The sequence below is a fragment of the Lathyrus oleraceus genome, chromosome 7, assembly GCF_024323335.1.
Source record: "Lathyrus oleraceus cultivar Zhongwan6 chromosome 7, CAAS_Psat_ZW6_1.0, whole genome shotgun sequence".
NCBI lineage: Eukaryota > Viridiplantae > Streptophyta > Magnoliopsida > Fabales > Fabaceae > Lathyrus > Lathyrus oleraceus.
Genome location: NC_066585.1, coordinates 47,149,514 through 47,221,602, shown reverse-complemented (window position 1 = coordinate 47,221,602; position 72,089 = coordinate 47,149,514). Strand labels below are relative to the sequence as shown.

The 72,089-nt window shown below is 35.5% G+C and overlaps 1 protein-coding gene across 2 annotated transcripts; it reads left to right on the top strand.

Moving 5' to 3' along the window:
- The first annotated feature begins 34,238 nt into the window (after positions 1-34,238).
- Positions 34,239-37,945, top strand: LOC127103409 (probable inactive receptor kinase At4g23740). Of its 2 annotated transcripts, XM_051040673.1 has the most exons (4): positions 34,239-34,523; positions 34,884-36,184; positions 36,312-37,007; positions 37,656-37,945. In XM_051040673.1, exons 2-3 carry the CDS (start codon positions 34,939-34,941, stop codon positions 36,998-37,000), a joined length of 1,935 nt encoding a protein of 644 aa, XP_050896630.1. In that variant the 5' UTR covers positions 34,239-34,523; positions 34,884-34,938; the 3' UTR covers positions 37,001-37,007; positions 37,656-37,945. The 2 variants fall into 2 exon arrangements, with proteins under 2 accessions (XP_050896630.1, XP_050896629.1); XM_051040672.1 differs by lacking the exon at positions 37,656-37,945 and having other exon boundaries at positions 36,312-37,177.
- Positions 37,946-72,089: the final 34,144 nt, after the last annotated feature.

The following is a 72,089-nucleotide window of genomic DNA, read 5'->3' as shown; positions in this document are numbered from 1 at the left end:
ATTTAACAATTTTATTTTAAGTAATGTAATGCTCTTTTCTTATTATGGTTTAAAAATAAATTCATAAAAAATATTTTATTTAATTTTTATCGAGTAATATATTATATAATGTATTTTAGCTTCGAAAAAAAGTGAATAGACAAAAATAATTAAAAGTAATGATTAAGATATGGAAAAGAAAATAGAAAAATAATTTTTAAAATATAAATAATTAGTTAAAAAAAATATGAATAGAACGTTACAATATAATATATTTTAGCTTTGACAAAAAATAGATAGACAAAAAAATTAAAAATAATGATTAATATATGCAAAAGAAAATAGAAAAATAATTTGTAGAAATAAATAATTGTGTTTAAAATAAATAAATATGAATGGAACGTTACAAATTATATTAAGATAAATATTAAAAAATTTATATTGAGATATTTTTGAAGAATATCACACCATATTTTAATTGATGTATCATAAAAAATGAAAAAATTATTAATAAATTAATTTACGATTCAGATTTAATATATTATAAGATAATTCTAGAATCCTCTTGCATACTTTATCAGTGAGATATCGATGGTAAAACATTTGTTTTTTATATATTAGATCCTTGAACTGTCTTACCTAGAAAGAAAGGGTACAATGTATTATACTCACCACAAATATAAATTATATTATTAAATTGTCACTTAGGAAAACTTTAATTTTTATAAAATTTTCACAATTTTGGTAATTTATGATTCATTGAAATTAAATTATTGTATTTCCATTTCCACTATATAAAATAAAATCATATAACTAAAAATGATAATAATATTGAAAATATGAGATCTAATCTTATTTGAATAAATTTTAGCCCATATATTGTTTACATCTTATCCAAACTCTAAATTAATATGACCATTTTTCAAAGAAGAAAAGAATTAAGACAAAAAGATGAAAATATAACCAGATTGACTTAATTTTAATAAATAAATAAAAAAGCATAACTTAATTGAACAATTTTGTAAAACCTAAATTCAAACATAGTCAAAATCAGAGAAAAAAGCAAAAGCAAAAGCAAAACATTGCATAAACAAGAGTTATATCCTTTTTCAATAATAGTCTATGTTGGAAGACAATGACCTACTAAAATGGTAATGCCCAAAAGAATGTAAGGTGCATTCACCAAAAAGTTGGCTTTGGTAATATTTCCACACCAAATTGGCACATCAACCCTGAAAACAATGAACTAAATGTTGAAACTATTGCATATATATGATTTTGATACATGTGACATGTCTTTCCTCATATACATCATTGGATGATTTTCCTCTAATCAAACAAACACTACAAGAAATTTAATTTTTAGTGACTACCAAAAACTTGTAGATAAAAAGTCTTAGGTATGGTATTCAAAATTTATCCTAACAAAAAACATTGTGTGATTAATAATTTGACAAAATTTTGAGATTAATCCACAGTATACTTGTTGTTTATATGAAATAAAAAAATATCGAATTATTTATTATATCCATTTTTTAATTGTTAATCTCTCTCAATCAAAATCATTGAAGATGAATACTGAAAGAAGGTTAGACTCGTGTAAAATTGTGAAAAAACTTGGAAGGTGACTGCGCCAACTACTGAACAAGCTTCGAAAACTTTTGTGTTAGTGGCAAGTGATTCCTTTAGAAAAGTTTTTTCTTTAAATTTTTATTTGCTTTGTGGATAATGCGAGGAGAGTAAAGACAATGAGTATTTGGAACCTCAAACACGACTTACTTTATGTTTACAATGAATTCTAGATTTTGATACGTTGTCTTATAAACAAACTCGTGTTCAATATTGGGTTCAAGTACATTTTTGATATTTCTAAAATAAAAAATATTTTATATTGTTATTATATCAAAACTTGATTTAGAAAATGAAAGAAGGGTGTATTTATACACCTTCTAGTCAAAACTTACTTCTCTATAATTAAGGGAATAATCATAATATTTGAAATAAAAAATTTAACAATAATAAATAATAAATGCTATGTGTCCACTAATACTCCCTAGTTGGACTGTGAATAAAAATAAGTTTAAGTTTGGATAGAAAAGAAGAAAATGTCGGAGCAGAGAGAGGTTTTATTAGGACATCGGCAAGTTGAGTCGTGGATGGAATGTGAAACAACTTGATAAGGTCGGAGTCCAGCTTTTCGTGAATAATGTGACAGTCGATCTCGATGTGGTTGGAGTGTTCGTGGAAAGTAGAATTATGCGCTAAGTATATAGCAGAATAATTATCATAGTATAGAGAAGATGGTTGATCAAAAAAATTTAAAGGTCCTTGAAAAGATAGTGCAACCATTGTATCTCACAGGTGAGACTAGGAAGCGCTATGTATTTCGCTTATGAGCTGGAGCGTGAGATGGTTGTTTGTTTCTTTGATTTCCATGATATCATGGATTTGCCAAAGAAAATGGTGACGGACCTGCGGGTGGTGGGGAAAGTATCCCAATCATTATGTGCAAAACCAGAGAGTAATAAGCTTGTTTTAGCATAAAAAAGGCCTTGAGCAGGGCAAGATTTTAAATATTGCAAACACGAAGTGCTTCCTGAAAATGAATAATATTAGGTTTTGAAACAAATTAACTTAATTGTTGGACATCGAAGCAGATATCCGGACGAGTAATGGTTAAATAAATGAGTTGACCAATGAGTCTACGATGATTGAGTAGAATCATGGTAGGATGCGGAAGCAGTATAATGCACTTTTAAAGAAGACTTGTAATGAGTAGAAGAGGATTTTGTAGCAAGCATATATGTAGTGTTTATTAAATCAATAGTGTAATTACGTTGATTTAGTAAGATACTAGATGAGAACCTAGCTACTTCAAGGTCAATGAAGTATCGAAGAGATCCCAAGTCTTTGATATGAAAATTACTATGAAGAGTCGATTTAATAATCTGTATTTATGTGTGATTGTTACCTGATAAAACAATATCGTCTAGATACACTAATAAAATAATAAAATCATAACCATAAAGTTTAGTAAATAAAGAATGGACGGCATTAGAATGGACATAACCAAGAGAAATTAACAAGTCAGATAACTTAGAATACCATTGTCTGTTGGCCTGCTTTAGGCCATAAATGCTTTTATTGAGCTTACAAACTTTAGTTTGACGAGGGGAATGAGAAACTAGATATCATTTTGGAATGGACATATATACTTATTCGTTTAAATTCCCATGGAGAAAAGTATTATTGACATCTAGTTGTTATAGATGCCAATTTTAATGGAAGCTAAGGCAAGGATAGTTCATAAAATGGTTAGTTTTGAGACTAGAGAAAAGGTGTCAAATAGCCAACACCTTCCATTTGAGTATAACCTTTGGCTACTAGACGAGCCTTATACCTGTCAATAGAGTCATCAACTAGATATTTAATTTTGTAGACCCACTTACATCCTATTGGAATTTTATACGTAGGAAGGTCCACAATGGTCCAAGTATTAGTGTGCTCAAGGGCTTGAATCTCATATTGCATGGCCTTGAGCCAACATTCATGTTTACTGGCTTGAGTGAAGATGGTGGGTTCGGATGTGGAGGAAATTGAGACGCAAAAGTTTTTGTAGGTTGTGTTATAATGGTCATAGGTCAAAACCGAGGATAAAGGAAATGTTGTAGTAGAGAAAATATAGTTGGGAAGAAATTGAGTATGCATAAGGTTGCAATGGTAATCAGTTAGGTATGAGGGATTTTGCTGATACAAGTAGATTTTCTTGTGGTAGTGGGATAATGGAGAAGAGGGGGTGCATGTGTTGGCATTTAGAGTGGGAAGAATAGGGTCATTCGTATGAGCATGGATGTTGTGGGGAGGTGATGTATGAGGATTAGTTGGATTAGGTATGGTTGTAGTAATTGGTTCAAGTTCAGAAATATCATAATGAATGATAGGAATGGGAGGAAGAGGACGAGGATCACGAGATGTCATGAAAGGAAAACACGACTCATAAAAAAATACATTCCTTGAAACGAAAAAAGTGTTAGTAGCTAAATCAAATAGAAGGTAACATTTGGTTCCTTCCTCGTATCTTGGAAAAACACAACCTTTAGAGCGAGGATCAAATTTTCTTCTATTATGTTAAAGGGCAGAAGCATAAGCAAAACAACCAAAGGATTTAAAATTGTCATAATCAGGATGATTTTTAAACAAGAAATAATAAAGAGTATTGTTATTTAAGAGAGAAGAGGGTAAATGGTTGATAATATGCACAACATGAGCAATAGAAAGATGCCAAAAGTTTTTGGGAATATGAGATTGAAAAAATAAGGATCTTGCAACATTTAGAATGTGTTGATGCTTGTACTTAACAACACCATTTTTTGGGGGGCATTCAACACTTGATCTTTGGTGCATGATACCTTTTATTTTGTAAAAAACATGCATTAATATCTCGGGGCCATTGTCATTACGAATACTTTTTAAATTGGCATAAAATTGAGTGTAAATAAATGAAACGAATTTGATTAAATGTGTTATGGTTTCACTTTTATGGTCATGAAAATAAACAAGTGAATATAGTATAATCATCAACTAATGTAAGGAAATATATATGATTAGTGATAGAAGGATTCGAGTAAGGACTACAAATGTCAAAGTGTAAAAGATCAAAGGCATGAAGAATAGTTTTATTACTATCAATATAAGACAACTGTTTGTGTTTAGCTAAGTGACATAGGTGGCAAGGAAAATTTTTAATAAAATTGTATTGAATAGCAAGAAAAATATAAGCTAATTTTTTGTGAACAAAGTGTAATGGATGACCTAATCTCCTATGTCAAGTAGTAGAGGAAACATTAAACACATAATTACAACTAAAAGGGAAGGGGGGTTAGAGAAAATGGTCTGAGCAGTGAGGACATAAAGATCAACATGCCTATCAGCTAAACAAATCAGAGTATTTGAATCTTTTTGCAAAATAAAACATTGCATATTAATAAATATGAGATGACAAAAGGAAGAATCAAAAACCTTAGATGTCGAGATTAAATTAACACTAAAGATGAGAATATAATATACATCTCGTAAAGTTAAAATGTTAGACAAAAAGACACTTTCATTAATGTTAGTCAAGATAGTGGTACCATTAGGTAACTTCATATCAATTAGAGAACCATAATAATAAGAAATAAAGTTTTTTTAAAGTAGGAGTGATGTGATGAATATCACCTGTATCAATTACCCAATATACAAATGGCTTACCATCTATAGAAGTAGAGACCAAGTTGATGTGAGGTAAGGCATCTTCAAGAGTGATAGAAGATGTAGAAGAGGATTGTCATTGATGGAAAAGTTAAAGAATCTGGTTGTATTGATCTTGAATTGTAGCCATGGTGTGTTGAGAGTTTTGAGAGGAGTGAGATGGTGTTTCAACAAGAGTGGAAGAAGTAGTATTATTGATGGAGGGTTTGGGACTTTTGTAGTTATATCCAGGTGTGTATCCATGCTTAATAAAACATGTATTTATATTGTGATTGGTACAGCCACAGTGGATACAAACATGGGTTAAAGATGATCCCTGACATGCACTAGAGCATCCTCAACCATGATAGGAATTGGATCCAAGAGCTCCCCCCAAAAAGGTAGAGGGATGAAAGTGAATAGCCATTGAAGGTTGATTAGTAGGAGAGAGTGCGATGGTGCGATGTTCTTAACCGAGAACCATATAGAAGGTTTTGTCTAAGGAAGGAAGAGGGTCGAGAAGCAAGATTTTAGGTCGAACTGTTGAAAATAATTCAGTGAGACCTTTGAGAAATTTGATAACTCAATCCTAATCCTTGTATTTACGGAGGTCAGAAGCGGCACCATAAGTGCAAGGGATGGCACAGATACAGTCACGAGTGGGTCTGAAGGAGTCAATTTGTTCCTAGAGAGAGGTTAATTTGTGAAAAAAAGTGGAAACGTCCTGAGATCCTTGATGGAGATGTGTGAGTTCATCTTGAAGGTCAAAAATCTTAAAGTTGTCTCCTTAAGAAAAATAATTTTCCAAATTCTTCCAAACTGCGTGCACATTATCAATCCACAAAATTGATTGGACGATATTTTTAGAGATGGAGTGCTGAAGCCAAGAGAGAAGCATATTGTTGCAGTCGAGCCAAGGATAAAAAAAGCATGTCCGACAGAAGGAGGGAGAAAAGTGTCATCAATAAAACGAAGTTTGATTTTGGAAATAGAGCTACTTTCATAGCGATAGACCAAGAATTATAATTTATGTGGTCGAGAAGGGGAGTAACTAATATGATGAAGAATTTTAGTTTGATTGAAGGTAGTAAGGGTTTGATGTGTTTGTAGTAAAGTTCAAATAAGATGGATTTGCCATGATAGGTTGAAGAAAGAGGAGGGGAATAGATTTTTTATGATGGATTTGATAGTTTTACGGGGTTAGGGTTTTCTGTGTTCGTGGTGATGTATTAGGATTTATAATGAGATTAATGTAAAAAAGGTGGATGTGAGAAAAAAAATGAAGTTATAGAAGTGGGATTTGGTGGGATGAAAGGTTTTCTCAGGACGTTGAAAAGGGTTTATGGGTTGGTGAGAATATGAATGTGTGAAAACGTTTTCTGGTTAGAAAAGATGATGATGAAGGATATGTGTATGAAGTTGTATGAGGATCTGGGTTTTGGATAGAGTTTTGTGTTGTGTGGATGAAGGTCTTGAAATTTCCGAGTTTGGTTATTATGAAGGTGTATGAAGATTGAGTTTAAATCTGGATTTCATATGGATATTTGAGTTGAAGATATGACAAGAAAGAAAGAACTAGATTTGAATGTTTAGAGAGAGGCAAGAGAATTTTTAGAAAAATAGAGAGAAAGGAATAAAAAAAATTAAAAAATAACCTAATTATTTTGTTATCTGTGGAGTTTAGGAGAGAGATAGAAATTTGCATGCAAAGAAGGAGGTGATGACACATTGATGGGTTGGTGAGAATATGAATGTGTGAAAAAGTTTTTTGGTTAGAAACATATGATGATGAAGGATATGTGTATGAAGTTGTATAAGGATCTGGGTTTTGGATGGAGTTTTGTGTTGTGTGGATGAAGATCTTGAAATTTTCAGGTTTGGTTATTATGAAGGTGTGTGAAGATTGAGTTAAAATCTGGATTTTAGATGGATATTTGAGATAAAGATATGACAAGAAAGAAAGAACTAGATTTGAATGTTTAGAGAGAGGCGAGAGAATTTTTAGAAGAAGAGAGAGAAAGAAATCAAGAAAATGAAAAAATAACCTAATTATTTTGTTATTTGTGGAATTTAGGAGAGAGATAGAAATTTGCATGCAAAGAAGGAGGTGATGACACATTGATGGGTTGGTGAAAATATGAATGTGTGAACAAGTTTTCTGGTTAGAAACATATGATGATGAAGGATATGTGTATGAAGTTGTATGAGGATCTGGGTTTTGGATGGAGTTTTGTGTTGTGTGGATGAAGATCTTGAAATTTTCGGGTTTCGTTATTATGAAGGTGTATGAAGATTGAGTTGGAATCTGGATTTTAGATGGATATTTGAGATGAAGACATGACAAGAAAGAAAGAACTAGTTTTGAATGTTTAGAGAGAGGCAAGAGAGTTTTTAGAAGAAGAGAGAGAAATAAATCAAGAAAATGAAACAATAACCTAATTATTTTGTTATTTGTGGAATTTAACAGATAGATAAAAATTTGCATGCAAAAAAGGAGGTGATGACACATTGATGGGTTTGTGAGAATATGAATGCGTGAAAAAAAATTATGGTTAGAAACGTATGATGATGAAGGATATGTGTATGAGGTTGTATGAGGATCTGGGTTTTGGATGGAGTTTTGTGTTGTGTGGATGAAGATCTTGAAATTTTCGGGTTTAGTTATTATGAAGGTGTATGAAGATTGAGTTGGAATCTGGATTTCAGATGGATATTTGAGATGAAGATATGACAAGAAAGAAAAAAACTAGTTTTGAATGTTTAGAGAGAGGCGAGGTAATTTTTAGAAGAAGAGAGAGAAATAAATCAAGAAAATGAAATAATAACCTAATTATTTTGTTATTTATGGAATTTAAGAGAGAGATAGAAATTTGCATGCAAAGAAGGAGGTGATGACACATTGATGGGTTTGTGAGAATATGAACGTGTGAAAAAAATTCTGGTTAGAAACGTATGATGATGAAGGATATGTGTATGAAGTTGTATGAGGATCTAGGTTTTGGATGGAGTTTTGTGGTGTGCGTGTGTGTGTGCCTACGTGTGTGTGTGTGTATGTGTGCTTGTGTGTGTGCGTGTGTGTGTGTATGTGTGCATGCGTGTGTGTGTGCTTGTATGTGTGCGTGTGTGTGTGTTGTGTGTATGTGTGTGTTTGTGTGTGTCTGTGTGTGTGTGTATGTATGTTTATGCTTGTGTGTGTATTTGTGCGTGTGTGTGTGAGTGTGTTTGTTTGTGTGTGTGTGTGTGTATGTGTTAGTCAGGAATAAATTTATATATATGTATATATAGTAGAAAAAAATTGGTGCCCCTAAAAAGCTAGTGTCATGTGTCACTGCTCCTCCTGAACACCTTCCAGGACCCCCTTAATTGCAATAATAAATATTTAGCAATATTGGTATATCATTGTGAAGATCCGTAATTCCAAGTCTCTATTTTAACTTTTATTTTTCAAAACGATAATTTACCAACAAATTTTCATTCACTTAGCTAATCACAACAGATATAAATAAATTTGGTACTCAATACAAGTCAACGGGGGAATGGATTAGTTTATCGTATGATGAAAATTGTTCCCTTGTTGTCGTGTCATTTTATTCAAGAAATACAAATAACTGACTGCATCATTATCACCTCAAAAGCTCTAAATTCTAATAGGAATGAGGGTAATACCGCTCTCGATGTTGACATTCAAAAATCATTTGACCCAATTTATTGGAATTTTCTTTTAATTTTTTTGATAGTTTTTAGTGGTAATCACACCTTATGGTTATGGATCATTATTATCTTTCACTTGGACGAGCTCTCTTTTTTGTGGACGGCAATCTTGTTAGCTTTATTTCTTATAAATATGGTATCTCGCGGAAGAGATTTTTTGTGAAGGGATTTCCTCTCTAGCACACTTTAGTTTATTCATCCTTGTGTTTGGATTTCGTCATATTAACATCTTAACCATCTCTTATATGATTATGATATTATAGTATTTTGTTGAGGTACTAAAAGTAAGATGAATCATTTAGTACATATTTTTCACATCTATAATAATGCTTATGGTCAAATTATAAACCTTGAAAAATTCAACTTTTATGTTGGCTTTATTTTTCGTAGGAGTATCATGTACATCTGCGGCCTACTTGACTTTTTAGATAATAGCTTTCCTTTCACATATTTTAGAGTTTCCTCATTTAAGGGAAAACCTAAGACCGCCCCTTTTCAGGAAATCAGTAATAAAATTAAGACCAAGTTTGGCACTTTAAGTTGTTTTTTGCTCTATATTATCGGGTTAATTCATTTTGTTAAATCTATAGTCTCGCCTCTTTTGTATTATCTCTTATTACCCTTGGTGGAATATTGTTCTCTCTTTTATTATGTTCTACTTTGATCGTAATAAGCATGGTTTGTTTATTTTTAAATTTAAGTGATGTTATTATACTTTATCTTTTTTCATATTTTAATATATTTTGGTGGACCTCTCTTGTTGTCTCTTATGTCGGTGGTACCAACATAATTGAAATTATAAGAAAGTGTTAACCTAATCAAAATCGTTCTCTTTTGTTTTTATGTTTGATGTTAGTTTTAGAAAGAAATTTCTTTTTTTGTCACAATAATGTTTATTGGTTGTTTTCAGATTCTGTGTGAAATATAGGTTATGTCTTTCATTGATATGATCACTACTATATATACATCAAATGTATTTGCTAATGGTTCTCACAAAATAATGAGAATCATTCACAATATACTCTAATAATATTGCTTATGTATTTACCAAGTCTAAATAGTATTTCTTTTTAATCTACATAGTCAAATACACTTTCATAGTCAAAATTAGAGGTGATCGAATATTCAGACTATCTCTTAAATCATCAAAGAGTTGCAATGGAAGTCCCTTGTGAAGATACCGACAATTTGATACCATTAGGGAATGTGTAATACTCATACTTGATCACTAGCAACTTTTTCACGTAAAAAATGTATATCCATTTCAATGTGTGGCGTTTTGAAGGAGAACTAGATTGTCATGGACGTACACTACATTGATGTTATCAAAATAGACTAAAGTAGCTTTTGTAACAAGATAATGTATTTCTAAAAGTATATTTTAAATCTAGAATGATCAGATACGACATTAGTTACTCCTCAATATTCGGCATATACGCTTGATTGAGACAAGATATGTTAACTTCTTGCAGATGAGAAGATCAAATTATCACCAAGATACACACAACAGTCAGAGGTAGATCTTCCTGTGTCTGGACATCCAAGCTCATTCATCGTGTGTAAGAGATGAACTTGTCGATAGATGAAGGTTATAAATGGAGGCCAAACTCAACATTACCATGAATATATCAAACAATTCATTTTAACGCATACATGTTTTATGTTTTAGGATCATGCATAAAGAGGAACACTTGTTGAATTGTATATGATATATCTGGTATGGTAAATGTCAAGTATTGTAATGCACCAACAAAACTTCCATTTTATGTCTGATCATGATAACAATTACCCGTATACCCACTAAGTTTCTCCTTGGTTCCCACCGAAGCTTTCAAAAGGACATACATGTACGTTCGATAATCTATTTTGAGAGAGAGAAAAGTTTGTCTGAATATCTAGTAATAAATATACCTAGAAAATAACTCAGTGAACTCAGATTCTTCAATGCAAATTCTGAACTCAACTTTGATGAATATAGGCGATGTCATCCACATACAAAATAATATAGGTGATGTCATTTGTATGATGAGAAATAAATAATGAGTTATCATAAATATTGTGAGAGAATCCCATCATAGCGACATGCATGGCTCGTAGAAATGTCATTTCCATCGATACCATGTCATGGTGCTTGTTTAAGTCCGTAGAGAGACATCTTACACAACACACATGGTTCGGGAGTTAAGGATTAAGAAATCTAGGGGGTTGGTGCATGTACACATTTTCATCAAGATCACCATGCAAAAAACACTTTTGACATCTAATTGATGAAGACACTATGATTTTGACAAGGCAACACTGATCACTATGCAAATAGTAGCCGACTTAACTATAAGAGGTTTCACCAAAATCTAAACCGTCTTTTTGATTTGCACTATTACCTACATGGCTCAAAAGATCCATCAAAATTATTTTTATGCTTGAAAATCCAAAAACTTTGAATAAAATTATCATTAGACGAACAATGAACTAAGTTTGGTGTCTTATTTTCAATAAGAATGTGGTTTTCTTCTTTCATGATCATTTTCCAATTAGGATAATTTAATGCATCAATATGGCTTGTAAGTAAGAATGATATGTAATTATAAGATGAAGTGTGAAGGTTAAAGAGTTTGTGGAGTTTAACAATACCATGATGTGTTTGTGTAGTCATTTAAGGAAAGTGTAGTGAGATTGTTTGTGAAGGAAGTGGTGTGGGGGATGAGTTAATTTCTGAGGTTTGGTTTTGGAATTAGTTTGAGGGAGAAGAAGATATAGGTGTGGATGACGATTTTGATGTTTAGGGTTGGTTGTGAGTGGGCACAGAGGATATGTTGGTTGAGGTTGGGGTTTATGAACTGTTAGGTTAAAGGTTATTAGGGGTTGGATTGTGTGTGGATGGGTGACATAGTAATAGGAATGAAGAAATGTGTGGAGTCATTATCTAAAAAATTATAGTCAACCGTTGTAGAAAAATTTAAGTTAGCAAACAAAAACATGTTTTCTTCCAAAAATAACATGATGGGAAATGAATATTTTACGATATCCCCTATGATTAGTTGATAACCCAAGAATACACATGGTGTTGACTGAGTTTGTAACTTATTTTTAGAGGTGGAGGAGATTAGAGGATAACAAAGACACCCAAAGACTCGAAGATTGGAATTAAAAATATTTTTTTGATAGAGCATTTTAGTGGATGATCGGAAGACGTGCTTTTTGTTTGGAAGGATGTTATGAAGATAAGTGATCATTTGTAGGGCAGGATATCAAAATGTTGATGGAATAGAGGCATGGCCAAGAAGAATGCATATGATATTGTTGATAGTATAAATATTTTTCCAACTTTTCTATTTCTAAGAGAAGTCTGAAAACATGAAAATATGGAAAATATTTCATTAAATTTACAAAATTTATCAAAAATATCCTTATCTTATTCTTTTCCATTTTCACACTCTAATAACATTCTCTATATTTACATAGTCTAAATAATATTTCTTTTCTTATTTATATAGTAGAATACATCCAAAAACATTTTATTATTGAGATATAAATTTCACTTTATCATTTTTGTAGTTAACTCCAACTCCAAGCCATAAATAATAGACATTTTTCCAAAAGAAGGTTACATACATTCCCTTCATAGCAACCCAATGCTTGTTCCATGCTTTCGCTTTTGATATCACAATCCTATTAATCAAGAATTTAATCAACATCTCGTTTCCTATAGATAATGAATTGCATGTGTATTATGATAGCCACCCAAGAAGACAGAGGTAGTTTGAGGAAAATGACATTCATAAACTATGTTTCTCCATCCAAACCACATTTAATTAATCCAAGACTAATTATTTTCTAATATTTCTCCTTCAAATTTTCCTTAAATAAACTATTTTATCTTGTATTTTGTGATAATATTAATACATATTATATGTTAAGGCATCACTATTTGGAATATTTCCATTCAAAACAATAATGAATGTGTTGATTAGATTTTAAAGTATGATGTTTGACATAATACCTCTCTAACAACTTGGTTTCGCTGTATCTCCCACCTAAACCATGTCGCCATTATTGAAATATGGTTGTCTTTATTTTCCACTTCATAATAAAAAATAAAATGTATTGTGTATTATAATGTATGCTGGAGTTTAAAATGAAATATTATACTATACTTCTTAGATTAATATTACTTTTTGTTATAAAAAATATTATATTTTATATTTGTTATAAATAATTGTGTTGTTGTTGGAAACTAGAGTGGATTTTAACTAACAGTTTTATTTTAAGTTTAAGAAATTTTATAAAAAAAAATTATGAAATAAATGTAAATTATTTTTCAAAAAATATTTGCTTTCATTTTTTATTAAATGCAAAAGTTATTTACTATCAAAGTTTTATTTTTATATAATTTAACGTGCAGAGCGCAAGTTAATAAAATAAAATAAAAATATATAATTTAAGTATTTATCATTATCTTTGAAGAAAATATTATAATATGCCTAACTTTAATGAGTCATTTATGTAAAGAAAAAGAAATATTACTATTAGTAAAAGAAAAATTCAAATGATGTGGTTTACTTTAATTTGTTTTGATACTGAAAAGATAGGTGTAAAGAAAAGAAATATTACTATTCTTAATTTCAATTGTTAAAAATTTCATAAGTAACTCTTTTTTGAATTTTTTACAAAAATAATCCACTTTTTTAAGGAAATTCCAAAATATCATTGGTTTCAAAAAAAATTCCAAACTACCCAATTTTTAGGAGGAGACGTCAATTCAATTGGCGACTCCTCTTGAATACTTGAATGGAGGCGCCAATTGGATTGGCTAAGGCATGTGTCCTAACCAATCCAATTGGCGCCCATGTGTATTACTTGAGAGGAGGCGCCAATTGGATTGGCACCTCAGTGTCAAAATGTAATTTTTTTTGGTAAATGGTATACGTGATAGATAAATTTGAAATAAGACCAATTGATATTAATAAAATTTTCCGTTTACATAAAAAAGCCTAATAGTGATGACCGGGATCACCTAACTGACCTTCGGTCCCACACCCCTAGCTACCTTAACCCGTGGCCCTAACCCACGTTGATGATTCACCACTGGTGTTTGAGCATCTGAGGGGCCAGGAGCGTCACTACCAACTACAGGAGATGGTCTGTTGAGGTAGTCAGACAAGTCAACATAGTCTTCAGTATGCATCGATGGTGTATCATCGTAGCTGAGCTCATGACCCATGCTAGAGAAGTTGGGTTGTGGTTGACTCATTGATGGGCGACCGCGACGGTTGAAGGGAGACATGGGTGTGAACGATGCGTCGAGGAAAGGTTGGAAAGGTTGTTGGGGTGTTTGGTAGAGATAAGGTTGTTGGATGTTTTGGTTTTGTGAGGTTTGGGCTTCTTGGCTATGGTAGGAGGAGGGGCGGTTGGTGTTGAATGATCGTTGGGTGTTCTGGCTAAGGCGACTTTGGTAGGGTTATGGGGTGGGTGCGAAGCGATGTTGGGTCTCAGGTTGATGGTCAATTTGTTGGTGATGGTATGGGGTATGTTCTTGGTATTGGGGTTGGGTGTATGACATGTTTTGGTTGTATGTTTGTGTGTTGGTTGAACGGAACGTTTGACAGACAGGGGATTGTGTGTATCCTGTCTGACACTGTTGTTAGGGATTTGATGTTGAGGTGTCAGGTGTGTGAGTCATCTGCCGTGGGTCGTACAAGTACATATCCTCAGCGATGAACTGAAAACCAACCGATCTGTACCAAGCCATATAAGTACGACTTGGTTTTTCTTCAGTTTGCATGACTGCGTCAGTTAATACATGGTCATGGCGGTGCTTCCATTTGCGACACTCCGATCTTGCGAAGCTTTGCCATGGATTGAAGTTCCATTGGTCGTTAACTTTACGCATATGCCATTCTCCTAGGCTAGCTGGGGGATATGGGATGTTTTGGGGCATACCGAACTGCAGCTTCACACAATCACTGTTGTGCATCTCCACAATTGTGAACCGTATTATCGGTGTGCATGCAGTCCATACGGCCGCGTCTTCAGCGTTGATCTCATGGTCATGATCCAAATTAAGGTATGGACGCCAAATGAACTGAAATGTGAAAGAAGATAGGATTATAATCTAGGTAGAAGAAGTTAACAAAATATAACGAAATAATTAAGTTATTATCCTTACATATGTTGGTCGAAGGTGATCCAACAGGTTGCGATACTGAGTAATACAATGTCTTGGACATCTGTTGTAACTCATACCATGTGCAGACCATCTACACCAAAAAGTCAAAAAATATTAGTTAGAGATAATAATCTTTAAAGAAGTAAGTAAAGATATAGCAATTTAAACAACTTACTTTTGTGCATACAAAAATGTGAAACGGTTGTTGTTGATGGGTGCTAGGGACGGTAGTCTTGACCAACCCCATGCTTGTAGCAAAACAGCACATCCAGAAAATGTAGATGTGTCTTTGTGTGAGTTTTTACACAAGGAGCTATAGAGATAGGCTAGACAAGCAGATCCCTAACTGTAACTTCCTATTCTATCTACATGTCTAAGTAAAGGTAAATACATAATATGCATGCTAGAACCACTACCTTCGGGAAATAAAAACGAGTCAATTAACAGCATAATGTAACACATAGTTTTTTTTGTTTGAGCATCTTCGGTAGAATGCTCATCTAAGTATAAACTATTATAGTACGACTTAAGTCGTGAAAGTAGTATACTTTGACCTCTTGCGTTATCATCTAACAAATCAGTCTCCAAGAGATCCATGCAAATTGAATTTGCATAGTTGGTTTTACCATTAACAACTTTACCTTCAATGGGCAGTCCCAAAAGCATGTAGACGTCTTCTAACGTCACGATACACTCACCGGTTGGGAACCAAAATGTGTGTGTCTCTGGTCGCCATCTTTCGGATAAAGCTAGAATGAATTTGTTATCTACGGACCAAGACAAAATCTTGCTTATATGACCAAAACCGGCAAGTTCAACATAAGGTTGAATCATCGGGTCCATATGGACATATTCGTGGACCCGAGTCCGGAACCTTGATACATCCTATAAAATAAAGAACAAAAAAGTTAACTAAGTTGGTATGTTAAAATAAAAGGGGGTTGGTGAAGATGAAAGAAAAAAAGTTAACAAAAGAAAAAACTTACATATGTTGCGATGTTTGCAACCGTTCCTCTATGTGGTTCTCCCATTGTGAGGATAGACATTTTGTCGGGGGGTTGGTGCAGATGAAACTACAAGAAGTTGTTGCAGATGAAATTGTAGAAGAAGTATTATAGAAGAAGTAGTGAGAGTTATGGTGTGGGAGAAGTGTTGATGGAGTGGATGTATTTATAGGCAAATGGATGGGAGCATGAAAAGTTGTGCTTGCATGGTGTCTCCAATTGAATTGGCGACCATGTACAACTTTTAAGAGGTGTCGCCATTCAAGTTGGCGCCTCCATAGGGACATGCATGGAAGACCTAGGTCTGATTGCTTGGTTTCGAGGTCTGCATGCATGCTTTGACAAGGTGTCGCCAAATGGATTGGCGCCCATGTGCAAGGAATGAATGGGGGTGCCAATTCATTTGGAGTGTGTGTCTGCATGTCTGACACGTGATTGTCATCTCTCTTGCATGCTGAACATGTCACTTCTTGGTAGCTTGCATGGTTGACACATCATTTCGTAGTATCTTGCATGTGCGACACGTCACTTCGAACTAGCTTGCATGTGCGACACGTCACTCCGAACTAGCTAGCATGTGAGACACATCATTTCCCTATTTAAGTGTCTTACTATCAACATCTAAGACACTTCACTCACATTCATCTGCAGCAAGAAAATAGTTTTCATCTGCACAATGTCATCTTCACCAAAATACAGTGTCAACGTTCACTACAACGATGAAACATACGAGTCTGAGTTGTATGGTTTTTGTTTTCGAAACACTGATACCATTAGACTCGCGATCAAGAGAAATGCAACCTTCTTGCATTTGAAAAAAAGAATACAATCCTGTATAGGATCGGGTGTTGTGTCAAAGATCACATATCAAAATCCAATATTTTTTTAGAATAGTCAATACAAGTTTTTTCCTCTTAAGGTACGAGATGATGAAGATGTTGAATACCTGTTTGTTAGTCATGAACATTCAGGCTACAACTGTATTGAGTTGTACATTACTCTTCAACCATGTATACCATCTCAACAGTCTCAATTAACCAGTCAGGATGAATCTGGTGAATTTGATCCACAATGGTCAGATGACGTCAACCCAGAAGCAGAAGCAGAAGTGGACGTCGTTAATGAAGAAGAAGAGGAGACCGAGATACAGGTTGATCATATGCTGAACAACGACATTGAAGATGATGATCAACCACCACCAATACCTCCTAGTCATGTCTGCAATCCGCCTTAACATATGACAAATATGGATCTGCACGACGATGAAACATCCAACAGTGTTTTCTATAATCCGTATCCGAGATCAGAAGGAGAATTAAAGGTGGGAGACATGTTTCGTACCAAAGAAGAATGTGTTCTAGCTATCAAAAAATTCCACATGAACAACTCTGCTGATTTTACAATGAAACGCACTGATTCTAGAAGGTATGTTATCGAATGTCGTAACATGCATTGTAAGTTTCGTTTGGCTGCATCTTACAAAAAGAAAAACGACTATTGGAAGATCGCTTCAATAGACCCACCTCACAGTTGCATTGCAACTAACGTTGAACAAGATCACCGTAAACTAAGCGCTACGTTGATATGTCAAGACATTCTGCCGTTGGTTAATAAAGACCCATAAGTGAAGGTGAGTATAATTATATCCCCATATCAGAACAACATATAATTATACTCCATCTTACAAGAAAGTCTAGATTGCAAGAATAAAGGTTGTTGAACAAGTATTCGACAACTGAGAGGATTCATACAAGGAATTGCCACGGTTTTTATGGGCACTAAAAACATATTTCCCAAGAACTGTGGCAATTATGGAGACATTGCCAGCGATGATGCCAGACGGAACCTGTGCTACATGTAATAGAACCTTTCACCGTCTCTTTTGGTCATTTGACCCGTGCATCAAAGGTTTCGCATTCTGCAAACCTATTATTCAAATTGATGGCACTTGGTTATACAAAAAATACAAGGGTACTTTGCTCATGGCAGTTGCACAAGACGGCAACAACAAGCCTTTCCCATTGCCTTTGCTCTGATTGAAGGTGAAACGGCTGGTGGATGGTGTTTCTTTCTTCGACATCTCAGAACGCATGTGGCTCCACAAGCCAATCTCTGTTTGATTTCTGATAGACATGTTGCCATTGAGAGTGCCTACAACAACCATGACAACGGATGGCATGATCCTCCTTCTACCCATGTCTATTGCATCAGACACATTGCACAAAACTTCATGCGTGCTATAAAAGATAAGAATCTTCGCAAGAAGGTGGTGAATGTTGGGTATGCTCTAACTCAGCCGTCATTTCAATATTATCGTGATGAAATTAGACTGTCTAATGAAGACGTAGGGAGATGGCTAAATAACATACCAGTAGAGCAGTGGACAAGGGCATTTGACAGAGGTTGTCGATGGGGCCACATGACAACAAACCTTGTGGAATGCATGAACGGGGTATTCAAAGGAATTAGAAATCTGCCAATAACCGTCTTGATAAGATTGACCTATTATAGGTTGACTTCTACGTTCACAACCAGAGGTTGAAGATGGAGTGTGGTGTTAATGTCTGGGAAAGTATTCAGTGAGTGTTGCATGAAAGTCATGAAAGAGGAGAGCATCAAAGCTAGCACACACGCTGTAACAGTCTTTGACCATCATAGGCAAAATTTCAGCGTCCAGGAAACAATGGACCACAACGAGGGGAGACCAAATTTAGCCTATGTTGTTAGACTAAACAGAAGTTGGTGCGACTATGGAAAATTTCAGGCCTTCCGCATTCCTTGTTCCCATGCCATTGCAGCACGCGCATATACTCGTCAAGATGCTTACAGCCATTTATCTGATGTGTACAAGACTGTCACCGTCATGAATGTATATAATAAAAGCTTCTCGGTACTACCAATGAAGGAATACTGACCTCCATACGAATGTGATATAATTTGACACAACGACGAGATGCGTATAACGAAAAAGGAAGGCCAAGCAGCACATGTATCATGATAGAAATGGATTCGACAGATAAAATGATAAGATTATGTAGTATCTGTCGTCAACCAGGACACAACAAGAACAATTGTCCCAATCGAGGAGCATCATCTGAGTCATAAGTTTTTTGTAACATTGTATTTCTGCAACCTTCAATCATTATATATCATAAAGTTTTTGTTACAACGAGGTTCACAACAAACATCAGTACAAAATAAGCTAACTGAAAATAGAAATATTTTTAACTGATTACAACAATCAAATTGATGTTATCTCGACCGAACATCATTTCCCTAGCATCCTTATCAGTCTTCATTCACACCCAACCAAAGATACTGTCGGGTCTCTCAATACTTTTAATTTTTTCCCCTTCTGGTATTTTCCCATCTAACCAACGAACCAACTCCCTCTTCAGTTGATCGAACGTAGTGATGTTCCACAACAACATCAGCATCTGAGGTTTGTCTCTCGCATAAATCACCTTTCCGTATCAGCGACGAACACCAAACATGATTGTCAAATGATGAAATGAGATGTGGACCAATGACTCACACACCGCATTTATTTATAACACAAAAATTGCATTTTACACTAAGGCGTCAATCCAATTGGCGCCTCCTCTCAAGTTATACACAGGGGCGCCAATCCAATTGGCTAGAGCAGGTGCCCTAGCCAATCCAATTGGCGCCTGCATTCAATTTTTAAGAGGAGTCGCCAATTGAATTGGCGCCTCCTCTAAAAGTGGGATAGTTTGAGAATTTTTTAAAATCAGGGATATTTTGGAAATTTCCTTAAAAAAATGAGTTATTTTTATAAAAAAAAAAATTTCCTATTAAATAAAAAACAACCATTTAAAATTCTTTATCCAAAATTATCCATAAAAAACATATTAAAACAATTTAATATGAGAAGATGGGATAGTATATAGTCATAATGGGTTATAGAATTTTTGTGTAGTTGTACTCCAAGTCCATATTTTGGTGTTGGACCATTGACAACGTTGATTGTTTGTCGTTATTTGTAAAAGTGTCAATGATTATTTCACCACTCTCTGCCCACTTAAATTATGCACTCGAGTAGTTAAATTTTAATTGTTGACTAAGATATGTTTCAATGAGTTTCTTAATACTATTTTAGAAAGTGTTAAATATAATGTTTTTGGTGTTTGAATTACTGAACTAAAATGCATAAGATATAAGATAATTGAGGAAAGACTATTCATTATAAATGAGTAGAACAAATTATTTGATTTTGAGTTTTTTCATTATTGAAAATATGTGATGTCCCACGTGTGACTTGATATTTTAGTTTTGCAGTATTTTATGTCTCTTCCTATCCACATGTGTGCAACTTTCTCAAAATGTGATTCATTGCTTTTAGCTTTCTTCATTTAGCAATGTTATAAGCATTGAGCACGAATAAATTCTCTAGATATCAATCTAATGAATTTCCATTGATTCTAAATCTTTTGCCACCTTTGTAAATTTTAATAGAGAGGTTATATATCAAGTATCTTAAGAGTATAGATAAAATAATCGATATATAAAATAGATGATTTGATTTATCAAATATTTTAAAATTTTAGGCGAAGTGTAGTGTCTCATTTTTAGAGTAACACAAACACACATAATTCTTAATTTAACTCAAATGTCATATTAAATGAGGCATTAGATATCATCATTTATAAAATTAAATTAAAAATTGAGGGTGCTTAGCCACACATATAAATTTAAACTCTCTAAAACTTAAACAATGTGAGACTAGAATATAACCTTAATATCCATCATTATGTCTTTCGTACAATTCTATTTCATCTTTTATTCTACTCTAATTTTATGTCATTCATATTTGGATTTCATCTTAAAAGTTAAGGATATATAACTCCCGAGAAAAATTATTTTAAATGTAACCACATATATATATATATATATATATATATATATATATATATATATATATATATATATATATATATATATATATATATATATATATATATATATATAATATTTTTTTTGGTATGTAGTTTTCTTTTTAAAAACATTTTAGAATCACACTATTCGAAAAAACACATTTAATGTTGGACGTGAAATGCATTTAACCTCATTATAGAGGCGAGATAAGAAAGGGTGTCATAAAAAGTGCATATTTTATCTGTCGATTTTAAAATAATCGACATGTATGTGAAAACTTGATGGATTCGATCCCCAATGAGACCTTTTTGAAATTTTGAAATGGCAAAACTACATTTTCACATCGGTTATCTAATAAAATCGATGGGTAAAACAATTTTGAGTTTATTAAATCTAATGTGGATTGCTTATTTAATTAAAATCTATACTAAACATATAACTTCTCAAAATTGGTTATGAAAATAATTATATGAACAATTGTGTTATATTTGAAGAAAAACTTACATTGATTAGTGATTTTGAAGCATCATGCAACTCATCATTCATCTTACGCTATTTTACGATTAAAATCTCTCTAATGTTTTAAGTTCTTTATTCAACACTTCATTTTCTACTAATTCATTCTTGAAAGCATATAATTCGATGTTTTGAAAAATGGACAAATATGGAAGAAAGTTGAACGAAAACTAAAAGTATTTGAGAGATTTTAACAATAAAACAACATGAGATGAATGACGAGTTGCAGAATGCTAGAAAATCATTAATCAGTGTAAGATAGGTTTCAAATACAACATACTTTTGCATATGATTATTTCCAAAATTAATTTACTAGGTTATATGTTCAAAGAGGGGTTGATGAAACAAACAATCAACATTAGGTATAATAAACTCAACTCGACAGAACAAGATGAGAGTTGCACAAAGAATCACAAAAAACATAAACTCAATATCAATATCAATCTAAAACTCAAACTCAATAATAACAACTAAACAACAACATATAGATTTTCATTACTTTGGGTCGTAGAACAACTAAACAACAACAACAATAACATCAACAACAACTTATTTTAAACAAAAACTCAAAAAAAAATCTCTTAACAAAACTACAACAACATCATAAATAAACTTATAACATAAATCAGTTTATACAACAACATCAAGATTAAACCTCTAGGATTTAGGGTCTCAACAATGAGTCTCAACAACAACAACAATGTCAATAAACTTATAACATAAATTTGCTTAAACAACAACAACAATATTAAACCTCTAGGGTTTAGGATCTCAATAACAATATCAATAAACATATATTATAAATTTATTTAAACAACAAAAATAACAATAAGATAAAACCTCTAAGATTCCATATCACAACAAAAATAATAGAAATAATACGAGTAGTGTGTTTGATGTATCAGATCTCTGAAATATATTATTTGTAGTAGTGTCAATATTCTTTTAAAGGAAGTTCAATAATAAAATGATATCATTTCTTTTTAGTAGTTTATTTTTAAAATTTTGCATTAGAAGAAGACATTGATTTATAAAATGTTTGAAGTTTATTTTCAACGAGATATGTATTAATATTACTTTTAAAGGATGTCTCTTTTATTTGTTATGGATATTGCCCACTGACCATCACAATACATCGACATTGATAGAGTTAGTTGTTTATAAAGGGATATTAAGTAAGAGATTTCTTAACTACTCAACCTCACTTCACTACCAACAAATTTCAGAACTATGAACTTTGAGTCCATAGTTGATCTATCTTTATGGACTGTTTGTCTGATATCCATGCCAATAAACCTCCATTAAGTCTAAATATATAATTATCCACTAGTAAAACTTTTCTTAGTGAAGATTTCGCAAGAGAAATGAGAATCCTCATATATCTAACTTGGTTGGAGGATATGATATTATAGTTACACTTATTCTTTAAAATAGTATGATTAATTTATGTGAACAAAAGGATAGTGGACTCTGAAGCTACTAGACATATATGTCTTAATAAACATGTATTTACCCCTTACACTATTATGTAAAACGAAGAAAAAAAATTACCTTGATGACTCTCGAATGATTGCAGTTTCAAGAAAATGAAGACTTATGTTGAAGCTCACCATGACTTATACTGTTTAAATGCATTCGTCCTCGTTATGCATCTAGTTTAGTCTTTATGGTGATCCTCGCTAGGCATCTGGTCATGAGATATTGAGAAGAGTTAACTACTCTAGCTTGGCATAAAATTTGTAAACCTAGAGATGCATGAGGACTAGGACTAATATCCATTAAGAATATGAACAAAGTTTTCATCCATCGTTTGACTTAGAACTACCTCACTTTTGATCAACATTAGGCTATTCTATTGAGAGCTCGTACCAAAAGAGGAAGTGACCACATTAGTGATGACAATTCTAGCAAGTATACTAGTCTTGTTTGAAGTAATAAAATAATATGTCTCCACGGGGATTGCGAGTTAAAACAAGGTTATATTAATGCAATTTAAAAATAAACAAATGGGGGTTTTAGTTATGATTGGTACACAAACAAGAACGAGAAAACAATGAACAAGGTTTTAACGTTAAAACCTGACATAAGATTGATAAAACGCACAATGAATTCTCTAGTACCGATTGACCAGGAAAAATATTGATATGAAAGAAACTAGATAACATAAGGAAAACTAGGTATAAGCCACATTAAAACCTTGTTCTTTGTTTTTGGGTGACTTATTTCCTTTTTGCTTTTTTATATTGTCACTGGTAAGGTAGCAAATCATTAACTGAAATAAACAACAACAACAAATCAGTTCATTAAATAAAGCATAAAGAAATAGTATAAAAGGGGAAGAGTATTCATCAATTAGATACTACTCTAGATCACGTAGAAGTACAAAAAGGGAAATGCTAAAAATAAAAACAAAACGACATAACACCAATTTGTGGCTTGCCTCCCACATAGTGCTTATTTAAGGTCCTTAACTTGATAGTTTAATCCTCTAATCAGGTGTTGCCTCCAAACTTGTGTCGGAGTCTCTAATTGGTTTTGAATCAAACTTGATCTTATGCGTGCAGTTAGTCAAATTTCTCCCCTTTAGATCACATCTGCTCCAGCCACATGTTCCCATATTCTTTCTCAACATTATTTTAGGTATCTCTTTTTTCAAACTAGGTGAAAGACTACAAGTTCGATCACGTGGTCTCTGTTAATTCCTCAAGAGAACATGCTTCGGATTTGGATGGGACTCTTTTTGCTCAAGGATATTGGATTTTTAATCTTTTATTGAAATTTCTTTATCAATATCTTCTACTATATCAAATCCGTAGCACAGAGGGTTCTCTTTACAATGTTTCATCGCTTTGAACACATTAAACACCACTTTTTTCTTTTTTGAATCTCAAAATTAACTTTCCTACTTCCACATCAATTAGAGATCTTCCTATTGCTAAGAACTATCTACCCAAAATTAGTTGTGCTTTAGAGTCTTATGGCATATCAAGAATAATGAAATCTACTAGAAATAACAAGTCATCGAATCTAACAAGTACATCTTCAATAACTCCATATGGATATGTGATAGGACGATCAACTAACATTAGAGTCATTTAAGTCATCTTCGGCTCACCATAATTTAACTTTCTCATCATAAACATCAACATCAGATAAATACCAACTTCTAAATCATACAAATAATGACCAATAGTTAGTGAACCAATATAACAGGGAATAATAACCTACCTAGATCAGTGAATTTTGGTGGAAACTTTCGTTGAATGATTACACTACACTCTTCCACTAAAACGATATTCTCATCATACTTCAATTATGCTTTCTTGATAAGAGCTCCTTCAGGAATTTAGCATAAAGTGGCATCTTCTCAAGAGCTTCACATAATGTAATGTTAACTTGTATTTTTGTCAACATCTCCATAAAACTTTTGAATTGACCCATTTTCATTTCCTTCTTTGGTTTTTTTTTCAAGATTGGGTAAGGTGGTTTGATATAATCTAGTAGCTCTGGGTTGGGTTCATTTAGGATTTGTTTCTTAGCTCTTCTCTAGGGTAAGTTCCTATTAATGAATTTGTCAAGGGTAAGACCCCTAACTTCATCTTCACTCTTTTCCTCACTTTTTTCTCCCTCTAATTTTTTCAACCTCTTTTTCAACTACTCCTTCTTTTTCAATCTTTTTATCACACTCATTTGTTTCTTTTCTCTCATCACTAACCCTTGGGGTTTGAAGGTACCGCTATAATTCTCAACTCAGTGGCCCTGTAACTTTCATTTTTAGAGTTATCTATAGTGTTGTCAATATATCCCCCACTTAAACTAGCTTGTACTGCCATTAGCCGAGATAATTGATTGATTTGAATTTCCAAGTTTTATCGATGCTTCAGTAATTTTGCTCATGGTATCTTGACTTTTTCCATCTCTCTTTAACCTTTAAATATTTCCTCTTGAGTCTTCCCAACCTATTTGAAACATGTTTTGGTAGCCTTCATAAAGTTGGCTAAGGCCTCCTCCAATGATGATGGTTTTCTTGGTGGTAATTGAGAAGATGTTGAACGCCTTGGTTAGCATTCAAAGTCTGATTGTTGCTCCACTTGAAAATTGAGTTATCTTTCCAACCAGGATTGTAAGTGTTAGAATATGAATTATTCTTTTGAAAATTTGCATATTGAACCGTAACACTTTCAATATTTGGTTTACAGTTTCCATCGCACACCCTTCCCCATAAAAATCACACCTAAGTGTCTGAACTTGACTCACATTCGCTTGGGGTCAATTGGGACGCGATTAACTATTTATAAAGTACCTACATATGAGCTATTAATGATGTTTGTGGATCAACCACAAGAAAACCCTTTTGTTTCACCGCTTGATCAATTGAGTGATACTAATTTTGGCACATGTTCTCAATCAACGCCTTTACCTCATCTTCAGTTTTGTTTCTCAAGGTACCTCCAACAGAGGCATCAAAAAGCATTCTTGTTGGAGTTTTTTAGACCGTTAATGAAGTGTGTCATATGTTACATTTCACTTATATTATGATTGGGACACCTTCAGAGTAACACTTTGAACCTCTCTCATGCATCAAATAACGACTCATATTCACCTTGATTGAAGTTTAAAATTTCAGCCTTTCTCTATACGAACTGAGCATTATAAAAATACATCTCCAAAAACTTTTCTTCCAATTATTTCCACATTTGAATAATTATGTTTGAAATTCATTTCTGCCAACCCTTAGCGTGACCTATCAAAGAAAAACCAAACAAATGTAATTTTACCTGATTGTCAGTCACATGTGCCGGTTTACACATTGAGAAGGTCTCGTAAAATTTAGCAAGATGCTCCCACGGGTCTCTAATCGCTTGTCGGTCAAGCAAGTTGTCTCTAAAACCTAAAAGCACATAATTTTTAATATCAATAGTCATTCGATTAGCCGGTTGAAATCCTAAGGAGATTTCTCCAACATCAGTCCTCCTGCAATAATCCTACATCGTCTTTGTTGGTGGATTTTCCATCTTTTATCTTTCTTCTTCAGGTGCTTCCATAGCTAAAACTGCTTCTTGTTTCGCTTTCTGAATTGCACGCGTTGTTATGTTGATTTCTGAATCCAATAATATCAGTGTCGAATTTAAACCTTACATAAAGATACAAACAATACCTTAGTAGCACTGCACCAAAAAGTAACAAAACAATACCTCAGTGTCGAATCTAAACCTCACATAAAAATAACAAAACAAAACAAAATTTAATTCAAAACGTCACACAAATATTTCCTTGTTGAAATTATCAACAATTCCCGACAACAGGCCAAAAACTTGATGAAAAATATAGAAAGTGTACTAGTCTCGTCGAAGTAATAAAATAGTTCGTCTCCACATGGATTGCGAATCAAAATAAGGTTATACTAATGCGATTTAAAAATAAACAAATGTGGGTTTTTAGTTATGTTTGGTACGAAAATAAGAATGAAAAAACTTTTGGAGTAAAGTTTGGTAATGAAAAGTGAGTAGGTCTTTTTATTGAATCCCTAGTTATACCCTTTGATGAATGTGTATCAGATGATTAACAATTACGCGATAATTAAACGGAAAATTAACAAGACCACTACACCCGATTCCTTGGTGTACAACTCACTAATTTAAACTATAATTCCCTAATTCCTTAGGCCAAATACAAAGTTAAACTACACATTTCTAAGTTTGTTAATCCTAAAGCCACAACTTATAATTACCTATTTTTAGTTAATTACTAAGTTAAACAAGTGTCCTAATTCAGACTGTTATACTTACGATCAATAATCCTTACTCGTCTAAAATCACTTTGCGGGCTAGTCAACACATAAAGAGCAATGAACACAAGAACAATTGAATAATAATTTTGACATAAAAGAAGTCAACTACTCTCAAACATTCATATGATCCAACAGAGTACAATTAGGTTCATCTAAAAAAACTAAATCTATAATAGCTTAGCTACTCATAGTGAAATTAACAATTACCATGAGTTGATAAGAAGTATTCATCAAAACCAATGCAAAATAGGCTCTCCGATGACTTCAATGCTCTCCAAAATCACTCACAAAAGCTCATTACCTCACTTTCTCTACTCAATTTATAAACCTAAAAAAAGTAGCAAAAGTCCCTTTAAAAAGTTGCACATGTGTGTCAAGAAAACGTGTCATCGTGACCGCGTTAGTATTCATCGCGATCACGATATGACGTAATTGTGCCCACAATGTAAGCATCATGAACGTGTGAAAAACATAGGGGAATTATTCTTTTTTTCTTCTTTTTTCTTCTTTTTTCTTCTAAGTCCAAACTTTCTTCACCTTTGTTCATTTTGGCTTGGCTTTTGCTCATAATTTAACTGATATAGCCAAAATTGCTCACAAATATTACTTAATGACACAATGTCCTCAATTAGCTACCGCGTTGACTCCTCTATTTGGTCTTATATTAAATTTCGTTTACATATTATCAGGATAACTCTCAATGGAAAATTGGTAATCATGACAAAACTAATTTCTGGTATGACCGCTGGCTTAATGAACTTATAGTGAACATTCTCCAAATTTATCCTCATATTAGTATGAAAGCAAAGGTTAGGCATTTCATTCTTGACAAGCATTGAAGTATCTCTCCTGATATGAATCAAACTTTCCCTAATTTGAATAACTTGTTGCACAAGGTTCATATCCCTAAATATGACGGAGATGCTTATTTAATATGAACTCTTTCTAAATCCGACATATCCTTAAGAATGCTTATTTTCATTTTTCTCCTTCTGGAAAGAAATTATGTGGCACAAACATATATAGAATCAACACATTACTCCTTCAAAATCTCTTATGATTTGGAAGTGTTTTTGGAGCGTTTTGCCTATTGATGAAAATCTTATGGAATGAGGGTGTAACTTGCCTTCAAAATGTGATTTATGTGGTACTAACTTTGATGTTACTCATCATTTTTTTTCTTCTTAACTATGGGTTCGCTAGACAATTATGGCATTAATTTTGTTCTATTTTGCAAATTCAAGATAGCATTCTTAATTTATATAATTATGGATGACCTCAATAATGCAAATAACTTGTGCTTGCCGGCACCATTAATATTATTGATATCATTTGGTAGTGAATGAATTAATCTCATTTTAATGATGAGAGCATCAAGATCTAAACAACCGTGAATTGCATTTGTGTTAGTGTAGCTATAACTGGAAATGACACTAGGGTCTTTGCTTTGAGTTCTATACATGAATTTTGGATCCTAAATTTTTTTTTCAAGGTTCACCCTATCAAAGTTCCAGTGATCAAAGAAGTGTATTTATACCCCAAAGTGTACTATTGATGGTGCCACTCTTAGTAGCCCAGAGGTTATTGTGTGTGCTGGTATTTTTTGTGATAGCTCTTAATCCATTCTTGGTTGTTTTTCTTAGAGGTTAGGTATTATTTATGCTTTTCATGCATAAATTTTTGGTGTGATGGCGGTCATTGAAATTGGTTATTCCAGAGGTTGAGATTTGGTGTGGTTAGAGACTCCATCTCTAATAGCTACTCTTGCTTTAAAAAAAATTCCATGATTCCATGATACATAAGAATTAGATGGCCAAATTTTATTAAGCTTACTAAGAAGATGACTTCCATCATCTCTCATGGTTTTCGTGAAAGGAATCAGTGTGTTGATGATATTATTAATATTGGTTTACATATTAAGGATATCAAATGATAGAATACTATCCCTACTAGAATTTATCATATATTTTTTCTAGAAATAGATACTCTGAGCAAGGTTGTTAAAATCACGATTTAAAACCTAAACTCTGTAGATTTCACGTTTCCAGGTCAGCATTTCATGTTAAATTGTAGGTAAAAATGTTTTAATGTAAAATCGTATCATGAGACGATTTTAAACGATTTAAATCACTTTAAAATCGATGAAATTGGGTAAAATTGTTGGACTTTACTCTTTGACCCGATTTTACCTCTTTTTTTTCAAATTAAAAAAAAAAACATTTTATATTTTACGTTTTGTTCACCTTCAAATAATCCTCCAATTTCACCTTCAAGCAATCCTCCTGCTCCACCTTCAAATAATTTTGTCTTCGATAATAATATTGAAAAATATGTATCATCTGGAGATGAATTTAGTTAAGTTGAATGAAGACATTGATGGAGATGATATTGTAAAATGATTAAACTTTTAATTAAGTTGAAGATGAAGATGAAAACACTTTTTTTAACTTGAGAAATTTATGAAACTCTTGTTGTTTAGATAATCTTTTTTGGACATTACTTTTTAGGATTTTGAGGATAATTTATGTAGTTTGATACAAGTTTATAAATATTACCCTTTTTTTTTGTTGCTTTTGGCCAAGTAGTATAGTGCCTTAGATTCACCATTTAAAGATGAACAAGTGAAATAGTATCCTTTATTATTGTGATTTAGTATATTTTTGTTTTATAATTACGGTAAAATTTTAAATTATTGATGCATTAACAATATTATATATATTTTAAATTTTAAATGATTGTGAAATAGTATGTCGTGTATATAAATTTAATATGAGATAAACTCTACAATTTTACTTTCGATTTTACCTAGACAAAACTAGTTAAGATAAAACCTCGATTTTGACAACCCTGATCTTGAGGATATAGATTATGTTAAGTATCTTTTAGGATTATTACACTCTTTTTCTCTTCACCTAGTTTTCCTTAATAATTTACGGTTAAGTATCTTTTAAATAATATACTGTTTATTTTGTATAAGCTCCTACTACGATTTTGATCTAATGCTACAAATTCTTTGTATTCTTCTTTCATTTATAATGATATTTCAAATGTTTTTTAAGTAGGATTAAATTGGTGTTACTACCTACAATAGCTTAGATGTCTTTGATTATCTTAATTTGCTATCTTCTTTTGATATAAAAAAACAAAATGCTCAAATTTTCTATTTTGTTCTTGTGTTACAATCTTTGGATATTTTTTTAGCGTGTGTGGCAACAACAACAAAAAATATTTTGAATGTGAACTAATCCTATAAAATTATTTTTAGCTAAAAGTGAATTGAAGATTATGTTTCGATAAATTTATAAATTTATGTAAAAGTGAATTGAACAATAAATTTTAATGTAAAAATCACGTTTAAACTAACACTATACATTATAATTTCAAGTAGAATCAATTCTATATACAAAACCAATTCTACTTTAGAAGAATCAAACACCTCAAAATCATTTCAAAAATAATTCTTAACTTCTAAAATTATTTTTTTCTCTTCTAAAAGTTAACCAAACATACATTTAGTTGTTTAGTTTTTCTTTAAATATACAATTAAAAGCATTTCTAATTGATATTTGCAACCAAATTTTATTTTGTTAAATATGCATTTAATCAAATTTATCCTAACGTGATTCACATGCAAAAGAAAACACATTTCCAACGTCTAAACAAATTGACAAAATCAAATTATAAAACTTTAATTCAAACGTACTCTTAATGAAAGTGTTGTGCTTTATTATTTTTAAGGGGTTTAATAAATCATTAATCTTTATAATTATTTTAAATTTTATTTTAAAATTATATAAAAAAGATTAAAAGTTATAGTTCCACTAATTTTCTATCACTATTTTTAGTTCTTGTGAGCAAATTTTTTTAATGTCTTTATCATAACTATTGATCCTTACAAAACTTTAACAACATAATTAAAAATGCTGACAAACAATATTTGGGAAACACAAATTTCAAATTACTTAAAAGAAAAAAACTAAATTTCTAACACTAGTAACATAGCATTTATTTAAATTTTCTTTTCAAAAGATCTTTAACTTTATCTTTAATGGTAGAATTAAAGTATATTATGAGCCCATTTACTTTTTTTAAAATTTTTTGTTTTAATTTATTAACAAACAAAGTGATAATAACAAAGTTCGGATATTAATGTTGATATTCAATCTTTTAATTATTCTAATTATTCTAATTGAGGTATGATTTATGATTTTTTTTTGTCTAATAGTCTATGACTAAGATTTTAATTTTTTATGATGAATACGTGAGATGTTTTTGGGTGAGTTTGAATCCGTCTCTCTAGTATGATATCTTTAAATACCTATTAATTAAGTTAGTTTATGGATTTTATGAAATTGACTTTAGTTTTTTTTTAAATAAATTTTTGGTCTTTATAAATAATTTAAATTTCGTTTTTAGTTCCTATAATATTTTTCTTCAAACAATGATCCTTATAAACTTTCTCATCCATAAATGTGGTCCCTCCCGTTAGTTTTCACTAATGGTGGGTTACGTGGAACTGATTTCATTTGTAAACGTGGATTAATTTATTCATTATTTTCCAACGTGGATGTTGATACTTTGTTGAATAAAAACACTTGAAAGTCAAAATCCCTATATCACTTTACAAAATACAAATCAAAACCCAAGAACTCGTTTTCTCCTCTTCCATGCGTGCGTTCTCGTGGTCCCTCTCTATTCGTTTTTGTGGTCCGGTGGTCCCTTTGAAGTTTCAAACTTGTGGTCCCATTATTTTGAATCTTTCAACGTGTGGACCCTTCAAGGTTTGTCACTTTGTCACTTCGTTTATTCAAGGGTTGTGGTCCCATCTTGTTACTTGTGTTGTTACTGAATGTCGTATGTTCTGGGTTATACTTCGTATGCATGGTTATTCTTTTTTTTACTACATACTGTATTTGACCTAATTTCTATTTTTTTGACTCTAAGTTAAATTATTGTGCAATCCACGGGTAAATTTAAGATAGTGTTCTACACCAAGAGTTGTTTTGTAAAAGACCCTAACTTAAGATATTAGGGTGGGGAAATGTATACATATAATGGTCAAGATCCATATTATTAGTCATATTTTAATGCATGTGACTTAATCAAAGAGATTGATATTGAGTTTGATGTCGGGGCTGTGAAAATGTGGTGGAAACATGATGGTGGTAGCTTAGAAGAAAATTTAAAACCTTTTAAGGATGATAGAAATGCTAGTAAGTTAACGATGTTGCATTTGAAAATAATTGTGAAGTTGAGATATTCACTAAGCCAAAATCAGTTACAAGAGAGATCACATTTATGGAAAAGGTTAGAGAAAAAGGCAAGGGGAAGAAATATGAAGAAAAGGTTGATAAGTCTAGTGAATCTGAAGGTGAATATGTGAAGGGTTGCATTTTGATGATAATGAGGAGGAGAAGATGAAATGGTTTGATGAAGGTGTGGATGAAGATGGAGATGAAATGGTAGATGAAGGTTTGAATGGAGGAGTTGATGGTGAAACTAAAGATGGTGAAAACCCAAGTGAACCACCCAATAACATATTTATTACAAAGAGATGAGTAAGGAACATGTAATTGAAGAAGAATACATAACTTATGAACTTGAGCGGGACAAATGTTGATAGTTGTGATGATAGGTCTAATGTAATTAGATTTAAAGAAGATGATGCCCTTAGTAAGCATTTTACTTTCAAGGTTGAAATGAAGTTTTCTTCACTAAAACAGTTTAAGAAAGTTATACTAGAGCATAATATGTTGATTGGCAGGGAAGTGAGATTTGAAAAAATGATGCTAATAGGTGTATGATAGTATATAAGGAAAAAAACATGTAACTATATTGTCTTATGCAATAGAGTTTTAACCACCATAACATTTATGATAAAGACTTGGTTTCATAAGCCCAAGCGTGACAGACATTTTTTCAACAAAAGTGCCAAAACAAAGTGGGTTGCAAAGGTTATTGTTGATGGGTTGAAGAATAATAGAAAAATGAAATTAAATGAGGTGGTAGCAGATGTGAGACTTAGGTATGAAACTAAAATCCTAAGTTGTATAGCTTTTAAGGCAAGGCAGTTGGTTAGACAAATTGTAGAAAGAAATTCTAGCAAACTATACAACTTGCTTTGGTCATATGGTGCCGAATTGAGGAGGATTTCACCATGAAACACTTTCAAGATCAACATTAATAGTCCAACTCCAGGGTTGCAACCAAAATTTGAAAGGTGCTATATATGTTTTGATGGGATAAAAAATACTTTAACAAAAGCATGCAAACCATTTGTTGGCTTAGATGGATGTCATTTGAAGAACAAATATAAAGTGGTATATTACTGATTGTTCTTGGGAGAGCTTGATATTAAACGAGTATTACAAGCACACATTCTACTTGTATAGTTGCTCAAATTGTGTAATGCGAAGAACCTGATTTTCTACGCCTTGGGAAAAATGACATTGGAGTAGGATTTCAAAACGACTTGTAGTGAATAAGGAGATTCGATGGTTGCTCACAGCTGCAGTAAAGAAGCAATAGGAGAACAAGAAGATACGAAGAAGAACATACAAAGAAATTATAATTTATGTCCATATTTCTTTAATAAAATCACTATTTAGATAAACAATTCAGGTCATTATGCCACTTGTCACAAAATATTCCATTTGATTTTTCAAATATACAACGGTTAAGTCATTTTAACATGAGAGACCGATTTTATGGACGAAAAAATTTAAGAAGACAATTATTTAAAGAAAATATTTAGATGAATTAAAGACAAAATTTAGAATATTTGCGAGGACGTCAAACATATTTAATCCTATTTGAAAATTAATATTATTATAATTTTTTAAAAAAAATAAAAGAATATATATTTAAATGTATCCATACAAATTTAAGGGTAAATCAAGAAACAATAGTCCATGTGAATCCAAACAAGACATTTAAGTATGAAAGCCAAAGAACTAACACATGACCCCACATGTACCACATCACCATCTCCACCATTCCCATGATTCAACAAAAAAATAGCGGTTTTCCGTTCCAACTTTCACCGTTATTTCCTCATTATTAGTATTACTCATTCACACATTGCCACTACTACTCCATTTCCATCTCTCACAACACAAATAATACCGTTAACTTAAACAACCGTTGTTAAAACTCACCACCACCATAAAAACCCACTTTTCTCTTCTTTTTCATCTCTACATTCTTTATTTCAGATCTACCAACAACCAAAGTAAGTACCAGTACTTTGCTTTTAACTTCACTTTTCTTCATACAAAATTTGAATTTCCTCGATTAACACCAAAAAGCTCAAATTCAAACGCGCTTTTTTTAATTCTTTTTTAATTTTAACCTAAACTTACTTGTAGTAGAAAAGAAACACTAGCACTGCAAAAAGCTCATTCTTTTATGCAGCAATTTTCTCAGTGTCAGTTTCTCCTTTCATAGACAACGTTCTTGGAATAATAACAATTTGAATTTTCTCTTTTTTCCTTTTTGTCTCTTTCATTTCGATTTTCACAAGCGGGAAATTTCACTTTTTTACACTTTATTATATACTAACATTCTTGTAATTTCATTTCAATCTATGCAGCATTAAGCTTATTGCAGAAGCTGATTATTTGTTCTAGAACTTGAAGTGAAAAAACATGAAGTTTCTTCATGTTTCGTGTTTTGTTATATGCTTATTGTGTTTGTGGAAAGGAAATTGTGAACCTGTTGAAGATAAAGAGGTTTTGCTTGATTTTGTGAACAAGTTTCCACCTTCAAGGACATTGAATTGGAATGAGAGTTTCTCTGTTTGTGATAATTGGACTGGTGTAACTTGTAATCAAGATAGGTCTAGAGTTATAGCGATTCGTTTACCGGGTGTTGGGTTTCATGGAAATATTCCACCTGGTACTATTAGCAATCTTTCAGAGCTTCAAATTCTGAGTCTAAGATCCAATTTCATAACTGGGTTTTTTCCTTCTGATTTTTCTAATTTGAAAAACTTGTCTTTTCTTTATCTTCAGTTCAATAATTTGTCTGGTTCTTTGCCTGATTTTTCAGCTTGGAGGAATCTTACTGTTGTTAATTTGTCTAGTAACAGATTTAATGGGACTATTCCTTTTTCACTTTCTAATTTGACTCAACTTTCTGGTTTGAACCTTGCGAATAATCATCTTTCTGGGGATATTCCTGATCTGAATTTGTCGAGGTTGCAGATGCTGAATTTGTCTAACAATAATTTACATGGCACTGTGCCGAGATCATTATGGAGGTTTCCTGAATCGGCGTTTGTCGGGAATAACGTAACTCTTGGAAATTATAGTGTTGTTCCGCCCGTGCCTTCGCCGGTTTATGTTAGGTCTTCGACCTCGGGGAAACGTGGGAGGCTGAGTGAAGCGGCGCTGCTTGGAATTATTGTTGTTGGTAGTTTTCTTGGGCTTGTGGCATTTGGTTTTTTGATGTTTGTGTGCTGTTGTGCTAGAAAAAAGGATGAAGATGATTATGATGATGATGCATTTGTTGGAAAGTCATCGAATAAGGGAAAAATGTCTCCGGAAAAGGCAGTTTCGAGGAACATGGATGCTAATAATAAACTGTCCTTCTTCGAGGGATGTAATTATGCCTTTGATTTAGAAGATTTGTTGAGAGCTTCCGCTGAGGTGTTAGGAAAGGGAACTTTTGGTACCGCCTACAAGGCGATTCTTGAGGACGCGACTGCCGTTGTTGTGAAGCGATTGAAGGAGGTAGCCTTTGGAAAGAAGGACTTTGAGCAATACATGGAGATTGTTGGAAGCCTAAAACATGAGAATGTGGTTGAGCTGAAAGCTTATTATTATTCGAAAGACGAGAAACTGATGGTATATGATTACTACAGTCAAGGGAGTGTCTCTTCTTTGTTGCATGGTATGTACCTAACCAATTGCAATTTCATATGTTTACTATGCTTGAATCAAATGTATATAAAAAAATTTGTACTCGTTTGTTCTTCTATGTTATAGATAAAATGGTAATGTTTTTCTGAGAATTTCAGGGAAAAGAGGAGAAGAGAAGGTGCCTTTAGATTGGGATACTCGGTTGAGAATCGCTTTAGGTGCAGCAAGAGGGATCGCTCGCACCCATGTTGAGAATAGCGGTAAACTTGTACATGGAAACATCAAGTCTTCGAATATCTTTCTCAATACTAAGCAATACGGCTGTGTATCTGATCTTGGTCTAGCATCGATATCAACGTCCCTCGCCCTACCAATCTCACGAGCAGCCGGTTACCGGGCACCCGAAGTTACTGACACGAGGAAAGCAGCGCAACCTTCAGATGTTTACAGCTTCGGCGTGGTGTTACTAGAGCTTCTAACTGGGAAATCACCTATCCACACAACCGGTGGTGATGAGTTTGTCCACTTGGTGAGATGGGTTCATTCTGTCGTGCGAGAGGAGTGGACGGCCGAAGTATTTGACTTAGAGTTGATGAGATATCCAAATATAGAAGAAGAGATGGTTGAGATGTTGCAGATAGCGATGTCGTGTGTGGTAAGAATGCCTGATCAGAGACCTAAGATGTCGGAAGTTGTGAAGATGATTGAAAATGTGAGACAGATTGATAATACGCAGACTCGAGCGTCGTCTGAGAACCAAGCAGAAGTTAGGTTATCGTCTCAAAGCGAGACCGATAATGAGAACATTAACTCCTCTTCTTCCCCTTTACCAAAAGGAAGTGAATGAAAACAAAGTAAAGTTGTTGACATTTATTTCATTTGAATTTGAATTGTATCTGTTCCACGTTCTGAACAAGAACAAGATGATTAACCATTATTATTTTTTCAAATTATTTAAGTTTCCTGAATTTGCACCTGCTTGGTGCCACAGTTAGCTGATTACAATATCAAGCATTTCTTTGTATGTTTTTGTATGTATGTCATGAGTTGTTTAACATGAAGATTTCTTAACCAAGTCGATAATCTCATCGCCGAACAACATACTATGAACTTGAAACTTTCCAATGTATATCAACCTGGTCTGATCTGTTTATTGTTTCATAGGTTCATGTAAGTAATGAAATATAAAGTGCGTGTTTGAATTGACAATGAGTTTAGCATTTGACAAAGTCACAAAGGAGGCACCGCCATAATTTCGTCAAATTCATCTTTCAAACATGTATCTAGTTGATTATAGACCTTTACCTTTGCCTTCGTAAGTGCAGTTTTTATTAAAATCACGATGCCGTATTGTATATCAACTTGATCTGATCTGATTATTGATTCCAAGCCAGGATGAAGGCACCATAATTTCATCAAATTTATGTTCAAACATGTATCAAGTTGATTATTGACCTTTGTAGTTTTTATTAAAATCACGATGCTGTTTCGTTTATGTTCAGGTTAGGACTAGAAACAACCGATGAAACGATGAGACAATGCTTATCTGCGGTGGATTTGAGCTTCTGGTGCGGTGCATAAAGGATTTGATATGTAACATTAGCACTTTAATACTCAAGTCACTCAGAGCGGTTAAAATCATTTGCATGTGGCGTGCAATGCGGACAAACGTCTAATTAATATGGATGGTGGATGATGCATCAAAGGGCGGAGTTGTCAGCTCTACGTAAGAATGAAATAACACTTGTTCCTCGCATTCGCTTTGTCTGTGAGGCTTGTGAGCTGCCTATAACAGTTAAATTTGGTAAATGAAATTTTGAAACCTTTCATTTTGAAAATGTGTCAGGATTTTGGATGGTTACAAAGCAATGAGCCTGATTGTGTAAGTATTAAAAGATGCCTTATTTAATGCTACAAATTCTCGTTGATTATACTGTCAAACAATTCACGTGTTCGAACACTCCTCTGTCCCTCATTGTTCACAAACTTGTTAGCTAGTAGAAGTATCTAGAAGTGGACACAACATTCAGTTTACATAGTTTGAATTTTTTTTGGTTTCGACATTTATTCCATAGGACCAGTGCCTAAGACAGTGTCATATTAGAAAGAGACAATTGTGGGCACACTGGTATACCAGTGAACTATTTCCTCAGACCATTCATTTTTTTTGGGATTACTTACTTATCTATAAACATGTTGTATGTAGTGAGCATTATTTGTTTGGGATTATGCAATTTTCACAAGTGAACCAATGAGCAAATTAATCTATATTTAGTAAAATTCTCAATCAATCTTCCAATAGTTTCAGAGATCCTCAAGCTTAAAATCATTTTAAAAATTGTCAAAATTTAAAATTTGATACAAATAATGAGAGATGAATTGAGAATGTCCCTCCATACTTTACTGATGATGCAGTAATGAGCATAACATGCCAATATATGGACCATTATGTTATTGACCATATTGACAAAATCAATATGAGTCTCTTTGAACCCATTACTTCTCTACTTCACACTCTTGGTCATCATCCCCCAAGTTGTTCTAGAGGTTTGATTTCCATTTCTTCTGTGCTTGAGTAGGATTGATGTCTCCCGGGTGTTAATGAACTAATAATGTTTTTGTGACATCAAGTATGCGAAGATACCAAGTCTTAGGGGTATGTGGAGTTGCAAGTTTTGTTTGGGATCAAGTTTGAAAGATTGACGATAGCGGAGGTGTGCGCCATGTCATCAACCATCCACCCCAAATTAAAGTTTTACAATGATGCAAATAAAGTAGTCATGATTGAAACATACCTAGAAGTATCTCACACTTGTTTTTAGCCTTGTTGCCATAATATCAAGCATCGAGGGAATGTGGGACGACCGAATATCGACAAGTAACTACTTAAACTAAACTCCCATATAGAAAAGCATTCCCTTAGATATGAAGAAAATGATGATGAAATACTCTCTTTTGAGAGAAAAAAAAAAAGTTGATCGACTAAATCCTAATAGAGAATTCATCAATTTTGCTAAGAGCAAAGACATTATAAATGTTATTAGGATATAGGTTAACTTGGCCAAGATTGTGCAAGATCAACTTACCAAGTTTCGGACGGTCAATGCCAATATTTTTGTCATATCCCTTGAATAAATGTATATCATAGACCCTAAGATTTCATGTCACTCCTTGGATTTTCAAGGGAACGTCCCCTGCATGGACGAACACCGTCGAAAGCACTCGCTAGAGAAGGGGGAGACAACAAAGAGGTTCATCGAGGACCTCTTGAAATTAAGGTTTATTTTCGAAGTAAAGTGCACACATGGCTATAAAATGTCGTGCTAGTAAAAATGTAACAACAAGTGGTACATGTTTGTCAATTACTCGGATCTTAATCAAGTATTCCTCGAAGGCGCTTACCCCTTACCCAATACTAACAAGTTGATGTATAACTCATTGGGTTTGAAACTTTTATCCTTCATGGATGTGCATTTCGGTTACGAATAGATTCTAATGGACCCCAATGAAATAAGCAACACATTATTCATGACTCACACGAGGAACTTTGTCTACAAAGTAATGTCTTTAGGTATTAATAATGCAAGAGCCTCGAACTAGAGAATAATGAACAAGGTCTTTAAATACTATATATGTGACATGCTCGAGGTATACACGGAATACATGATTGTAAAGTCCAATAATGAAATAGGATATACAACCTACCTGAAGTTCATCTTCAAGGAATTCATGAGGCACAACATGCGGTTAAACTCTAACAATTGCATATTAAACATGAAGACCAAGAATTTCCTAAGATACTATCTCATGGAAAGGGTAAAGTTAGTTGTGACGAGGCTTTTCAAGAAGAGGCGAAGATCCATGGCTCTCTTTCCACCTTAGCCACATGGATTTCTGAGTTGAAATCTTCCCTTGAGGCGGAGAAGAAGCGGCATCAAGAGATATCTACTGCTACTATTGCAGACCGTTATGCCGAGGTGTTGTTCCTTTTGGATTTGATGCATTTTTCAAAACAACATGGATAAGTGTTTAAGTGTTCCAAACTACTTCAAGTAGTTTTTCTGGTGCAAAAGGTGAAGTTGATGAGAAACGCAAGAAAATGGGGTTGAATTGGGTTTCTAAAAACAAAATCTTTTTCTACCCAACCCAACAAACATAAAATATAGAACAAAAATAATGAAATAGTTATTTTTATCCTTGTTCGTTATTAACAAAACTACCTCCAGTCCATCCGCCAAGGTGATTTCGCCTTATCAACAAGGACTTAATCTAATATAATCAAACTTGATTACAACACAAAGACCAACTACCAATGTCTTCTTGAGTATACTGACTAAACCCTAGTCACTCAAGGAAAATACAATCAAACAGATTGAAATACAAAATATGTTTACAAAATGCTTCTAAGAAAGCAGAATACACAAATGAATAACAAGTATTTCACACAAAAGATATTCAATGAAAAGTATGAACAAAAGTTTGTTGTGTGTGTGTTTCTTTTCTCTCAAAGTATTTCAAAGTGCACTGTTCACGTATATGATAATCTCTTAGAATGTGTAACACTTTTTTAATTCTTCCAAGTCTTCTTTATATAGGCAATGTAGAGATCCGTTAGAGGGTAGAATTTGAATACCCAAATGCAGTTGTATCCTTGCATAATGTCTTGTGAAAATGGGAGACAAATGGTACAATAATACAATCCTTAACCCATAAAATCAGTGTAGTGGAAGGAATATTTGATCTTGTACAGTGTATTATTTTTATTACGTATAACCTTTTGATATTATCTTCAATATTCAGAGGCTTCTGAAAGATAGGTGATAAAGCATGCATAAGAGAAAAGTAAGAATCTGGTTGAGAGAATCTTCAGAAATTAGGTGTTCAGAGTCTTGATCCAGTTCCTCGGAACTTGGTATTCAGAGTCTGGTGACACATATCATAGTTCTTTTAAGCATAGGGATTCAAAGCGAATTTTCTTCAGAAGCTTGAAAGTAACAAAGTCTTAGATAAGTAGATGTCAGATGCGTTGAGTACTGAATCAAGAGCTTGATCAACTCGTAAACACATATCTCAGAGTCAGAGTGCATTAGATTTAGAATTTGATGACGTCATACATCATTTAGTCAGAGTTAGACTTGTATAAGAAATCTGCACACTAAACAAAATGATTAGGGTACAAAATTGTTCTCTAAAAGTCTATGTATTATTATCATCAAAGTATAAGGCTAGATGCAGAACCACATTTTGCTCTTACAATCTCCTCCTTTTTGGTGATAACAAAACAACACATTTTGATGAACAATATTTACTTGATTTAATTACATAAAAACATCAGAGTGAGGTTTGTAAGCTCTCCCTGAATCTTATGCTATTAAAATTATTTCTCAACTCAAAAATTCAGAGTTAGATTTGCAATCTCCCCCTGAGTTTAAGATTTAAAATAATTTTAACACGTAAAATATTTCAATCATCATGAAAGATATAACTTCCCTGAACGAGGAAGATTGGTTAAAATATCTTCTGATCTTTCTTGATTTCAAGTATCAGAAAGTCTGGTTATTAGAAGACTATCTTGTCAAGGGCTCGTTTGAACTTGTATCAGAACTTGATTATAAATTCTCAATTTCTTGTATCAAAGTCTTGTTGGAAACTCGTTTTACTTAGAACTTAGTTTAAATACCATATATGTCTGGTTAACGCTTTTCTGATTATAGAGTTCTAGAATTTCTGAACCCCTGGTTAGCTTGATTGAAAAAGTTAACAATAATGGTGAACTTATTCAAAGTTCCCAGATTAATGATCAGAGTCAGAAAATAAAAGTCTCATAATCAAATGTTTGGAATTCAGAAGGGAAATAATTATATCAAAATCGTGTCCACTCTTCTCCCCCTTTGTCATCAATAAAAAAACATAAAGATAAAGACAAAGCAAAGACACAACAAAAACCTCATATCATTCAGAACGCAGAAAAAAATACATAAATGAAAGCAAGAAAGATAAAAGAAAAACAACAAAGAAACAAGTTAAAAAAAGGTTTCTAAGATGGGGGTGGAAATTTGGACATAATGGCTTGAAGCATCTCTTCAATCTTGGTGTTAGTTTCAGTCTGTTCCTTGAACATTTCATCCTGCTTGTCCAGGCGAGATCTAACAACTTGATTCTCATTCTTCAGCTCTTACAGAGTCTTTAACACCAAGGGAATGAGTTCAGTACCAAAGTCTTCATCATCCACAATTGGTTTTGTTCCAGATACAATTGTTATTTCAGATATAGGAAGAGACTGACCACAACATCAACTTCTACTTCAGAAGTGAGAAATTCTGGGACAATAATTTCTAGAGGAGGAAGAGCTCCTAGATGAGATCTTGGTGTAAATATTTCCAAAAGAGGCTCTATAACCTCAGAAAGCTTGTCATGAAATCTTCTCTGAGCAACTGTATAACAGATTCCTTTTAGCTCCCAGGAGCGTGAGTTCATCCATCTTTTGAAATCAGCCCAAACATCATCACTCTGGGCAGGATTGACACAATATGTGCAATCTTGTACCACTGAGTTTAGACACTTATTTGCTTCTGATTCGAACTGCCGAACTAAATCATCAATCTCCTCAGGGCCAGTGATGGTTTGAGGTTCAAGTTCAGATTCTATCTCAGTATCAGATGAGATATTTATGGGTTGGTCATAAGAATTAGGGGATGATGGTTCATCATTTCTGATACTTTCCATGAAAGTATCAATGACTGGTTCATCTATTTGGTTTGGTTGGGGGTGGAGATATTGGTCTTGGCGTGTCTTTTGGAAAGGCATGCATTTAAGGGACAATGAGTGTGAATGAAGAGGGTGTGGAAAATATTGAATCGGATTAGGAGTCTTCTAGTTGATTTGGTTGAGGGTCAGTGGGGATTGGTTCAGTAGTTGGTAGTGGTGTAGGTTCAGATGGTTGTTATGTTGTTATAGTGGGGGTTTATTCAGGTGTGGTGTTTTCATTTGGATTCAAGATTTGAGAGAGAAGAATTTTAGGTATTTGTGGTGGATTGGTCATAATGGTTACTAGGGTAGTAGTTGTACTTGTTTTAGAAATAATTGGAACAATAATAGTGATGGTTGATTCATATATAATTAGAATTTGTATTAGAATTGTTACAAAAATAGTTGGTTTAGGGGTGGTAATTGTAATAGATATACTTGGTTGTTTTGAAATGGGAGTTGATATGGTTCCAAAATGGATGGAGAGTGATATTGGTGGAATTGGTTAAAGATGAGTAGATGAAATAGTAAAAGCAGATCAAGCAGAATTGAAAGAAGTCTCAGTCATAGGAGACTTACCACGAGGTCTGGTCAGAGGAGTAGTTACTTCAGCAGACCTAGCATTCTCAGAAACATCAGCTTCTGCTTCTGGTCCCATTGAATTTCTCAAGATGTCAGAAGTTCTGGTAATCTTGGCCGAGGGCCTCGCTGTTCCAGAAGGTCCATCACCAGTTGACTTTGACTTCCTATTTATCTTGAGTGAGTAAACATCAAAAGCATGATCTGAAAGTTCATCAAATGAATACGCAACTGAAGTTAAACCTGATTATAGAGAATCACCAATGTAGGATTCCAAAAGTTTTGGAGGATCTTCCTTAGTGAAGATATGATAGTCAGTAATTGGAATTCTTCTGGAAGCAACCATATTCTTGTCCATAGTTTCTAAAGGGTCAATGAAAGCAGTGATCAATGACATATTCTTAAGATTCCTTCCATTGAAGGTCTTTCGAACATCAACTTCCACTTCCTTTGTTAACCTACTTCCATCAACGTTTGAAGTAACTTGCCCTAAAAAATAATATCATAAATCAATCTTCCCATATGTATTCACTTTTTAGACTTTGGAGACCCATCTCTTATTTCTATGACCAACTCACTCAAATACTTGAAAAGTATAGAAGGTAATTTCATATTAATTCTAGATGAAATATAGTACAACATGTGTTTCTGATCAGTGTTGATGTAATCATAAGAGTTTATTGAAGGCATGCGATGAATGTAGCCTAGAAGAATCTTGAACCAAACTGAAAGATTATTGTCCAGATTCTTGGAATTAGATGAGTTCTTTCCATCTTGGAGAATAACTTCAATAATAGTATCCAATATTTCCTTCTTAGCATGCATATCAAAGAATCTCTTCCCAGAACCATCATGGTTAATAAGCTTTGCTATATATTTCTCAGAGATGGTAATCTTGTGCCCTAACATAAACAAAGTAATTTTGTAGTTGTAAAAAATCAAGAATTGCTTCACTATCTCAGGATAAACATGTCCTTTTAGACGATCAAAGAACACTTCCCAGTTTTGAGATTTAACTCCTTCTGTGAGATCAAACCCATTTGCTTTGAGATGATCAAAATCCACACGCAGTTCAAAAAGAACTTCTAACTACGTGACTGAAGTAGAAAGAGTAAGTTCATAAATTCCTTCTTTCCTCTGTTCTTGTTGTTGATTCGATTATTATTCTTAAGTATCTTATTGTTGTTCTTGAGCTTGTTGTTGAGATTGAGCCATGATGATGATGAAGAATAAGGTTTAGGGTTGCAGAGAATTTTTTGGTTTGAAAGAGAGAAAGTGTAGGGGAAAAGTAGCGTAAGTGTGTGAAGTGGGTTGGCTAATTTGAAGGAGAAATTCCATGGGTCTCTTTAGAAAACTGTGTAATAGGATCTCAAACGGGCAAAAGATCTGGCTAATGAGTTCTGTCATAACATTCTTATCCCTATTGAAGTATTTGACCCTTTCAAAGTTGCTCTAGAGGGGGTTTCTGCAGAGGACCAGAGCGCATCCTCTCAGGGAAGGGAGGCCTGGTCTTATTCTCCTTTGTATTTCTTTTTCTTTTCTCTATAATGTTGGTCAATTTTCATGCTTCGACCAGACAACAATATTTAAATACACTTTTACCTTAATACTTGGAATTTTTATTTAGCTTTGTTTACTTGAAATATATTTGTTTCTTCTTTATGGTCGTTTATTCCACCTTATCAGGTGCTAGTCTCCTCACCTTAGATTTAATAGCGAGGTATTATTGCACATGGGCTTACTCTTTGTTTCTACAATTTAAAATTTGTTTGCCTCATGGACGGATGATGTCAATTGTGTTCGTCAAAATTTGTAGTCCCAATCGGATTTTCGTCATTACTAGCTCTAATTGGGAAGAGTTAGTATGGTTCTTTAGCGTTGCTAGGAACTGTCCTCGTCCAAAGGTAAGGTTCTTGTCCCTACCCCCAGAGTTGACTTGGTTTGGGGTGGAAAAGTTTGAGCTCTACAGTCTACACTCTTGAAGTGGTTAGTTTTGAAGAGGGGGTGCACCAGTTAAGCGTGTTCGCCAAGTGTGGAATATGCCTTAGAATAATAGCCTATTCCATCTTGAATGGGATTACAAGACCCTTTTTGGTCGCAGTGTCTCATAGTTAACAGATTAATTATTGAAAATATGCAAAATCTTTATAAAATAAATAGTTTGTCAAAAGATTTATAAGGGTGTTGTGTGCTCCCTTTCCTTCATGTATTCCTCAACTAACCGTGTGTTGGCTAACACGATGTTCTTTTCATCCGTCTGGTCGAGGCGCCTTTCCTTCACAGATTTTATATGTGTACCTTTAATTTTTGGCTGATACGGGGTGACCAGTGTCTTTGGATATGATCGAACATATTTAGCATTGCTCGGGGTTGTCCCTTCTGAGCGGTTGGGGAAGGGGCATTTTTCCGTTCCTTTATCCCGAGGTAGACATCTCTCTCCATAATCCTCCAGACTTTTTTGAGATCGGCATTGGTTTCGACCGAATATCTTTGAAGATTATTGCATTCGATTTTAGGATAGATCAGTGAGGTTAGCGTATCCATGAGGCAACGAAAGGTTTTATAAGAATGCAATTGTAACTGAACTTGCATAGAACTTCAAGGAATCACAAGCTGATGGACCAAACATTATTCCCTTCTCCCATAAATATCATTAATTCAACGTACTCCCATGAATGGACTATTAAACTATTTCCTGTCTGCCGGTTTGAACCTTCGTATGACCATAAAATTCCTCGTTCATGACCCATATTTCTCTGAGCCTGGAGCCCCATCACTGGGCAGCCATATATTTTCATTGATGTACCTATATCATTTTTATGGACGGCCAACATATTTATGGTTCTTCTTTCCATTGTTCCCTTAGATGGGAGGTATTCTTGGGATGTTCCTCCAATGATAACGACAATGTATTGGTGTTTCCTTTTGCAAGTCGATCTTTTCTACTTTGTGAGAGTGAGCTATCGAGTTGCTGAAGGGAAAAGAATCTCTACTATCACATGTGTTTAGATCCGGTCAGCAGACATTTAATAGTTTGACTACGCTAGATTAGAAAGATACTACAGGGAATCCATCTTATATGAGGTACCTTGTAAGCATTTTCACTGGTGATGGAGGCAGTTCAGACCATCAGTAGTTTTACTCAAGATTCTTCATATTTCCCCGTCCCTCGAAAGCCTTAGTTAAATTCGATCTTCATTTCTTGACTTGGTATCAATTTTTCATCTAGAAGAGGTGTCTTAACGATAGATCATCGTCGAATTTGATGATGTTTTAGATCTCAATGTAATGATTAAAGTTTGTAGAATAAATTATAATACCTAACAATTCTCATCGCGATAGTGCATTGTGTGATATGCGATGGTAATCATTATCGTCGACAGTAACTCTACATTCAAAACTCCGTTTACTCCATCGCAATCTTGGGCTACTGATACTATACAATATTTTTTTTACCACTCAGAGATTCTTCGCCTTACAAGGAAGTACTCCGATTTCAGATCTACGTTGAAAGTTGTTATAATCTGGATCTCATTGATGAAGGATAAATGAGGCAACATGAAATTGGAGGTTAGTTGACGATTCTCGATGCTATCCTAGAGGTAACTGCCTTTATTTCTCGGTGATTATGGAAAAAATTGGGTTTGGATCTATGACGGCCCCTTCATCGAACTTTCATGAATTATGAGTCATTTTAAATAGACAATGTCACTAATCTGCTCTAGAACCTGATTGGGGGGGGGGGGTATGCTGATGGTGAGGAATCCTAAATAGGTGGTGCTGATCTTCGATATAGTGGTGTGGGGGTGTATCTGCAAGGTTGGCATTCTAACGCCCAAATCATTTCAGAATTCAAGATGAGTGTAGTAAAAAGTAAAAATCATAGAATATACCTTAAGTAACCCGCGGGGTGGATTTTTATAATGTTGAAATACAAGAGACTAAGATACATTTGAATAAATCGCGTGTTTTGAAAATCATTACAGAGACTTTATTATATATAGAGAGATTACAACTAATTACATGATATATTTGATGCGGGACTATTCGATATACAAATATTCTTAACACTATATTTACAAATATCAACACTCCCTCTCAAGCTTGAGCATATAAGTCAAATGCACCAAGTTTGTTACATATATAATCAGTTTTGGGGGCTTCGTAGGGATTTTATAAACATGTCTTCCAATTGATCATTAGAGCTGACAAAGTTTATGACGATGTCACCTGACTCAATTTTCTCTCTGACAAAGTGACAATCTATCTCAATACGCCTGGTCTTCTCATGGAAGACTGAATTTTAAGCAATGTGCAGTGCAACTTGATTATCACAAATAAGTGCCTTTGGTCTTGCTTCTTCAATTTGAAGTTCTATGAGCAACTATTTTAACCAAATAAACTCACATGTTGCCATTGCCATGGCCCTATACTCTGCCTCGACGCTTGATCTTACAACTATGTTTTGTTTCTTACTTTTCCAAGATATAAGGTTTCCTCCAACAAGTACACAATACCCATAAGCGGATCGTCTATCAATGGGTGACCCTGCCCAATCAACATCAGAGTATCCAACTATCTGAGTATGCCCTTTATTTTCATACACTAGACCTTTTCCTGGAGCACATTTGATGTATCTCAGAATCCGGATAACAACATCCATGTGTTCGTGACAAGGGGAATTTAAGAACTGACTTACCATACTAACGACAAAAGAAATGTCTGGACGAGTGACTGTGAGATAATTAAACTTTTCAACCAATCTCCTATACCTTTCTGACTCAGATAGAGGCTCCCCCTGATTTGGTAGTAGTTTGACACTTGGATCCTTAGGAGTATCAATTGGTTTAGCATTCAACAAACCTGTTTCTTTCAAAATATTCATAGCATATTGTAGCAGTAAATTCATGATCATCAAGCTATGGATAAGCTAGAGATCAAATAACAAGAGTCGCCACCGCACCTTTATTGTTTCCAAGGGAAAAGGGAAAAGTACGAACAAAACCCAAAAGTAAGAAGTTTCCAAATCAAAACTAATAAAATGTCAGAGATTACAGGTAAAGGGGTTGGTTACATAGAGGGAAGGTGTTAGCACCCAAAGTGTCATAGGTACTCCTAGGGAGCCCTTTTTGTGTGCATATGTATTTGGTACAAAGTGATGTTTACAAATAAATAGAATGGGGGGATGAGAAAAGAATTCATTAATTATATTTTTATGTTTGATAAGACCTTCGGTCTTGTGCCTGCGTACCAACATAAAAATGAGGGATCAAAACCTTGTAGTTCGTGATACAAATTTCAAAGTGGATGCATTACTTTTAACAAAAATTAAGTTTGAAAGGCACAAAGGCCTAAAAATGGTTTGAATGAGTTAGTTCTTTTTGGCTTATTGAAAGTTTAAGTCAGGTATAGTTAAGTTTAATTACAAGTATGATTTAAGAAACAAAGTTTGAAAATGCAATGGCATAAGGCCAAAGTTTCAATCTTTTTTGCAAAAGTGGTCAAAGTTTAGAACAAAATAAGTTCAATCAAAGAAGATTTTGAAAAAGGAGGGAGAGATTTTGAAATTAAATAAATGGGGAGAAGATGAAGAGACTATCCTATGTACAAAAATTAAAAGTTTAGAGTTGAAAAGATCTGACCAAATGGGTAGCAATCCAATAGACAAGAATGTCAATAGAAACCCAAAATTCCCTTGGACTTTTAGAATCAAGCAACACACAAATGCACAATTATATTACCTTGAAGAGCAAGACATTAAATAAATATGGCCACATCCAAGCTTATCCATTCCATGATCTTCTTCAAGATAGTCCATGTAACAGATGAATTTCACAAGTCACATGTTCAAAATAACAACTTCACAATGATCATGTTGCAGATGAACTCAGAGAGATCTTGAATGATGTATCAGATGAAGTTTCAAATTGCAAGCACTTGGTTTCTTAATAAGTTGGCATTGGCCAAGTCCTTTAGCATAGGAATGTTGCCTAAATTCTAAGTCCATCTGTCCAAGATCAAGCCAACAGTCCACACAAAACTTTTTTAGGGTTTTTGTTGTTATTATGTACATTAATGGTCAAAGACCACATAAACAAGCAAAGTATACACAAACAAAATATATCACATAATAGTGTCCAAGTGGGCAAAGTGAAAACTGCATTAACATAAACAATTAGAATGATATGAACAATGGCAAATGTATAAAAGCTAGAATTAAATGACATTAAAGTAAAGGGCTTGAAATTAAAATTTAGTAGTCAATAGGTTAGAAGTTAGTATTGTTTTGTTTTTGCTTTTCATTTTTAAGTCATTCTTTGGAGAACACTCAACCCACTTATCACAAGCATGGATCCTTGAGCCAAGACATCTTCCAAAGGAAGGAAAAAAGGACAAGTTTCCATACAATACCATGAAAGAGAGGAGACTTACAATCTCACTAACTAGAATGCTATGCCTTTTATGTCACAAATTTAGCGCTATGTTAAGTAATCGTAATTGGACTTATGTAGAAGTCACAACTATTTGAGGTCGCGCAATAAAATTTTGGTGTTAATGCATGTTAGAGACATAATATTATGAACTATGCTCATGAAACTGTCGCAACCTGAAAAATACAGTGCGCAAAAAAAAACAACCGGCGAAAGAAAAAGACAGAAGAGTCGCCACCGTGCGTTATTCATCCCAAAGGAGGGAAAGGAAACGCTCGAAGTAAACCTGAAAAAGGAAAGGACAAGACGGGGTCTCGCAACCAAATCTTGGGTTCGGGAGTCGGTTATGCGAAGGGAAGGTATTAGCACCCCTACGCATCCGTAGTACTCTACGGGATCCACCTTTGTGGTTTTTGTCTAAAGGGTGTGGGTTTATCTAATGTGTTATTTACTAAAAAAGGTTAAGAGAAATGACTCGCACGGATGTCGCATCCACTGCATACGTATCTCATCTGAATATGAGAATCAGAATCTTCGTAGCTCGGTTGACCTATGGGTTGGGGGGATGTGTGCTCGCTAAGACATCACGTCTTATGCCTACGTATCTCATCTGGCCTGAGAATCAGAGCAAAACGTAGTTCGGCTAACTACGGGGTTATGGATTGGGTTTAGGGCGAACAACGTTACTACACAATCTACCGGATGCTTGACCCTTGGAGACTTACTCGCCTGTAGTAGAAGGAGTTGACGTGTTGCTTTGGGTTTTAGGGTTTGGGATGCTCAAGGGCAAAAAGGTAGTCCTAGGTGAAGGAACCGCGCTACCTTATTTGGCATGCAAAATGGGAGACTATACGAAGCCTCGCATCCTATGGGGAACAACCACATTACACAAAACATGTATCTTAAAGGGAAAGGGGAAAAGGGGAAAAATACCACGCGGATGAAGATCCGAAGCTACAACACTTAAAGGGATAAGCAACCCTGAAATCTCTCCAGCTAGATCATCAAAAAATTCAGTCAGTACGGGGAATCGGAATAAACCTCCGGATGGCATCCCTGCAAGAGTATGTGAGCCCTCACAAAAACTCGACAAAAGGGTTAGAGTAACAGGATGAAAACAAGAGAAAACAATGCCATGGAAACACAAGACAGGTTAGAACAAAACAGAACAAAAAGCAAATACTGTCACGTTCGCGACTGCTTCGCATAGCGAAGGCTTAGCGAAGCTTCGCTACAGGCTCACCTAGCGAAGCGGCTAGCGAAGGCCTGCGGGTTTTGGATTCCTCCTTGATAACAGTTCGATCTCTATGATCCAAAACCCTGTGGTATCCATCTCATAAACGAAAACGATTAAAACATTCAAGGTATTGTTACACATATTCATACACAAATATAAACCCGTGGGCAAAACCTGATATCACCTCATACATTCATAATATTCAAATTCAAGGCGTAAAGTAATAGGAACAAAGGCATACCTGATGAGAGAGACTGATTAGGATTAAATGGTACGGCTGGATCTGCAAAATAGTACTAGGGTTTGTGTGAGGCGGAGTGAACTTCTCAGAGCTGCCTGAAGGTTGCTGCAGAGTAGTTCCTAGGTCTCTTTCTCCAGTCTATGGTCTTTTCTGTTCAGCCAGTGTTCAGGTCTCCGGTTTTATTTCATTGGCCACTCTGGTATTTATAGGCCAAATTTCGCAGCTTGTGGGCTTTGAATGAGGACAGCTCAAGCCCAAAATCTTTCTGATATTTTCTGAAATACGCGCCCTTCGCCTAGCGAAGGATCTGCTCGCCTAGCGAACATGACAGTACTCTTCGCTAGGCGAAGCATATGCTCGCCTAGCAAGCATGACAGCTCAGCAGCAGATTCTTGCTTCTTCCATCTTGGCGATTTGTACGGTGAATAGGCCCCATCTGGCCCTGTTGGTAGTACCTCAAGTTTTTTCCTTGTGTCGACCGATCGTCTGAATAGAGCCCACAAAGTGTCCTGGATGATGTTCAAGCTTCTTGGAGCTAACTCTGATTGTCATGATGCAATGTGATATGAAATGCTAAATGAATGCATGAATGAGGAGGGCAAATTTTGGGGTGTTACAGCTTCCCCTATTCAATCATCAGCTAACCCGAGTAGGATGAAAGCGAACAGCTTGTTTGACAAATGGGGTGAGCTGTGATTGAATACCAAAGACAAACCGAAAATTTACGCTCCGAGAACACCACAAAAACGCGGAAATACACCGTGCTGTTTATTCTTCTTCCGGTCCTCTGGCTGAATCTGAATCAGTCTTCTGACTTAATCTGGAGTTTTGATTCTCTGGCTGAATCTATACTCAATTTAGTCCTCAGGTTGGATATTAATTTTGATCCTTGGGCTGGATACATTTTGATCTTCTGGCTAGATCTTCTTCGATCTTCTGGCTAGATCTTCTTCGATCTTCTGGCTAGATCTTCTTCGATCTTCTGGCTAGATCTTCTTCGTTTCGATTCTCTGGCTGAATCTATTTCCTTTGATTCTCTGACTGAATCTACTTCGATCTTCTGGCTAGATCTGAATTGTTGCGATTTTCGATCTTCTGGCTAGATCTTCTTTGCTTCGATTCTCTGGCTGAATCTACTTCGATCTTCTGGCTAGATCTGGGTTGATTTGATGATAAATTCCCATCATTAGGATCCCGCATCTGAGGCATGCGCTGGTTGACCCTCTTGAATATTCCGCTTTTGGGCTTCGTACATATTCTTCGGGCTAGAACATGTTGTAACGACTCCTCAATTAGACTTGGGCTTGCTGGGGAAATAAAGCTTGTAGGTGACTTCACTGGGGAATCTTCAAATTGAGCCTTAGGCTGGCTTACTGGAACACGATTCTCAGGCTGAATCTTCGAAATGACCCTCAGGCTGGATCATTGGGACACGATTCTCAGGCTGAATCTTCGAAATGACCCTCAGGCTGGATCACTAGAAAACGATTCTCAGGCTGAATCTTCAAAATGACCCTCAGGATGGATCACTGGAAAACGATTCTCAGGCTGAATCTTCGAAGTGACCCTCAGGCTGGATCACTCACGCTTGATCCTCTGGCTGGATCTCATGACCTTGGTTGTAACGTAATTCTTCAGTCTGCTTGGAAGAACCTGTTTATCAGCTTATGTGTATGCTTGATATGATATGCATGCAAATGCAAATGTTATGCATGGTGTAAAAAAAAATCTGCTTGGGGAAGCAAACTCCGGTAGGGAACAGATCGCTGTATCAATCCTTGAATGCTCTGTGGGGAATGATCTGTCTGCCGGGACCAATGAGCCACCAAAAATAAATTGGCTGCTTGAAAAGTTGACCTTGTGGGGGGAGTATCAACTATGGAAACTTTGTTCGGCGAGGCTCTGTGAGGAGAGTCTGTGGGGAAAACACTTCCTGGGGAAATGTCGTAGGAAACGACCTTTGCTGGGGATATGAATTTGCTAATCGCCCTCAAGCTGGGGATTAACAAATCTGTTAAAAATAATCTGCTGGGGATGAGATGAACACTGGGAACACCACCCTCTCATCTGTTGGTTATGCAACCACTCCGCTGTTGCTAGGAAGATACAGTCTGACACTGTCAACTCTACTGGGGATAGACAATCTGGATATTGTCAACTCTGTTGGGGAACATGCTCTGCTGTGGAGAGACTTTGTCAACCGCTTGGGGATGAGGATTCATGACTTGGCATCCGGTTCCTGTGACCTACAACCAAAAATACACGTATGCCTCGGGGGAATTACTCGGTTTGAATTCACCGTCCGGGATTAAGCACATTCAAAGCAATTTTAAATGTTTTCCTCTGCAAATCATCTGCAAAAGCCACCATTATGTTCATATGCAATATGTTTTATCAAAAATTCGGACATTTTTGCAAACAAACTGATAAATGAAAAATAAAGAGGCTCTTTAACTGAATTATTCGACTCTTACTGGGGAGAAAATTTGTGCAAGGAATAGGCGAGGGTATTAGGAAGCTGATCCCTGAAAAGAGGTGATCGCTATAAAAAGAGAACTATCTTAATGGCAATGGGATACGGGGTCCCACCGAGTTTCGACTCTGCTATGGCTCGTATGTCCTTAAGACGCTCTGCTCATGTTGCTTTCTGAAGTGGATGATTGGTCGATCTTTAGCCTTCGAAGATCGCCGGATTGAATGAAACGGTGATATAACACTGATGAACTCAGATCACAGTCATTCGCTTATTCCCTAACTTTTGCTTGGATCGCCCCCTTTTCGGGTTTTCAATCCATCGGGATACCCATTTTTGCCTGAGCCGCCCTTTTGGGTTTTCGACTCACCGGGTGTACTCTTTTTTTATATCCCTAATTTTTGCCCGAACCTATTTATTCTCGTTTTTTTGGTTCGTCGGGATGCCCCTTTTTTGCCTGGACTATTCTTTTTACTGTCCAGCGGGTCTATTTTATGCGAAGTATTTTTTAACTGCGTTTGAGTTGACAGGGGTCGGGAATCCTTCGCCATCCATGGTTGTTAGCATCAAAGCTCCGCCATAGAAAATCCTTTTAACCACGTACGGACCCTCATAGTTCGGTGTCCATTTGCCCCTGTGATCTGTGTTGGGAGGAAGAAATATTTTGAGTACCAATTCACCGACTTGATACCCCCGAGGGCGCATTTTCTGACCAAATGCTTTCTTCATCCGTCTCCGATATAGTTGGCCACGGCATATAGCTGCTAGTCTCTTTTCCTCAACTAGGCTTAGCTGATTGTATCGAGAACGGACCCATTCTGCTTCGTCCGGCTTCATTGTTGGTGCAGGGAAAAGTTATTCTGGCACAAAATGGCATATCAACCCCCTTCCGGTGTGATCAACACTATACCAACTCCGCGACCATTGACGTGGACCGCCCCATCAAACATCATAATCCATTTGGATTCAGGGTTAGGCCCCTCCTCCGGGAGTGGTTCCTCTCAATCTTTCGATTTGAGAAACATGATGTCCTCATCAGGAAAGTCAAACCTCATAGGTTGGTAATCATCAATCGGTTGCTCGGCACGATAGTCTGACAAGACACTTCCTTTGATGGCTTTTTGTGAAGTGTATTTGATGTCATACTCTGTCAGTATCATTTGTCACCTAGTAATCTTTCCGGTAAGTGTTGACTTTTCAAAAATATACTTGACTGGATCCATTTTTGATATCAATAGAGTCGTGTGAGTCAACATATACTGTCTTAGTCGGCGAGCAACCCATGCCAAAGCGCGGCAAGTTTTCTCGAGCAATGAGTATCTTTGTTCACAGTCGGTAAACTTTTGCTAAGGTAGTATATTGCATGCTCTTTTCGACCTGACTCGTCATGCTGACCGAGCACACAACCCATTGACCTTTCTAACACAGTCAAGTACATGATCAACGGTCTTTCGTCTCGGCCTGTAGACTTGCCCCGATCTTGATCTCTTTCTTGCCGTCTGCGGCACCAACGTTGATGGTCTCAACCACCTCCTGATAAGGTGTAATAGCTCGGTCCTCCTGTTTCAACAATCTGGCTAACCCTTCAGGCAATTCACAATCTTCCTCAGCCCCTTCTTCGGCTTGATAGATAGGATTGTCGAAGTCATACTTGGCCATAACAATGTCGTTAACAGTGAGATCCGAGTGGTTGGCTCTGCATGATGGAGGATCATGCTTTACCTTAGAATGGGAGATTTTTTTTTGGAAAGAAAGAAAAAATGAAAAAAGAAACATTGCCATTTTTTTTGTAAAAATAGAAAAAAACTGAAAGAAAGAGAACACAAAATTGTTTGCAAAAAGCCGTCCTTTATTGATGATAAAAATAATTGCGAAATGTATCTAAATGGATGGCCCTATAAATGAGCCGTTACACCTTGGGCAAAGTGTAAGACTTTATTATGCATGTAATAAAGGAAAACAATAAAAAATCACTCTTTCAGTAGAGTAACCCGGACGGTTTTTTCAGACGACCAATTGTCGAGCTTTTCTCCCGGGACACACGGGCGAATCCAGCTATCTAAGTCACAGTCGCTGTCAGCCTTGTCTTCATCTGCATCATTGACGATGTGGGGAGAAACTAAACCCCCGCTGGAGAGAGTACCGGTTTCATTCTTCTGAGATCCCGGATCATACCCCAATCCAAACTTGTCTTCTTTGATGACTGGCTCCACAAATTTGCCCCAGCCTTGGGCATTACCTGCTTTAACTACTTCAACAGCATTAATCTCCTGCCCGCCGTGGGCTGGCATCGGGTTCTGGATAATATTAGGCACCGGAGCAAAATTGATAGCTTGGGCATCTCTCAAATCTTGTACCTTTAACTGGAGAGCCTTGCAGTTATCTATAGTATGGCCAGGTGCGTTAGAGTGAAAAGCACATCGGGCGTTGACATCATAACCCCTAGGCAAATTATTGGGATCGATTGGTGGGGCCAGAGTTCTCAACGTAACCAGATTCATGTCAATCAGCTTGGGAAGTAATACTGAATAAGGCATTGGGATTGGCTCGATGACCCGGTCCGTCTGCCTTGGACGTTGTTGATAGTGTCTCTGCTGACCCGGATTACCTCCTTGTTGTTGATTGTTGTACCTGGGTTGTTGTTGCGGATGATATTGCGGTTGAGGAACAGGTGTTGGACTAGTGACTGCGGCCACTTGATCTTGATAATAATTAGGGCGTCCGTTACTCCTGCCTCTGCTGGCATACACAACGCTTGCCTCGCCTTCTTTTCTTCGCTGACTGTTACCAGCAAACGGTCTCTTGGGACCTGATGAGTTGGAAGCACTATTGTCTTGAATTCGGCCCATCTTCAATAGACTCTCGATTCTTTCTCCAGCAATTACTATCTCTGCAAAGCTGATTGACGGGCAAGCAGCCAATCTCTCAATATAATTGCCTTGAAGAGTGTTCATGAACATGTCTGCCATCTCCCTTTCAGACATAGGGGGTTGGACGGACGCAACAATTTGTCTCCAACGCTGAGCATACTCTCTAAAGGTTTCTTTGGCAGTCTGAGACATACCTTGCAACAAGGTCCGATTTGGAGCCATGTCCAAGTTGTATTGATATTGCTTGATAAAAGCCTCTGCCAAGTCTTTCCAGCTCTTGATGGTAGTACGAGACAAATGAGAATACCATTCACGAGAAGCTCCAGTTAGACTGTCTTCAAAATAGTACATCCACAGCTTTTCATCTTCCGTGTGAGCTCCCAACCTTCCCAAATAAGATTGGAGATGAGTGCGTGGGCAAGAAGCCCCGTTGTATTTCTCAAAAGTAGGGGGTTTGAACTTGTGAGGAATCCTTACTCCCTGAACCAGACCAAGATTTGTGACATCAAAGCCTAAGGAATTTTGAGACTCCAAAGATTTGAGCTTCTGAGCAAGCTCATCCATACGGCGAGTGGTCTCGAGGGCCTCATCGTGCAAAGAAAATTGATCATACTGATAATCTTCAGTAACGGGGCGCCCGTTAATCCGAATTCCTTGATTCACATTGTACCTTCCGCCAATACCATTTCCAACATTCCCTGTGTTGCCAACATTACCCGGGTTTCCATCAGCATTTGCGTTACCCGCGTTCACAGGGTTATCAGCGTTCCCAGGGTTACCAGGGTTTCCCTCAGCATTTAGTATCTCCACCTCCGGATCAGGCCTCGGTTGCTCAACCAATTCCCTCAGCTTTTCCCGGCCTTCTGCCATACCAGTCATCAATGTCATGAACTGATCCATCCTTTCACGCATATCAGCCAGCTCTTTCTGTACTTGGTCCATCGCTAGCTGTGGACGATTTTCCTTTGTCGGGTATCTGTGGACTCGCTTGGGACCAATAACTGCCTGATACAGGGAACAAACATTAGACACTGCGGTGACACCTGCAAAACAGACAAGGGTTAGTATGCATGGTATGCGATGCACTACTTATTCAGTTTTGAGGCACCCCCGTTTTGAAAGGGAATACCCTGCAAATGAATAAGCATGAGATGTTGGATGCAAATATGCAGATGATGTTATGCAATGCAAAGGCATGTCAATCAGAATTGATGGATCCGCTTGAACATCTGTCAGGTTGCACTGCCTGGAGAGAAACTCACTGAGGAATATAATACAAGATCAAAGCTCTGTTCCAGAAAACCGGGTTGGTTGGAGGTTAAGGTTTCCTGAATTTAGCCCGCCCCTCACTGGTAGGTTTTAAGAACAGAAGTTCGTCAACTTCAGCCCTTCAGTCGTGAATAATACGTTTACCACTGAAGGTTTGGCATTATTACGGGATAAAAGACCTCCACTGACTCCCCTCAACAGGACATCCTAAAGCAAGTTCTCAGTCTCGGGGTCCTCGGATTGAGCAACGAGAATGCGCCCACCAGAGCTAACATAATCACGTCTCGGAGGAGAGGCCTCGACTGAGTTCTTAGGAAATGGTCACCAAAGTCGACAATTTCTAGAGGAACATCATGTCATTACGGAACATCCGTAGGACATAATATATCCAAAAGAAACCTCGTCTGGGTGTGGTTCTTCACGAACGACTTAACGTAGCAACACGCCACGCAAGCCTCATGATTATCCACTCTAAAACCTGTGTGTACACTCAAGCCTGGGTAATGGGCTTATCTCTCACAGAACACCCCATCCCAACAAACAAACAAACAGATCCAACATATACAACAGATACATGCAAGCAGGTAAGCTAATAAAGGTACAAAAGCATGAACACCCAATAAACAAGAAATCACACAAGCTAGGAGGGACTCGCTTAGGGAAGATGGACCAGCAAGAGGTCAACTTCTTAGTATCCCCAGCAGAGTCGCCAGCTGTCGCAACCTAAAAAATACAGTGCGCAAAAAAAAACAACCGGCGAAAGAAAAAGACAGAAGAGTCGCCACCGTGCGTTATTCATCCCAAAGGAGGGAAAGGAAACGCTCGAAGTAAACCTGAAAAAGGAAAGGACAAGACGGGGTCTCGCAACCAAATCTTGGGTTCGGGAGTCGGTTATGCGAAGGGAAGGTATTAGCACCCCTACGCATCCGCAGTACTCTACGGGATCCACCTTTGTGGTTTTTGTCTAAAGGGTGTGGGTTTATCTAATGTGTTATTTACTAAAAAAGGTTAAGAGAAATGACTCGCACGGATGTCGCATCCACTGCATACGTATCTCATCTGAATATGAGAATCAGAGTCTTCGTAGCTCGGTTGACCTATGGGTTGGGGGGATGTGTGCTCGCTAAGACATCACGTCTTATGCCTACGTATCTCATCTGGCCTGAGAATCAGAGCAAAACATAGTTCGGCTAACTACGGGGTTATGGATTGGGTTTAGGGCGAACAACGTTACTACACAATCTACCGGATGCTCGATCCTTGGAGACTTACTCGCCTGTAGTAGAAGGAGTTGACGTGTTGCTTTGGGTTTTAGGGTTTGGGATGCTCAAGGGCAAAAAGGTAGTCCTAGGCGAAGGAACCGCGCTACCTTATTTGGCATGCAAAATGGGAGACTATACGAAGCCTCGCATCCTATGGGGAACAACCACATTACACAAAACATGTATCTTAAAGGGAAAGGGGAAAAGGGGAAAAATACCACGCGGATGAAGATCTGAAGCTACAACACTTAAAGGGATAAGCAACCCTGAAATCTCTCCAGCTAGATCATCAAAAAATTCAGTCAGTACGGGGAATCGGAATAAACCTCCGGATGGCATCCCTGTAAGAGTATGTGAGCCCTCAAAAAAACTCGACAAAAGGGTTAGAGTAACAGGATGAAAACAAGAGAAAACAATGCCATGGAAACACAAGACAGGTTAGAACAAAACAGAACAAAAAGCAAATACTGTCACGTTCGCGACTGCTTCGCCTAGCGAAGCTTCGCTACAGGCTCGCCTAGCGAAGCGGCTAGCGAAGGCCTGCGGGTTTTGGATTCCTCCTTGATAACAGTTCGATCTCTATGATCCGAAACCCTGTGGTATCCATCTCATAAACGAAAACGATTAAAACATTCAAGGTATTATTACACATATTCATACACAAATATAAACCCGTGGGCAAAACCTGATATCACCTCATACATTCATAATATTCAAATTCAAGGCGTAAAGTAATAGGAACAAAGGCATACCTGATGAGAGAGACTGATTAGGATTGAATGGTACGGCTGGATCTGCAAAATAGTACTAGGGTTTGTGTGAGGCGGAGTGAACTTCTCAGAGCTGCCTGAAGGTTGCTGCAGAGTAGTTCCTAGGTCTCTTTCTCCAGTCTATGGTCTTTTCTGTTCAGCCAGTGTTCAGGTCTCCGGTTTTATTTCATTGGCCACTCTGGTATTTATAGGCCAAATTTCGAAGCTTGTGGGCTTTGAATGAGGACAGCTCAAGCCCAAAATCTTTCTGATATTTTCTGAAATACGCGCCCTTCGCCTAGCGAAGGATCTGCTCGCCTAGCGAACATGACAGTACTCTTCGCTAGGCGAAGCATATGCTCGCCTAGCGAGCATGACAGCTCAGCAGCAGATTCTTGCTTCTTCCATCTTGGCGATTTGTACGGTGAATAGGCCCCATCTGGCCCTATTGGTAGTACCTCAAGTTTTTTCCTTGTGTCGACCGATCGTCTGAATAGAGCCCACAAAGTGTCCTGGATGATGTTCAAGCTTCTTGGAGCTAACTCTGATTGTCATGATGCAATGTGATATGAAATGCTAAATGAATGCATGAATGAGGAGGGCAAATTTTGGGGTGTTACAGAAACATACCACACACAAAAAGAATATGCAAAAGGTGTGGCCTAATCTCATCCATACTCATGTTAATTTTTCAATCAACTAGCCTTAGGACTTTGAGATATCATTAGCCAAATGAAATAAATGAGTGAAGAAAGGGAATGAGATGAAGAGGGAGTGGAATGGATCAAAACTCAAATTGGTCAAATGAGGACTTTTACCAAATTAATATCATCCATTCATTTTGAGAGATGGAATGTACATTCCATCAATCCCCTAAATCCAATGATATTAATTTGACAAAGTCAAATCAACTTTGACCAAGTCCCAACAATAATAGTCAAATATAAACAAGTCATCACAATTGGTCAACAAAAGTATTTGGCATTTATTCCAATTAAAAATACTAAAATAAGACATTTAAATTAAATATGGTTTATCAAATTCCTAAAATCTCATCAAAACACCAAATAAATGGCCATGAGATTTATCATAGGTCAAACAAGGTCAAAGGACCTTGGAGAAGAAATTTCAGAATTTTAAAAGACTTAAAAGTATTTTTAAACAATTAAAAACAAATGAAAAATCAATTAAATTATAAAAAATATTAATAATGATCCAAAAAAAATTTTAATTCAGAATATGAAAGAGGAAAATATTTGAATTTTTTTGGTGAAACTCTCATATTTTTTGGATCAATATTAAATTTAATATGAATTAATGAAAATAAAAGGAATAAAAGAAAATCAGAAAATAACCAAAAAACGTGAGTTACTTGATCTCCCTCATTAATTGAGGTGGCAGATCAAGTGGCCACCAGCGCGCGTTCCATTGTGGTCTTGAGTCAATGCGCCACAGGAAAGGTAATTACAATGCACGCTCGTGATTAAAACAATTCAAATGAGATGAATGGCTCAGAACCAAGCCAGCACATCACCGACGTCCGAAGGCCAGTCGTCTTCTCCAGCGACCCTGGCTGAACTGGTTCACTCATCACCATTAAAAAATGAAAAAGGAGGACATGATCTGAAAGAAAAAATGACGTAGAACACGAATCTGACCTCAATTCATCCTAACTCCAAGTATATTGAGAGATACGTGGAGTTGAAATTTGAGGTACATGAACTGAGTTGCTTCGATTTGGCCTCAAAGCAACTCAATCTTCTTGCCTACATTGGTAGGAATTCAGACAACCAAAGAATCAAGAGAATTGAGCAAGATTGAGAGAGAATCGAAGAGATGAAAAATTCTGAAAAATACCTTTAATGTAGGTCTGGATTCAACTGTCCTTGCCTTGGCTTGTGCTTGATCTCACTCCAAATGCTTGCAGAAGTAGAATAGAATGAAATTCTCAGGATTATTTTTTGGAATGAGAAGGTTAGAGGTTTGGGATCAAAGTTGGCGCGAATGTGTGTGAAATTCTGATGCAAGAGGGTTCTATTTATAGCCAATTCAATTGATATTTGCACACTTGAAGTGAACTTCCAAAATTAGCAATGTGTGATGCATGAGTGCATGGGCGTATACAGGCCCATGAAATCACTCCATCTGAACCATAATTGAGTGTAAGCAAGGCTGAAGTCATGTTGGAATGCTAGGCAATTGTGCATGCATGTTTGAAGTTCAATCTTGCCAAATGATGATACCATGTTCATGCCATGCGCAGCCTATTCATTTCTTATCCAAAATGGATAAATTTGAGCTTTTTGGAAAGGTGAGATCAAGAGGAACAACTTTCATGTTTAACACTTTTCCATTTGAAGTTTTTATCATGAAGAATTTTAAGGTGGAAGTTTGGAAATTTCAACATATTGAAATTTTTTCTAAGTGTCAAGCCATATGTCTCAATATTCCACCTTGCTTAATTATTTATGTGAGCTTCAAATGAGAAAGGTGTATTCATAAAAGTTGTAGCTATCTCAAAGAACTTAAAAATGGTCACAAATTTCATGTCATTTGGATTTGAAATGATAGAGTTGTGAATTTTTGAAGTTTGGAAAAATCACTTGTTCAATGGTATAGGTCAAAAGTGACATATAATGTAGCATCATATAACATGCTCATAAAAGTTGAATTAGCTCTCACTCCAAACATAAAAGTTGACGTAGACATCTTGAATTTGATTTTGCAACTTTCATCTCATAAAAATTGAGCAAGTTATGGCCTTGGGGAGTTGACTTTCAAATTAGGGTTTAGACAAAATGACCTATAATGTTTCAACATAGAAAATGTCTTTCCAAGAAAAACTAGCTCTAGGTCTCAACATGAAAGTTGTTTGGAATTTCATTTAGAGTAAGTTTTCTCTTGGAATCATTTTCATATGGTGAAAATCGTAGGAGATAGGGTCTAGGGAGACCCAGTTTTGATTAGATGAATTCATCTGGCCAACCACCATCAACCAACTTGCTAATCTTCAATTCTATTGACTTTATAGGCTCATGGTAGATCATATATGCATAATATGATGAAATTTGAAGTGTCCCTTGAGAAATTTGATTAATTGGTGAGATAGCTTGTTGGAGAAGTTACTCAAAATACCCAGTCAAACTAGGGTTTCTAAGGCAAATCACCCTCAAACTCTTGAAGAAAACTTGATCAATATAACATGTAGGAATCAATGGAACTCATATATGATGTTCATAACCCTTCTTGTATCAATTCAATGGTTGTGCTCTTTGTCATCAGGGTCTCAAACCCTAGATATGAACTTGATAGATCAATGGAGATCATGCCCTACCTACAAAAGAGTTAGGCAAATGCAAAGACATATTTTTGGTATTTTGGTTAGTAAAATGATAAAATAAAAGTATTATACAATCACAAAGTGCTTGGTGATCTCTCCCAAAACAAACCCAATGAAAGAGGGGTAAGGAGGATGCCAAGGTATGATCCCAATGCTAATGCTTAAGATGAAATTGCATGAGGGATCTTAAGGTCAAAATTGGGGTCTTACACATATTTCCTCTGAGAAATCACCAAACCATCATTAGATTGGGCTACCTCAATACCTAAGAAATATCAAAGTTTATCAAGATCTTTTGTCTGAAATTGATTCGAGAGATGTTGTTTTAATTGGAGTATACCCTGCTGGTCACTATAAGTTATGACAATATTGAAGGAGAAGGGCGATCCAAAACGCAGCGGAATTTTAAAAAAATTCTCCTTTAGTGATCCTTACGAATGGACATGATCAGTGATAGAATCATTACCTCTTGTGACGATCGAAACCTTTGATGCAGATCTACGGAGCGATCACGAACGTTGAATGATGACAACACCTCTACTTAGTCCACACGAACGGATTCCTTCAATCTCAGTGCTAACTGCTACGAATGAAGGCTTTGAGTGAGAGAGAGAGAGAGAAACGAAATTGCAACTACACAAATGCTTCTGCACAAGGGTTCTATTTATAGAACCACTTGCATGGGCTGCAAACTAAAAGGCTCAATTAAGTGTATGTGACCCATATCTTATAATATGCCAAAATCACTTAAGCGCGTGGTACCTTACCATATTTCGTATTCTACTTAAGTGCACTGTACCTTACGATGTCCTATAATTCACTTAAGTGCACCGTACCTTACGGTGATCCTTAGTTACTCTATCTCTCGTCAATCTTTCCTTTTGTGTGTGACCCTGTAGGTTTTCGCGGCATTGGCAATTATATTAAATCATATATTTAACATAATAAATAGTGAGCGGTATCTAGCAACACATCACTGCTACCGAAGACACGAAAATGTCATGTGATCTGACAAATCCTTTTGTGATAATACTTATGTGTACAATTACCCTTTTACCCTTATGCTTATATTGAACACAAGGCATAAACCATGTCATCCTTGTCCAGTTCAATATTAGGCCCATAGACATTTATCCTGTTATGCAGGATGGGAAAATTCCATCTAGGTCACTCATGTCCCTTAGCATGCTTCGTGGAGTACCCATCAACTATCTTTATGGTCATCCAGTTATGGACAACGTTTGATCAGTAATAAGGAACTCGACTCTACATCTAGGGTCCATAGTGGTTTCAGGTCGAAGGATGGTATACACCATTATCACCATGAGAATAACTTATGACACTTTGCATAACATTCTATATAGTATTCTCATAGCGGGTCAATCCAGTATAAATATTACTCTTAATATTCATACCTATGTTTAAGACTTGATAACTCCTTATCCATGATCCATGAGATGTGATCATTAGTCTATATACATAATAATGTTAATGCTTTAATGTTATCCCACTTCACAATAAGGCTCAACTACGGATACTTTAAGAATAGTGTCCTTATGTTTAATGTGATCTCATGATTAAGTCACACTTGATACATTAAACGGACTAGCTATTCTAGGGACTTTATTAAACAACCATAATAAAGAAAAAGCCTTTTATTATTAATAAATAATTCGATAGAAGTACCAAAAGTATTGGCCTCTAGGGCTTATACCAATAAATATCATATACATACACAATAAGATAAATACACCCTTAGGATGAGTGACGATAAAAAACAGAATGGTCAACTTCACTATGGATCATACCAAATTGTTGTACTACAGTGCTGAATCTGCCGAACCAAGCTCTTGAAGATTTCTTAAGACCATAAAGAGACCTGTGTAACCTACACACCATATTCAATGACCCCCTTGAGCAACAAACCCGTGTGGTTGCTCCATATATACTTCCTCTTCAAGATCACCATGTAAAAAAGCATTTTTGATGTCATGTTGATGAAGAGGAAAATGTCGAATGGCTGCAATGGCTAGAAGAAGTCTAAGAGATGTCATCTTGGCTACAGGCGAGAAGGTATCACTATAATCCAATCCAAAAATCTGAGTGTATCCCTTGGCTACCAAGCGAGCTTTAAATCGATCAATCTTATCATCTGGACCAACCTTAATTGTATAAAGCCAACAAAAACCTACTAAAGATTTCCCATGGGGTATAGGAACCAGTTCCCAGGTACCACTGCTTTGAAGATCACACATTTTATCAATCATTGCTTGCCTCCACTCAGGGTGAGATAATGCTTCACCTGGAGAATAGAAACAAAAGACAAAGAAGACAAACATGTATACTACAAAGGAGAAATACAATGATAACATAAATCAATATAATATGGAGAAGGATTTTGTGTTTGACATATACATTTTCAAAGGGAAATCAGAAGATCAGGCTCAGGTTACAAGATTAGATCCGGTGATGGCGGAGGTGTCGGAGGAGAGTCTGCAATGACCTCAGGGATAGGGACGGCAAGCGCTGGGTGACGATGCTGGTATGTTTGAAGTGGTTGAGAAGTGGGGGGTCGTGATCCCTAGACTGATGGGGGATAATGATATGTAGGACATTAATAACTTCCGGAAAAGGTGTGAGAGTACTTTCTTGAATGGGTTATGGAGTTACGTGACTAGAATCGAAATATGTAACCGACTCGAAGAAGGTAACAATGGTCGATATGAGGTATCATTATAGAGTATGTGAATAACAACGATAACCTTTTTGGTATCGATGATAACCAAGAAAGACACACTTTAGTGATCGAGCTGGTAGTTTATCAAGACCAGGAGAGAGATTATGTACAAAACATATGGACCCGAAGACTCAGGGAAGAATTGGGTGAAGTGGAGAATTGGGAAAAACGATTAAATGAGGGATTTTATTGTTAAGGACAAATGAGGGTATGTGATTTATAAGGTAACATGTCGTTAGTACAACATCCCCCCAAAACTGAAGTGGAACATTACCATGGATAAGTAGGGTCCGAGTGGTTTCTACGAGATGTCTATTTTTGCGCTCGACTACCTTGTTTTGTTGAGGTGTGTGAGGTCAAGATGTTTGATGAAGAATACCATTGTGTGACATACAATTTTGAAATTGTTGGCATAAATATTCACGGGCATTGTCATTTCTTAAGGTACGAATAGACACACCGAATTGCGTTCTCATTTCTTGATAGAATTGTTCAAAAATAGAAAATAATTCAGATATATTCTTTGTTATAAATAACCACGTGCAACGTGAAGGAGAATGGTGATCCAAAACGCAGCGAAATTTAAAATTTCTCCTTTAATGATACTTACGAATGGGCATGATCAGTGATAAAATCGTTACCTCTTGTGGCGATTATAACCTTTGATGCAGATCTACGGAGCGATCACGAACGTTGAACAATGACAACACCTCTACTCAGTCCACACGAACGGATTCCTTCAATCTCAGTGCTAGCTTCTACGAATGAAGGCTTTGAGTGAGTGAGTGAGTGAGTGAGAGAGAGAGAGAGAGAGAGAGAGAGAGAGAGAGAGAGAAACGAAATTGCAACTGCAACAATGCTTCTACACAAGGGTTCTATTTATAGAACCACTTGTGTGGGCTGCAAGCTAAAAAGCCCACTCAAGTGTATATGGCCCATATCTTATAATATGCCAAAATCACTTAAGCGTGTGGTGCCTTACCATATTTCGTATTCTACTTAAGTACACCGTACCTTACGATGTTCTATAATTCACTTAAGGGCACCGTACATTACGGTATTCCTTAATTACTCTATCTATCATCAATCCGTCCTTTGCGTGTGACCCTATAGGTTTTCGCGGCATTGAAAATTATATTAAATCACGTATTTAACATAATAAACAGTGAGCGGTATCTAGCAACACATCACTGCTACCCAAGACACGAAAATGTCATGTGATTTGACAAATCCTTCTATGATAATAATTATGTGTATAATTACTCTTTTGCCCTTATGTCTATATTGAACACAAGGCATAGACCGTGCCATCCTTGTCCAGTTCAATATTGGGCCCATAGACATTTATCCTGTTATGCAGGATGGGCAAATTCCATCTAGGTCACTCATGTCCCTTAGCATGCTTCGTGGAGTACCCATCAACTGTCTTTATGGTCATCCAATTACGGACAACGTTTGATCAACAATAAGGCACTCGACTCTACATCTAGGGTTCATAGTTTTTTCAGGTCGAAGGGTGGTATACACCATTGTCACCATGAGAATAACTTATGACACTTTGCATAACATTCTATATAGTATTCTCATAGCGGGTCAATCCAGTATAAATATTACTCTTAATATTCATACCTATGTTTAAGACTTGATAACTCTTTATCCATGATCCATGAGATGTGATCATCAGTCTATAAACATAATAGTCTTCATGCTTTAATGTTATCCCACTTCACAATAAAGCTTGACTACAGATACTTTAAGAATAGTGTCCTTATCTTTAATGTGATATCATGATTAAGTCATACTTGATACATTAAACGGACTAGCTATTCTAGGGACTTTATTAAACAAACATAATAAAGAAAAAGCCTTTTATTATTAATAAATAATTCGATACAAGTACCAAAAGTATTGACCTCTAGGGCTTACACCAACAAAGGTGAAAAATCATCAATAAAGGTAACAAAATACCTAGACTTAAGAGTAGAGACAGTACGCGAGGGACTCTAAACATCGGTGTGAACTAAAGTAAAAGGGGACGAAACTCGTTTATTGATTTAATTGGGAAACTGACCACGAGTATGTTTCCCTAGCTGACACGACTCACAATGTAAATTAGATACCTTCGACAAATTTGGCACCAACTTATGTAGTTCGGAAAGACTGGGATGAACTAACTGAGCATGGATAGTGAGTGGAGAATCTTTGGCTGAGCATGTCTGAGAAGACACTAAGAGGTAATAAAGGCCTTGAGACTCACATCCAACGTCAATCGTCCGTCCCAAACTCCGATCCTGCAGGGTAACATTACTGTTATTGAAGGTGACACTACAATCAAGATAACGAGTTAAACGACTGACTGAAAGTAAATTAAATGGACAATTAGGTACATAGAGGATAGAAGTAACAAAAACTGAATGTAGAATTTGAACAGTATCAATCCATTCAGATCGAGTTTGAGAACCATTGACAAAAGTTATCGTAGGTAAGAAACAAGATATAGAGAGGGAAGAGAAAATATTTTTATTACCAGTAACATGATCAGACACATCAAAATCAAGGGCCCAAGGCCCAAGAGAAGATGATTGAGAGAGACAAGCAGATAAATTACTAGTGTGTGCTACCGAAGCAGTAGAATCTAAGTTCTGATAATTTTGATACCACCTGAGGAAATCATCGTAGTTTGGCATAAAGTTATGAGGAGTAGCCATCAGTATCGAATTTGGAAACAGTTTCCATATGGAGAGTGAGGCGGTGGAAAAATTGTCAGGATCGACCGTCGGACGTGTTGTCACTTGCGGATCAGGTGTCGACATACGAGGCTCACACGTAGAGACGTAGGTGGCGCGTGCAGAGGTTTTTGCCAGTGAAAAGTGGGGAACGAATGGATCAGAAGAGGCACTTCTGCCAGTAGGTTTAGTTTGCTGGAACTTCGCCAGGAACAATAACGACGACAACGAATGGAGTTATGACACAGTTTGTAAAAAAATTGGAGAATTTTAAAAATTGATGTTGGAATGAGTCACGATAGTGTATGGAAGAAAAACCGGAGTTATGACACGGTTTGTCAAAAAAACAATTTCACCGGAAGACAATGGGTCAACCGGATAAAGCACAATGAAGTGTTGTCTCTTAGTAGGCTCTGGATACCATGTTGAAATACAAGAGACTAAGAGACATTTTAATAAACTGTGTGTTTTGAAACGTACTACAAAGACTTTATTATATATAGAGAGAGATTACAACTAATTATATGATATAGTCGATGTGGGACTATTCGATATACAAATATTCTTAACACTATATTTACAAATATCAACATATACCTTGGGGCATTTGGAGTGGATTGACATCAGTTTGGTCCTTAGCGTATTGAGCATTTGTCTAACCAAAAACACTTACTGTATCAATCCAAAAATATTTAGGAAGCCTCGTTTCATTGAGCATTGTCCTCATTTTCACTTTTAGAGACTTATTTATACTTTCCACTACCTCATTTTGTTTTGGAGTTCGTGGAGCATGCAAGTTTGCTTTATGCCATTCTCATTAAAAAAATTGAACTCCACATTTGTAAATTGGCTTTCGTGTTCACTTCGGATATAGGTGATATTAATTCCTTTTTTGGATAACCTTTTCATTTGCGAAATGCAACAAAAGCATATTTTTATGAGAAAGGAAAAGTGTTCACGTAAAACGAGAATAATCATCCACAAATGCAAGTACATAATAATTACCACCAAAATTCATGAATCCATATGAGCAAAAAACGTACACATGTAAAAGTTGTAAAGGTTTATTTGTAGAAATTATCATTTTGGATTTAAAAAAGACCTTTACTTGTTTACCGTTTTGACACACATTACACAACTTGATTCTTTTCATAACGCAAGTTTGGTAAATCAATTACTAATTCCTTGTCGACCAATTTATTTAAGCAAACAACATTTAAATGCATTTTATCAAAATTAACAGTGTAACTATTTCCACTTCTTTCATTATTAAAATAGTTTGTTTGTTTTTTCAGATTTTACAACCCTGCATATAAGAGAACCGAACATTACTTTGCTATCTTTTCCGCATAATTGACTAATACTAACTAAATTATGCTTTAAATCTTTAATCACTAGAACATCCTTAATAGTAAGATTAATATTTTTACCAACGACACCAAAACCCACAATTCTACCTTTGTTATTGTCATCATCAGACACAAAACCTCATTTCTTTGAAGTAAAAAAAGAGAAAATATTTTTATCTCTAGACATATGCTTTGAACAACCACTATCAAGATGACATTTTGAGTTCAAGACCGTAAAACACACCTACATCACAAATCTTAAATTTTTACTCTTGGTACCCAAAACATTTGGATCCTCTAAATTTACTGAAATACATATTATTTCGAGGAGAAAATTTCATATTAGTTACAAGATTTTCCTTATAAAGAAAGAAGAAGAAGCAAAATCCGTTTCATATTAATTAATAACATGATTTTTCTTTATGAAGTAGAAGAAGAAATATGATCATGTTTACCACAATACATGTATTTAGGCATATGTTATGATTATATGTCATATGTGTTACAAACCCTTTTAAACGACTTAGTATTATTTTCAGGTTGATTGTCTTATCCAATTTTACTATAAGTCCCTATTTAATTATCTAAAATGATATTAAAGTTATCTCTTTCTTCTGTAAATTTATCATGAATTAAGTAAACAATCAATTTTTTTCTAAAGCTTTACATTCTACACACTTGATATATTTATCTATTATAATATCAGAAGGAGTAAAAGAGAGTATTGAATTAAAAAAAAAATTTATTTATCTAAGAAAAATTATTTTTATTATCTAAGATAATTAATTTTTATTTTCAATATTTTTTACTTGATTCATTATTTAATTCATTACATATGATGAAGATAATATTATAATTAAATTAGGTTTCAAAATTATTCACCTCGTCTTCTTCGCTGTTTGACATGAGACATATGTTAACTTCTTCCTCTTTTTGTATTCATCGGAGCATCCCATTGTCTTTTTCTTCCCATGTGACGTAAGCTCTTTTTTATTCTTTTTAAATTCTTTGTATTATTGAGGCTACCTTTGATTTGTCAACAATTTGCCTTTATGTGAACGTCTTTTCTTCCCTGGAAGCATGTTCGCACGCAAGATGATCTTTATTCATTTTTATGTTGAAAATTTTGAGGTTGATTTATGTGCTTCATAAATATTTGACTTTGAGGACTAGAAGATTCACGTCTTCATCACTTTCTGATTCTTTGACCCGAGCTTTTAGTGAGAGTTCTTTTATGCTTACCAATCTCGCATTCTTGTAATTTATCAAACAAAGTACTCAAATCCATAGAAGATACATTTTTAGATTTATAAATGACAATGACTTTAGGTTCAGTTGTGGTTTAAGCATCTAAGGATTTTGTTAATCAAATCCTAAATTTGAAAAGTCTTACCCAAAGTTATTAAGTGATTTACCATATGAATGAAACATTTTCCCATATTTTGGATGCTTTCTTAAGGTTTCATTATAAATAATTCATACTCATGATTTGATGTGTTCAACTTAGCTCTTTTTACCCCAGTTTCACCTTTGTGGGAAATTAGAAGAGTGTCCCACATTTTTGTGGCAGCGAGATAGAAGAATTCATCAATACCTAAAGTTGTAGTGATTATGGTTTTAACTTTCAAATTATACTACAATTTTTCTTTATCCTCTTGGGTTTAGATATTTTTAGGTTTGTCCACCACTAAATCATTAACTTTATGAGAGGGAACAAATGAACCATTTTTAATAGCATTCCAAATATCACACTGAACTCCTTTAATAAAAAAATTCATTTTCACTTTCAAGTAAGCATACTATTCACCATTGAAAGATAGAGGTTTGTTTAATAAATTATTTGAAGTCATCATATATCTTGAGACAAATAGTCTTTAAACATGAGCAGGGCCGATCCAATCATCTCGGAGGCCCCGTTCTAATTTT

Excerpts from the sequence above, each read along its gene's own strand:
- LOC127103409 (XM_051040673.1), top strand. The coding sequence starts at position 34,939 with ATGAAGTTTCTTCATGTTTCGTGTTTTGTTATATGCTTATTGTGTTTG. Across the intron at positions 36,185-36,311 it reads TGTCTCTTCTTTGTTGCATG|GGAAAAGAGGAGAAGAGAAG; the intron begins GTATGTACCTAA and ends TGAGAATTTCAG.